Below are 72089 nucleotides of genomic sequence, written 5' to 3'. Positions count from 1 at the left end.
TTGAACATACCCATTGATTCTCTCAGAGCGCAAAATTTCTCTCGTGCCAGAGGCTTGGTGAAGATATCAACAAGTTGTTCTTCTGAGGGTACATAGATCAATTTGATTTTTCCTTTAAGGAAATGATCTCTGATGAAGTGATGCCTTATGCTAACATGCTTCATCCTGCTGTGCTGGATTGGATTTTTGGATAAATCAATAGCACTTTTATTGTCACACATGACATCAATAGTCTTCATTTTGAGTCTAAAATCTTCTAGTTGTTGCTTGATCCAGAGGACTTGAGCAACACAACTTCCAGCAGCAATGCATTTAGCTTTTGTGGTTGACAGGGCTACTAAGGATTGCTTCTTACTAAACTAAGATACCAAGTTGCTTCCGAGAAAGTGACATCCTCCGGATGTACTTTTTCGTTTAAGCTTGTCCTGTCCATATTCATCATCCGTGTATCCCAGAAGAGTAAACTCTGAGGTATTGGGATACCAGAGACCTGCATTCATAAAACCTTGCAAATACCTAAGGATTCTTTTCACTTCTATGTAATAAGATTCCTTAGGGTTAGACTGATACCTAGCACAGTAGCATATTGAAAATTATGTATCTGGTCTACTAGTAGTTAAATAGAGTAAGGAGCCAATCATACCTCTATATAATTTACTGTCTACTGACTTACCTAACTCATCTACTGAAAGTACGGTGTCAATACTCATAAGTGTTGAGATTGCCTTGCAATTCTCCATGTCATGTTTCTTCAGTATCTCCTTGGCATATTTAGTCTAGCTAATGAAGATTCCATTTTTGCCTTGTTTAATTTGAAGTCCAAGAAAGAAGCTAAGTTCTCCAATCATGGACCTTTCAAACTCTGCTTGCATTTGCTTACTAAATTCTCTACAGAGTGGTTCATCAGTAGCACCAAAAATTATATCATCAACATATAATTATGCTAAAAGGGTATCTTTAACCTTCCTCTTGATAAACAAGGTTGTATCAGATTTGCCTCTAACATAGTTTCTAGTCACAAGAAAGCTAGTTAAGCGTTCATACAAAGCACGTGGTGTTTGTTTCAATCCATACATAGCCTTTTTTAGTTTATATACGTTGTAACACCCTTTTTTATAAAACCGTCAATTTCTTGAACAGTCATAAATTCCATTTAATATACTAACAAAACTCAAAAGCGTAGCAACATTTCATTTATAAGTGCATTCCAATTGGTTCAAATAAATGAATCCAAACGTTTAAAATTTACCAAAAGTACAGACAAGCTACTATTAGTAATATGAACCTAATTTACCAAAAGTACAGACAAGCTACTATTACCAAAAAGTACATTTCATTTATACTGGCTGATCCAAACGAACATCACGAAGCATTTAATGACATTAACCTGAAAAGAAAACTGGTGGAGAGTGGGGTGAGCTTGGGGGCTCAGTAAGATAGCTAACTATATACATAGTACCAGCACACGCGCATACAATTCAGTTTACATGCATTTAATATTTATTAGTTATCAAGCAAAAAATTCAATAATTAATATTATTATTAATTTATTCAAAGGGCCCTGCTTACTCTAGCCTAGTAATATCCAATGGTTGCTTGGCCAATAAAATCATATCCTGGGATACCCTGTCGTAACAAATACCTGGTATCCCGTCTTCTAGGTACCCTATCGTAACAAATACCCGGTACCTTAACACCCTGTCGTAACAAATACCTGGTGTTTATATTTCACGTGATCAAAATATTCATTTTTCTCATTTCAATTGCAACCATTGAATATACTATCCTAGTTTAAGCTTTTATTCTCATATCTCTTACATTTTCTAGAATCCAATTTACATTTACCACATATATATTTCTCATTCTCATGCCATCATCGTCAACGTCATCCTAAATATTTTCCTACCAACATGGTCATCATTAACGTATCGTATAGACATGTCAAACACATAGATCAAACCAATCACACAATTTATATCAATTAGTCAGTATAACAATAAACACACAATCAGAGTTACCGTATATTTGATCAACTACTCAATTCATTACAAGCATATCAATCAATTACAATAAACATACAAAACAAGTAAACAAAAAGCTACGTATATAATTAACCACTTACTTGATAATTTTCATTAGGAACTAAATATCAAATATTCTCCATCTATTCTTTTCTTGCTCCTTGCTTCCATTAAGAAAACAATTTCGTTTCTTCAAAACCCAAAACTAAATTATTTTGCATATTAATTTCAAGCGGCCACCCAAAAGAAAATTGGATTCCCTTTTTATATATGCATAAAATAAGGTTTAGTTAAAATAGGATTTCTGTTTGATTATAATCCAAAATCATTATATATATATAAAACTATTATTTATAATAACTAATTCTACTAGAGAAGTGATTCAATTTCGTATGGGAGATTATTTTATTACTATTTTGTAACCACTAGATAATTATAGTATACTAACAAGAATAATCAAATAAAATAATGCTAACAAGAATATCAATTAAGATAATGCTAACCTATAAAACATTTAAACATTTTTTTGAAATTACTTTCAAATAAGATCATGCTAACAAAAATAAGATAATGCTAACATATATAATATTTAAATATTCTTTTTAAAATTACTTATTATTTATTTATATTAGTCTAAACTAGAGGTACAAATTTATTTTACCACCCTAATTAATTTTTTTTATGATGGTACAATAAGAATTTATATGCATACCAATAATAAATGCCCGTATAAATTATTTTGCAGACGTTAGAGTTAATTATTTTGTGGGCGTTACATACGTGGTTCGGAAGCTTAGGGTCTTTAAAACTAGGAGGTTGAATTATATAAACCTCTTCATTTATAATCCCAATGAGGAATGCACTTTTAACATCCATTTGAAATAACTTAAAAGTTCATGTAACTTGCATAAGCACATAAGATACGAATAGCTTCTAACATTGCTAATGGAGCAAAAGTTTCTCCATAGTCAATACCTTCCTGCTGACTATATCCGTGTGCAACTAGTATGGCTTTGTTCCTTATCACGTTTCCTTTTTCATCTAACTTGTTTTAGAAGACCCATCTGGTTCTGACGGTTTCCTTATTCTTTGGAAGAGGGACTAAGTCCCATACATCATTTCTTCTAAACTGATCTAACTCTTCTTGCATAGAAATCATCCAGTATTCATCTCATTTAGCTTCTAGGAAGTTCTTTAGTTCTATACTTAATAAGAAGGCCATATTATTCAGAAGCCTTAGCTGGCTTTTGGTTCTCACCCCGTTCTGGACAGTATTTAAGATATTCTCCATAGAGTGACCTCTGGGAACTCTTACTTCTCTAGGGAGAGGATTGTCTTCTGTTGTGGGTGTTTCAACAATCTCTACAGGAGTAATTTTGCCAGTAAAAATAATCTCAGAGTCAATTTTACCTTCTAACATTCCAGTGGAAAGAGGCTCAGCAGTTTGAGTTTCTTAGTAGGTACTGAGGCTAGATCTTCATCATCCTTGTTGTTGCTGAGCTTACCTGCAGGGTCAGTCTCATCGAATTCCACATGTATTGATTCCTCAAGTACATGAGTTCTCTTATTGAAAATTCTATAGCTTTTGTTGTTTGTTGAGTATCCAAGAAAAATGGCTTCATCATCATTTGAATCAAACTTTGCAAGATTGCCCCTAGTATTTAAAATAAAGCATTTGCAACCAAAAGCTCTAAAGTATCCTATCTTAGGCTTTTTCCCTTTCCATAGTTCATAGGGAGTTTTCTTCAGTATAGGTCTAACTAAAGCCCTATTAAGAATGTAACACGTTGTGTTAATAGCTTCTCCCCAAAAATAATTCGGAAGTTTATTTTCGCTCAGCATTGTCCTAGCCATTTCAATTGACATTCTATTATTCCTTTCAACTATCCCATTTTGTTAAGGAGTTATAGGAGCAGAGAAGTTATGGCCAATGCCTCTAGTATCACAAAATTCATCAAACATTTGGTTTTTGAATTCTCCACTGTTATCACTTCTGATATGAGCGATTTTTAAGTCCTTTTCATTCTTAATTCTTTTATAGAGGGTTGAGAACATCTCGAAAGTTTCATCCTTGCTACTGAGCAAGATGACCTATGTATATCGAGAAAAGTCATCCACTACAACAAGTGTAAATCTTCTTCTGCCCAAGCTCAGAGGTTATACGTGCCCAAAAAGAACTAAGTGTAGTAGTTCCAGATGACGTTTGGTTGACACAGCTTGACAAGCATTGCACAATTGAACTTTTTTTTTCAAATTTCAGAGTTGGCAGTCCTTCAACTAATTGTTTTCTTGCTAATTTGGCCAGAAGGTCCATGCTCACATGACCAAGTCTTCTATGCCATAGCCATGAATTTTCTTCCTTTGAGACAAGACAGATTTCTTTTGAAAACTTATTTTCTAAATTAAGCATAAGAACATTGTCTATCCTAGGAGCAGTAAGGATTATAGAGCTTGTCTTACTGTCTATGATTTGACATCCAGAGGCATCGAAGGTAACCTTTTTGTGTTTGACACAAAGCTAAGTCACGCTCATTAGGTTGAACTTCAGACCTCTTACTAGGGAGACTTCATCAATAGTAGGGTTGGTTTCGATGGATCCAGAGCCTACTATTCTTCCTTTCTTGTTATCTCCAAAACTTATAGTACCACCTCTTTTACGTTCAAGTGTGATGAATTGAGTTTCACCACCAGTCATATGCCTTGAGCATGCGCTGTCAACATACCTGTTAAGCCCAAAATATACCTAAAATATCATTAATATTTACATCATTTTTATTACAAATTTATGTTGTTTATATCTGTTTAGATTACTTTTACTCTCGAATATCTTTCTTTCTTGCAAGGTACCAAAATATTTGGTAAAATCCAAATAGGAACGAAAAAGGATCAAAAACAGAAGAAAAACCCTACAAAAGGAGTCAAAGACGACGTAAATCGAAAACCCAAGTCGAGGACACGAACGAAAGCAAAGAAGTGAGAAAACTCACCGTGCCGCGACAGTGAATCCCCAACCCGCGGCCGCGACACGCGTGGTTTAGCCATTTCTCCCCTTCGTCCAACGATCAACTTAATGCTACGTCATTCACGGCCGATGATTCCTATCCTCGGTAAGTGCAGAAATTTTGCCAAATGCATTTAACACATGCTGAAATCCAAGAAACGCGTTCATTCAAGTGGATAAAGACGTCCTTTCACAACGGACACAACTCTTAACCAACGGATACATCACTTCAAACAAAATCCTTCAACATATATAAATAAAGAGTTGATGTTGAGAAAAAAATGCAATGAAATGTTATAATATAGATATAGAATCAGAGCGTAGAACTTATGTCTAAGTTCTAAGTAAAAACATTTCGAGAGTTAGAAATTAGATTATGTACAAAACAAGATGAGGTACACATATTGTTTATAGTTTAATTACAACTCAGTAGCATTTAGACATTGTTCCAGTTTTAGTTTGCATCATGGTAGTGGCCGACCGAATCCCTATTACGAAGTTACAGCGAGAAGATTGAGTAGAGTGTTCGCCCCTGAGCCTGACAACCTCTAAGGAAACCCAAGGAAAGGAACCGATCAAGCCGTTCACTTGCACGCCCTCGAAGAACTCGATGCTCCATGTTCTCTGTAAACTTGTATCAATTTATATTTCATCTAATAAAGTCTGTTCTATTCGACAAATCGTTATGCAGCACTTATGGTAACCAATCCAATATAAGTGAGGCTGGTGTTTTCATTAATACGCGGTTGAATTCAAAATCATTACAAGGAAACTTTGTTGAACACTTAGGCAAATTATCATCTCGAAAGAGTTTTAATTTGAGTAAGGGCAACTATCCCGAAAGGGTTTTGTCGCGTTCAAAGCCAATTAATTAGAGGTTCCGTCATTTATTTCAACATCATAATTGATACAAAGTTTAAGTTGTTTTCTTTGCTTAATGCAAATGAATACATTCATTGTTTTTCTAAAAAGTTCTAAATGTTCATGTTTTGTAAAATTCATCCTTAAATCAGAAGATCTTTCTAACAATCGATTTATTCTAAATATAAAATCTTATTCCAGCATTTTTCAAGTATTCAAAGTTCATAAACTCAATTAAACAATTATTTTTCCTAAATTCAATTAGACAAATTTCACTTTTCATTTACAATTAATAATAAATCTAACAAGTTCGAAATTAATAAATTCAAAAATAAGTTTTTCGTTAAAAAACGTATCCCTGTGGGATCGATATTTTTATTACTACAAGCGAAACCGTGCACTTGCGGAAATCGCTCAACAAGTTTTTGGCGCCGTTGCCGGGGATACGCCAAAATTTTTGACAAAATTTTTATTTTTCGTATTTTATTTTCGAATCTAGGTTTACACATTATTTTTATACAATTTTTATATTTTATTTATTTATCAGTTTATATAACATATTTGTTTTCAATTTTGTTTTGAAGGTAGTTTGGCTCGTGTAACCATTTCAAGTTCATGCGCAGTTCGCGAAATTCGGGCACGCCACCAGACCCTTTTGATCCAGAAATTGAAAGAACACTTAAGAAAAACAAGAAAAACAACAAAAACAAAGACAAAACACCCATAAAAACCAAAAAAATCCAGCCAGAAAATATGGCCGATCCACCGACACTTATGGATTATGCTAGGCCAGGAATGGCCGGTGTAACTAATAGTGTAGTTAGATCCCGTATAAACGCAAATCAATTTGAAATTAAGCCTGCTTTGCTTAATATGTTGCAAAACAACGTAACGTTTTATGGACTACCTAACGAAAACCCTAATGCACATTTGACAAATTTCTTAGAAATTTGTGATACTTTGAAAATTACTGATGTAACAGCCGAAGCAATCAAACTTCGCCTCTTTCCTTTCACTTTGAAGGATAAGGCAAAAATTTGGTTAACTTCTATGCCTGCTGCAACATTTGAAACTTGGGACCAATTAGCCCAAGCGTTTTTATCAAAATATTTTCCTTTAGCAAAAACCGCAAGAGTCATCAAAGAATTGACATCTTTTACACAAAATGATAATGAAACTCTTTATGAAGCTTGGGAACGTTTTAAAGAACTTCAACGTTTATGCCCACACCACCAACTGCCAGATGCACTTTTAATGCAGACATTCTATAATGGATTAAATCCTACAACTAGATGTTCATTAGATGCTATGTCTGGAGGTTTATTTATGAAGAAGACGTCCGCCCAAGCAAGAGAACTTTTGGAGGAAATGGCAATCAACAGCAGTATGTGGCCCGTAGAGCGTGGACATATACCAACGGCGAAACCATCATCCTCAGGTACATCATCGGCTAAAGGTATAATGAATCTTGATCCAGTAGCAATGTTACAAGCCCAATTTTCTGCCTTATCGCACAAAATTGATAAGTTTATGGCACCATGCGATCCTAATGATTCAATCCAGAGAGACATTGATTACGAAGGTATGAATGAGATAGAACAGGTAAATTTTGTCCAAGGACAAAACCAAACTACTAATCCTTATTCTAATACTTATAATCCTGGATGGAGAAATCATCCTAACTTTAATTGGAAAGATAGTAATAATAATAATAATGCAAATGCTAATCAATATCGTGTAAATAATTATCAAAATCAAACAAGAGATACGATTAGCACTTTATCTTCAAAAATCGACAAATTTATAGATGCTATGAATGGAAAGGTAAGTAATCAAGACGATGGTTTTAAACGGATCGAAAGTAAATTCGATCAGCTTATCAAAAACCAATCATCTAGCATCCATAATTTGGAGGTTCAAATTGGACAACTTGCTAAATCAATTCCATCCCGCAAAGAGGGAAGTCTTCCCAGCCAAACGGAAGAAAATCCGAAAGAGCATGTTAAGGCTATCACTCTTCGCTCGGGGAAAAACTACTTAGGTCCGGAAATGCCCGGAAATTCAACTTTACCTGGAAATGATTTACCAAAATCCAAAGAAGATACGTTAAAACAAAAAGATACACCAATTGATTCTAGTACGAAACCCTTTGTACCAAAACCACCTTTTCCACACAGGGTCCGAAATAAGGACCATGATAAACAACTTTTATCATTTTTAGATAAACTTAAAAATTTGCATATAAATTTAACATTAATGGATGCAATTACGCAAATTCCTAACTATGGAAAATTCTTGAAAGATTTAATTTCAAAAAAAATTAGTTGGGAAGGAATTTCATCCATTTCACTTACTGAAGATTGTAGTTCGATAGTATCAAGCAAATTACCTACTAAACTCAAAGATCCCGGATGCTTTACCATTCCGTGTAAATTGGGAAATATGGAATTCCCAAGTTGTCTTTGTGATTTAGGAGCTAGTATAAACTTGATGCCATTGTCTATTTTTGAAAAATTAGGTTTAGAAGAAGACATCAAACGTACCAATATGGTTTTGCAATTAGCGGATCAATCCACTAAAAGACCATATGGAATAATTGAAGACGTTTTAGTAAAAGTTGACAAATTTATTTTTCCTACTGATTTTGTTATCTTAGATTTTGCTTATGATGCTAATTGTCCGCTAATATTTGGTAGACCATTCATGAACACGGGACGTGCTCTAGTTGATGTGTCGGAAGGAAAAGTAGTTTTACGAATAGGTGACGATAAGATCGAGTTCGATATGAATCAAGCGATGAAATATCCTATGGAGGATTTCGCTTGTATGAAGCTTGATTTAGTTGAAGAATGTGTTAATGACATTGTTCAAAGAGAAGAAATAATAGAACCTATAATGGGTGAAGAATTAGAAGATAAGGACCCTGAGCCTTTGATTCGAGAAGATGGACCAGTTCCGCCTTCAGTAGTAGTTCCACCTAAATTAGAACTTAAAGAATTACCAAACCATCTGAGATACGCTTTCCTAGGCGGAAGTGATACTCTACCTATAATCATCTCTAACAAATTAACAGAAAATCAAGAAGAAAAATTAAAAGAAGTTGTTAGAAATAGAATAGGAAGTATGGGATGGCAGATTTCAGATTTAAAAGGAATTAATCCTAGTATTGTAATGCATAGGATTCACTTAGAAGAAGACAAGCCACCTAAAGCGGATAGACAAAGACGTTTAAATCCGAACATGAAAGAAGTAGTCAAAAATGAGATTACTAAACTTTTAGACAATGGAATCATTTATCCTATTTCGGATAGTGAATGGGTTAGTCCAATCCATTGTGTACCCAAAAAGGGAGGCATAACTGTAGTAAGGAATGATGAAGGTGAATTAATACCTACGAGAACCACCACTGGTTGGAGGGTTTGTATAGATTATAGGAACCTAAATAAGGCAACTAGGAAAGATCATTTTCCTTTACCTTTCATCGATCAAATGATCGAAAGGATAGCCGGTCATGCATTTTATTGTTTTCTTGATGGTTATTCCGGATTCTTTCAAATATATATTTACCCGGATGACCAAGATAAAACAACCTTCACATGTCCTTATGGAACATTTGCATATAGAAGTATGCCTTTTGGTCTATGTAATGCACCAGCAACTTTTCAACGTTGTATGACTGCAATTTTTAATGATTTCATCGAAGATATCATGGAAGTATTTATGGATGATTTTTCAGTTTATGGAGATTCTTTTGATGCATGTTTAAAAAAACTTAGATAAAGTTCTTTCTAGATGCGAAGAAACAAATTTAGTATTAAATTGGGAAAAATGTCATTTCATGGTTGACGAAGGAATTGTTTTAGGTCATAAAATATCTGAAAAAGGATTAGAAGTGGATAGAGCAAAAACTTCAGTAATAGAAAAATTACCCCCACCAACAACTGTCAAGGGAGTAAGATCATTTCTAGGACATGCAAGTTTTTACAGACGATTTATAAAAACTTTTCTGTGATTTCCAAACCACTTACTAATTTGCTTATGAAGGATTCAACCTTCGATTTTAATGAAGATTGTATTAAAGCTTTCGAGACATTGAAAACAGCTTTAGTTAGTGCACCCATAATTGCTAAACCCGATTGGGATTTGCCTTTTGAAATCATGTGTGATGCAAGTGACCTAGCTGTAGGATGTGTTTTAGGTCAAAGGAAGGATAAAAGATTACATGTTATTTATTATGCAAGTCACACATTGTCAGGTGCACAGTTAAATTACACAACAACAGAAAAAGAAATGTTAGCCGTAGTATTTGCATGTGATAAGTTTAGGTCATACTTGCTAGGATCTAAAGTTATTATTTATACAGATCACGCAGCTTTACGTTATCTGTTTGCTAAGAAAGATGCAAAACCGCGTCTGATTAGATGGGTTTTGTTGTTACAAGAATTTGATATAGAAATTAAAGACAAAAAGGGAGTAGAAAACCTTGTCGCCGATCATCTATCGAGACTAGAAGATGAAAACGGTCCTATAGGTGAAACTATCGGTATACGAGATGATTTCCCCAATGAACATCTCTATCAAGTAGAAAGTATCATGTCACCATGGTATGCAGATTTTGCTAATTATCTTGCAACCGATATTGTTCCGGAAGGATTATCTTCCCAACAAAGGAGGAAATTTTTCTTCGATATTAAACAGTATTTTTGGGAAGATCCCTTCTATTCAAATCATGTGGTGACGGGATAATTAGGAGATGTGTTGGAGAAAATGAATATGAATCTATAATAACGGAATGTCATTCCAGCTCATATGGAGGACATAATGGAGTTAATAAAATGGTAGCTAAAATATTGGAATGTGGTTTCTTTTGGCCTACGATGTTTAAAGACGTTGGTTCATTTATTACTCGCTGTGATAAATGCTAAAGAACGGGAAATTTAGGAAGGAAAGATGAGATGCCCCTCAAAAACATATTGGAAGTCGAAATCTTCGACATGTGGGGAATTGATTTCATGGGACCTTTTCCGCCTTCCAATGGTAAAACTTACATATTAGTAGTCGTTGATTATGTTTCGAAGTGGGTTGAAGCAATTGCAACCCCTACGAATGATTCTAAAGTAGTTGTTAATTTTCTTGACGATATATTTTGTAGATTTGGTTGTCCTAGATTCGTTGTTAGCGATGGCGGTGCCCATTTCATAAATCGAAATTTTGATATAAAAAGGTATGGAGTACGCCACCGCGTGTCAACGCCATACCATCCTCAGTCTAATGGTCAGGCGGAGATCTCAAATAGAGAACTCAAATGGATTCTAGAGAAAACTGTTTCGTCATCAAGAAAAGATTGGTCACAAAAACTCAATAATGCGCTATGGGCATACCGTACTGCATTTAAGTCACCAATAGGAATGACTCCATATCGTTTAGTGTATGGAAAAGCATGTCATTTACCAGTAGAATTAGAACATAAAGCCTATTGGGCTATTAGAAAACTTAATTTCGATTTACAACAAGCAGGAAAGAAACGTTTGCTCAATTTGAATGAGTTAGATGAGTTACGTCATCTATCATATGAGAATGCGAGGATTTATAAAGAAAAAGTGAAAAAATGGCATGATGCCAAGATCAAAGTCAAACACTTTAATGTTGGAGATAAGGTGTTGTTATTTAATTCACGGCTTCGTATATTTCCAGGAAAACTTAAGTCCAGATGGACCGGACCGTATTTAGTCGTCAAAACATTCGACTATGGTTCTTTAGAACTTGAGGAAACCAACGGTAATCGTTTCAAAGTTAATGGTAATCGATGTAAAATTTATTACGAAAATATTTCCGAAATAGGAACTAATTTCGTAACAAGATTTCCTGACATATAAATCATTTCGTTTTTCTACACATAGTATTTATTTATTTATTTTTATTTTATTTTGTTTTAGATTATATCATTTTATGTTAAAAAATATATATTCAAGTCATGATTTTAATTAATTTTTAGGAATTTAATGTGAATTAGAAGAAATTTTGTGATTCTCAGTTGAGAATTTGAAATTCTCAGTTGAGAATTCATATATTTAGAATTCTTAAGAAGGTGAGAAATTTTCTGAACTTATAGAGAATTTAGAATTCACAGTTGAGAATTTGGGTAAATCTGGTTAGCTAGGAAAATTTCTGGACTTACAGAGGATTTGGGATTCTCAGTTGAGAATTCTGACTTCAATAGATTTCAATTAGACAGGAAAAATTTCTGAACTTACCGAGGATAGGGATTCTCGGTCGAGGATCAGTGATTAGGGGTTTTTGACGCTTGATTTCCGCAAGGAAATCAGCGTGTCGCGACCGCGGGTCAGAATCCTCGGTCGCGACACGCTGAATTTCTGCAGAAATCAGACCTGTGTTCTTCATCTCCAGCAGACACAACTCTTCAGAAACGAAAAATTGAGTTTATTCATTTTTCAGAGGTCTGATTTCATGCCTTTTCACTTCAAAACAACACCTCTTTTTCATCCTAGGATTTTATAAATAGGTTCTAGAGGTTCAGTTTTCTGTCACTTTCTTTTTCATCTCTGTCAGAACAATTCTCTGATTGTCTTCCAATTTCCTCTACCCAGAAATTAAGTTCAGAACCTTTCTTCCTTACTCATTCCAAACACCATGACTTCCACAAACACTCATCCTAAGAAAGTGGTTGCTTCATGCAATAAACGTATTGATATATCCGAGCGTTATGGATGTAACTTTCCTATCTTCAATCATGATGCGGGAAGGCGCTTCTTGAAGCTTCGATACACATTCTTTGTAGGAATGCTATACACGGATGACTTTCTTAACGATCAGTTGGGAATTAAAGATGATATGAGTCGCTACATGGAACGTTTAGGATGGACCAGATTTGTTGATATGAAGTTTCCTATAATTGGAGACTGGATATTAGAGTTCTTCTGTACGGTTCGTTTTGTTAACAAGCGTCGGGTGCGTCTTAGTTTTCGTCGGGATGGCAAAACTTTCACTTTTGGATATCCTGAATTGCATGCTTGGTTTGGTTTTCCCTTGAAGGATACTACCAAACGTCATCATGGAAGAGACATGACATCCACTGATATTTGGCGAATGCTCACCGGCATCTGGCCTTTCAACCCTAAACTTGCCTATAATAAGTCTTTTTATTCCAACTCTATGCTATATTTGCATAAATTTCTGAGTCACAGTCTGTTCGGTCGCACGTTCAGTAGTGTCGTCCAAAAAACTGACCTTTATGTACTTGGCGATATATTTCAAGGCAACGTGGTTGATTCTTCAAAGATTTTGATGGAGGGTCTTGTTGCCGCGTCTAGATCTAAGGCTAAGAAGGTTGGGTTCGGTAATATCATATGTGGAATAATACTAGGGACCAAGGGAAGTATTTCTGTTCCTTGGAGTGATGCTGAATCTTTCCCGACACTAGACTATGAATTTTTAGAATATGAAGGTCTAGTGAAACGAGTTTTTCGATCAGGCCCAAATTTTCTTTCTGCACCAGAACGTCAAGCCTTCGTGCAGATGAAAATAGACCGCTATAGGGCTAAGAAAATCCTGATTGAGAGGGACGAATTTCTAGCATAACTTTGATTATTTTGTTTGTAAATATCTTGTATATATTGCTAAATCAATAAAACTTTCTCTTTTGCATTATATCTCTTTTGATTATATGGAAACTCATTAGTCTACACTTAAGAATCTATTAAATAAAACTTTAAAGCATTCATTACTAATTAAATGTTAATAACTAAGTTCAAATTCCTTAAATAAAGATTCATTTAACTTACATTAATAAATGAACATAAATGCTTCAATTAATTTGAGTTCCAAACCTTTCCTATTCTTAATTTAACATTCATTAATTAAAGCATTTTCATTTATTTTTCCAATTAATAAGGATAAACCTTTGGTTTTCCTTATCATTTAATGTTTTACATTTGTGTTTTTAAGTACAGATAACATTTTCAAGGAGTTCAGGATAGAATTTATCAAGAAATTGCACGAAATGGAGTTAATATGCAGAATTTGGGTAGCCACGAGGTGATCCGCGGCCGAGAATGACTAAATTCTCGGTAACTTCAGCAAAATTCCCCCAAAAATTAAGAAAAAAATTGGCTGAAACACGCGATTCGCGGCCGCGGATGCGCGTTCTCGGTAACTTCAGCAAAATCCCTCTAAAATTCAGGAAAAAAAATTCGCTGCACAACGCGATTCACGGCCGCGGATGACCGTCCTCGGTCGCGACACGCGACGATGATGCACTCCTAAGTCCGGATTTTTGCCTATTTTACAACCTTTTTCCTATTCCAATTCTACCTATTCCTATTCCTATTCCTACTCTACCTATTAATCTTCCTATTCAACCCTATATATACCTATTACTTACACAAACCTTACATCACCTCCAATTTTAACCAATCCCCTACTCTAACCTCTTCCCAATATCTTACTTTTACTCTTCCCAATTTCATCATTACCCTTTTCAATCACCTAAACCTTTCAATTCAAGTCTCCATACAAAATTTCTACTTCATCTTCAACCTCAAGCTTTTCTCTCTTTTCATTTTTTTCTCTACACCCTAAACACCATAACCATGCCTAGAGCAAAGCGTGTTGGACACAAGTCGGCTGTCACCGAGGCTAATCGCCTTCGTATTAGTTGCGGGGCTTATTCGACATTCATTCCGAGGAAGAAGTTGGACGTTTCAAGCATTTTTCACACGCCAATCGTAAGTTCGTGGACATGCAGTTTCTTGATTTTGATTCGGTAAGGAAGTTGAACTTCACTACTCAAATTGATGCTTTTATTGAGACTTTGGGGTGGGAAACTTTTGCTTCTATGCGTTTTCCCCAAATTCAAGAGTATGTGGTTGAGTTTTTGGTTACTTTAAAGATGAACAAAAAGAGAACGGAAATTTCTTTTCGGAATAATGGTACTGCCTATACCATAGATTATGAGGCTATGGGAAATATGTTTGGTTTCCCTACTAGTGATTTTTATGATAAGCCTCGAGATTTTGACAATAACTCTTTTTGGCAAACTCTTTCCGACCAAACTTCTTTTGAATCTAAAAACACTTCGAGCAAGTTGATTAAGGACAATTATGTGTTCTTCTTTCACAAGTATTTGAGTTTTTCACTTTTTGGTCGTGTTGAGAGTTCAAAAATTCAAGTCCGGGATTTGTTTGTTTGGGATTGTTTGTTCAAGGGTTTAAGGGTTGATAGCATTGGAATGATATTTGACAATTTGTATCGTGCTTCGAGGGCTCACACCACTCAAGTCCCTCTCGGTAATTTAATCACCGCTATTGTTTTGGGAGCACGGGATGAATTAGCAACTTATGATATGTCCACCTACCATGGATATGTTCCGGTTTTGGACATTGCGGCTCTTGAGCGGGCTCATTTGTTGGTTTCTGCGGCTCCTCCCGTTTTTATTTCTTATGCTACCCGTATTGCACATCTTCGTGGCATTATGGGTGGAGGTGCTTCTAGTTCTCATAATGTAGGTACCGAGGAAGGAGGTGCGGAGGAAGGAGCGGAAGATGCACCACAAGCCCAAGCATCTCAAGATAATGATCCGGTGGATTTAAGAAGAATTTTGAACCAAATCAATGCCAATAATCGACAAATGAATTTGAGGATTGATGATTTGGTGGAGAACAACATGGTGATGAATGACAACCTCAATACTTTGAGGCGTGTGCAAAGATCGACTCGGCATCGGATGCTTTCATTTTTCCGTCGCCAACATGTGGACACTTCACCAACACCTCCGGATTCCCCGCCGCATGCTTAGGTTTTATCTTTTATTTTTATCTTATCTTGTTTTAATTTCAGTTTCGTACATTTTTATTTCTTATGTTTTCGTACAATTTCAGTTTTAATTTAATTTTATGATGCATGTTTTCTTTGCTATATCTTTCATTTCTTTCCGTTTGTTTTATCTTTAACGTTTTATCTCCATTTTTGCACCAATGAGGACATGGTCCAATTTAAGTGTGGGAGGAGATATATACATATATCATTTTTATGCAAACGAATGAATGAATGAATGTATGCAACACTTGTTTGTTATGAATGAATGAATGTATGCAACACTTGTTTGTTTTCAAAAATACAAATGCAACGTATTTTGCAACACTTTTAAATATATTGCAACAAATGAAAAAAAAAACTTAAAACATTTTTTTATGAAATATCATTTTTACATTTATCAAATAATCATAAGTTAAATTTCTTTTATGATTATTTTTAGGTTATCATTATCGATAGAAATAAATATTTCTATACGGGTAATATTTTTCAAAATATTTTTCACAAATCTTCGACACGATTTTAAGTAAAAAATTGTCTCGAGTGAATGTATTTAAGTAAAAAATTCTTTATTTTCAATCTCTATTTCATATCATGAAATTCATGATATAATAAATCTTATTTTAAATTTTCAATTAGGTTTATAGGCATTAAATAAAACTAACAATTTTTTAGCTCGGTTTTGATTTTGTCTTACATTAACACCAATTGAAGTTTTTAAGGCAACTATAGCCATAATACATGTTGAATTTTAAGTCAATATAGGATGAATGTGCTAATTTTCTTTTTCCCAATTTACAATTTATAATTCATAATCGTATTCTTAACTTTTGGCCACGATTGAGACCAACCTTATCACAGTCGAGGTATGAAAGGGAAGAAATAAATAAGTAAAGCGTACTTTTGGCCACGGTTGCGACCACCCTTATCACAATCGAGGTATGGAAGGAACGTTTAAATAAGAAAAAATTAAGCGTGTTTAAAGTTTAAAGTAACGATTGCGTCCACCCATGGCATGGTCGGTACCTCTTAAGCGAACACAAACAAATGCATATAAAGTTACGATCGAGACCACCCTTATCACGGGCGTAACTAAGCAAATAAATTAAACTTAATACTCATATATAATAATTCAAGTTTGGGAAAGGAAATTTGGTGCTTTGAAATGCCTTGAGATGAAAGACTCAATAACATGCGTGCTTACATCGTCCCGAATACTTCAATTTAAACATTGAAATACAAGACGAATGATATATCGTATTTATACTAAGTTAGTTTGATATTTTGCGTATAAATTTGCCATGCGAAGTTAGTCTTTTCGGCTTAACTAATTTAAAAGGTAAAAACAAAGATATATGTTTTATTTTCATAAAGAGATTAGTTAAGGAATAAATTCAGTGAAATTTTGCTCGGGACTAGCAAAAGATTAAGTGTGGAGATTTGTTAAGCCCAAAATATACCTAAAATATCATTAATATTTACATCATTTTTATTACAAATTTATGTTGTTTATATCTGTTTAGATTATTTTTACTCTCGAATATCTTTCTTTCTTGCAAGGTACCAAAATATTTGGTAAAATCCAAATAGGAACGAAAAAGGATCAAAAACAGAAGAAAAACCCTACAAAAGGAGTCAAAGACGACGTAAATCGAAAGCACCAAGTCGAGGACACGAACGAAAGCAAAGAAGTGAGAAAACTCACCGTGCCGCGACAGTGAATCCCCAACTCGCGGCCGCGACACGCGTGGTTTAGCCATTTCTCCCCTTCGTCCAACGATCAACTTAATGCTACGTCATTCACGGCCGAGGATTCCTATCCTCGGTAAGTGCAGAAATTTTGCCAAATGCATTTAACACATGCTGAAATCCAAGAAACGCGTTCATTCAAGTGGATAAAGACGTCCTTTCACAACGGACACGACTCTTAACCAACGGATACATCACTTCAAACAAAATCCTTCAACATCTATAAATAAAGAGTTGATGTTGAGAAAAAAATGCAATGAAATGTTATAATATAGATATAGAATCAGAGCGTAGAACTTATGTCTAAGTTCTAAGTAAAAACATTTCGAGAGTTAGAAATTAGATTCTGTACAAAACAAGATGAGGTACACATATTGTTTATAGTTTAATTACAACTCAGTAGCGTTTAGACATTGTTCCAGTTTTAGTTTGCATCATGGTAGTGGCCGACCGAATCCCTATTACGAAGTTACAGTGAGAAGATTGAGTAGAGTGTTCGCCCCTGAGCCTGACAACCTCTAAGGAAACCCAAGGAAAGGAACCGATCAAGCCGTTCACTTGCACGCCCTCGAAGAACTCGATGCTCCATGTTCTCTGTAAACTTGTATCAATTTATATTTCATCTAATAAAGTCCGTTCTATTCGACAAATCGTTATGCAGCACTTATGGTAACCAATCCAATATAAGTGAGGCTGGTGTTTTCATTAATACGCAGTTGAATTCAAAATCATTACAAGGAAACTTTGTTGAACACTTAGGCAAATTATCATCTCGAAAGAGTTTTAATTTGAGTAAGGGCAACTATCCCGAAAGGGTTTTGTCGCGTTCAAAGCCAATTAATTAGAGATTCCGTCATTTATTTCAACATCATAATTGATACAAAGTTTAAGTTGTTTTCTTTGCTTAATGCAAATGAATACATTCATTGTTTTTCTAAAAAGTTCTAAATGTTCCTGTTTTGTAAAATTCATCCTTAAATCAGAAGATCTTTCTAACAATCGATTTATTCTAAATATAAAATCTTATTCCATCATTTTTCAAGTATTCAAAGTTCATAAACTCAATTAAACAATTATTTTTCCTAAATTCAATTAGACAAATTTCACTTTTCATTTACAATTAATAATAAATCTAACAAGTTCGAAATTAATAAATTCAAAAATAAGTTTTTCGTTAAAAAACGTATCCCTGTGGGATCGATATTTTTATTACTACAAGCGAAACCGTGCACTTGCGGAAATCGCTCAACAATACCACATTTTCAACTGGTGTGCACATCTTAGGCCAACCTATATCAATATCAAGGTTTCTTAGTACCCAAGTCTTTTTGGGTCGTTTGTGGTTAGTTCTGACAGGTTTAATATTTTCATGTTTAGTATACCCATTTCTATGCCAACAATCCTTAGTGGCATGGCCATATTTTCCACATAAGTCACATTGGATTGTCCTTTGTGGATTCCATCCTTTCCTACTGGAAGCACTACTTCCAATGTACTAACGATGGTATCTATTTTGATCCAGAGTCAAGTAACATTGAATAGATGTGATATCCTTCTGAAGGCTTTTAGATTCCTTCTGAACCTCAGAGTCAAACTTATGCATGATTTTTTAAATTTTCATCTTTCCTAGTATTGTCCTGAAGGAGATATCGGGATGTTAGAGAGTTTGACTTCCTCAATCTCATCACATCTTCTACTGAGTGCCCTGATTTATAACAAGTGCATAAACATCATAGAGGGCATTTATCATTTCTTTTCTAAAGACAAGAAGAGATGTTACCTCTAGGTTTTGGTCTTCATTTTCAGAGGCAATTAATGCTTCTACTTCATCAGCACTCTGCTCTTCTGTCTCTGCAGCCATGAAGCAAACATGAGCTGTCTCAGCAGCATGAGCTTCTGAGGAGGAAGACTCATCACTATCATTCCACGTGGCTACCATTGCCTTCTTCTAAGATTTCTTGTCCTTCTTCAGTACTAGATAGTTAGACTTGATATGTCCAGGTTGATGGTATTCAAAACAGGTGATGGGTTTGGAAGAGTCCTTCCGAGATTTGTTTTCACCCTATTCTCTTATTGGTCTCTCAGACCTTCTATATGACTTCTTATACTGATCACTCTTCTGAAACATCTTTTCATCTTACGAGTGAACATTTCCATCTCTTCATCATTAGTAGTGCTTTCTTCTAAAGAATCAGCTTTAAGAACTATTGACTTCTGTTTCTTATCTTCTGACTTCTTTTTTGCTTCGAAATTCTTCATTGATATTTTGTGAGTCAAAAGGGATCCAATCAACTCATCCTACTTATATTTCATTAATTCTTGAGCTTCTTCAATGGTTGTCTTTTTTGCCTGACAACTTTCGGAAGGCTTTTGAGAATCTTTTTAACTTGCTCCTCCTTTGAGAAGACTTTTCCAAGTCTTTTGAGCTTATTTATGATGTTGGTGAATCTAGCATTCATGTCAGATAGGCCTTCACCTTCCTTCATCTCAAAGAGTTCATAGAGCCTTATATTCTAATTGACTTTTGACTCTTTAACCTTGTCGGTTCCTTCATAAGTGACTTCCAGCTTGTCCCATTTCTTCTTTGTTGACTCACATCCTGAAATTTTATTGTACTCTGCGACATCTAGAGCATAATAAAGCATATTGATAGCCAAAGCATTATCCTAGAGCTTCTTCAAGTCATCCTCTGACCACTTATCTTCAGTTTTCAGAGTTTTAACTCCTTCATCTGTTTCATAAGGTTCACAGGGGCCTTTAACTATTGCCAGCCAGGCACTCATGTTCTGTGCTTGCATGAAAATCTTCATTCTGTTTTTCCAGAATGTATAGTTCAATCCAAAGAACAATGGAGGTTTGGTTATTGGCAATCCTTCTGGGAGGATTTGAGTTGTCTCATTTCCCGGAAGGAAATGTGTGCTATTTACTGCCATTAGGGATCTGGCTCAAGATAGTTTTATCTTAATAAACAGAGCTTAGGCTCTAATACCACTTGTTGGTCCTTTGTGAGATAGAATCTAGTTCCAAGTGGGGTGAATGGAACTATTTGATAAATTTAATCATTTATAAATTTCTCACAAAATTAGTTCAATAGCACAAGGCTGCTCGGAATTAGAGGCAAACTTTGTTTACTGCGTTAGATAGGAACAAAGCTTGATTCTACTTCTGAACGTTTAAAAAACACTAGGCCACTAACTGGAGGGCCTCTGCGTGACTTTGTTAAATACGCTATTGAGTACAATAGTCAGAAGCACAAGTTATAGATTTAAGAACAAAAGCGAGCAATATAAATATGTCACAAGGAAAGGGTTAGAGATATAGTTACGCAGCGATTTATACTGGTTCGGCCTCCTACCTACATCTCGTCCCCAGAATACATTCTTCTGGGTTTTAATCCACTAGTGAACTCTTTCCAAGATGTAGAGCACAAACCCTTATAATAGATAGAGACGCTCTCTAAAGTACCTTCATTTACACTCAACACTTAGCTATTAATCTACCTTTCTTGCTATTCACTTATAACTCAAGTGAACAGAAGAGCTTTTGAACTTTTCTTAAGCTATTGATAAGTTTGTTCTTACTGAGAAAACAATGAAAAACTATAAGCTATTACATGAATGAAATAGTAAATATGTATAAGCTTTTACTTTGCTTTTTAGAACTTCAAAGATGATTCTCAATGGATTTCAACGTTGATGGTCAAGTCTAAAATGAGCAAGTGATGGGGCTTTTATAGTGACACTTTGAGGTAGGTCATTTCGAAATTCAAAATAACCGTTAGAAGGAAACGACTCTCTTCTGTCGCTTTTATCCTCAGTAGCCAGTGTGCACAACCAATCGTTGATCTTCTCTTTTCTATTGCGTCCAAGAGACAGCATGCTTCTGGTTCTTGACAGAGGCAGTCTGACTATCTATCCAAATGAGGTAAAGATTTCAAGTTGACCAGGGGACAAACCGTCTGTTCCTTGGACTTCTTTCCTTATATAGAGGCACAATGTCAGTGGTCTTTAAATCGAAAATTAAACCTAAAAATCAGCTATGAAATATTCCATTTTAATTTACATATTAAAAATGCAGGAATCAGTCAATTCTGATAGAAATCGGAGCCAGCTCCATGAGCTGAAAAATCCAACTCGGTGAGCTGGAAGGCTGTATAGGGAGAATGCCTTCTCAGATTCTAGCTCGGTGAGTGTCTTCTCTGGTCTTCAGTCAAATCTCCCTCAATTGATTAATCCCCTTAAAAATCTGTCAATCTCACAAAATCACACTAAATCTTTACCCAATCATCAATTAACTTACCAAATCCTTATTTATCCATACCAAGTCAAAAAAAATATATTTTAATAAGTTAATTCCATGATTTGGTACAAATTAAGCTCTAAATTAGATATGAAAATGAAATTATCAAAAATATAAAAATAACTTGACAAAAGTGAAAAAAATGAAAGTTCTAGACATATAACTAAAAATTTAAAATTGAAAAAGCGAAGATTAAATTTATTTACAATAAATAAAAAGAAATAAAAGACACGAAATATTTTCAAAAAATATAATAAAAGGTAGGGATAAATATCCATATCAAACCTCCTCACACTTAAAGATTTACTTGTCCTCAAGTAAACTAAAATCAAACTTGAAAATAGATTAGCCGAACTAGAAAACCTTTTGGTTTAACCAAGTGAGCAACACAAAACGAGCAGTTGTAAATACATGCATTTGAAAGAAAATAAGACATTATGCCCAAAATGCCGCAATCCGATTAGCAAAGGCCATACTTTTAAGCAAAACGAGAGATGTTTGATTAAACGAGTTTTAAGGGAAAAGTAAATAAACACCTCACCTAAGGTTGTCACTTTAGTCACATAATATTTAGGTGGCTAGGTGTTTACTCTCATCTTTATACTTACCTCAAGCTACTATAAGTTTGCACGTTAATCTGAGTACCTCTAACTTACTAAGAATCGAACAATATAAAAAAAATAGTCTCAGAGTTCACGTTGTGACGAGGTTATGGTTAAAGATGTGTCAAAAGTTAATTTTGGGTTAGATATCTAGCACAAAGAAAAATATTTACAAGAAATGGAATAAAGGATGTGCTTCTAGCAATTTGTTCTAAAGGAAATGAGCTTATTATAAACGAACTAATCTCTTTTTCTTTTCTCTTTTTTTATTATTTATTTTTTGTATATGATCGAGTATAGTATGATCAAACGGGATAAATAATGAATTGATCCAAAAAGGGGATCAAATAAGAACAACTAGATTGGTGAGTAGTCTTTTTATTGTAAAAACTTGCTTATTCACTTTTAGGATAAACAATTTACTTTTAATGAAAATAGAAATGCCGAAACCGATAGTGCTAGAACAAACGAATATTGTTTGAAAAGAATTTGTTATTAAGAAAGAAATAAATTAAAACTTATAAAAAGGCTCAACGGGACCTCCCATCCCTAATTAATGTCAAATTTGATACATGCCTTATTAATGTCCAATTGATACATGGCTAATGTTCAAATTGATACATGCCTAATTAATGTCTAATTAAAGTGGAGTAATCCAAATAGGCCAAATTTAACTACTCCACTTTAATTGGTTAATTTCTAATTAGTCTCTCCTTAATCCCTAATTATAAATATAACTCTATAGATTATATTTAATTCAATTAGGATTAAATATACCTAATTAAATTTCATCATGGTTCGATTAATAATTTATCCTATACAATCTAATTAATCAATTGATTAATTAATTACATTTGGAAATTTAATTGATTAACCATAACCAAATTAAATATCAAATTGATTAACTTGTTAAATAACAAATAATCAAATTATCCCTTTGGGCAACCCTAGAACGGTCCGTGCCTTGACTCGGTGTCTTTGGAGTCATTGCCCATATGTGATTTTCTTGATGGAAACTAGAATGTTTGGAGTGAATGTTGATAGTTTAAGGAGGAAGTTTCAAAATTATCAGTTTTTTAAAGTTGATTATGTTGGTCGGTCTGGTGGATTAATTCTAATGTGGAAAGCAGAGGTTATGTTATAAATTTTGGGATATTCTCAACATTGTATTCATTTTGGCATTGAGGATGATGAAGGTAATTTATGGTGGCGTGGAACAGGAGTTTATGGGTGGTCTGAATGCTCGAATAAAAAGCATACGTGGGATATGTTAAGAGATATTCATTGTCGAGAGAATATTCCATGGCTCTATTTTGGGGATTTCAATGAGATTATGTATTCTAGTGAGAAGGAAGGTGGTGTATCAAATAATTATCGGCCTATGAAAGCTTTTAGGAATTGTCTTGATGATTGTGATTTATTTGATTTATATTCTTCTGGGGGCAATTTCACATGGACTAATGGTAGGAGAGGGTCTGATCGAATTCGGGAGCGTCTTGATAGAGCAGTTTGTCAGGTTAACTGGGAATTAATTTTTCCAAAAGTTGTGGTGTCGGTTCTTCCTAGAGTTGCTTCTGATCATGATCCAATTTTTATAGATATAGATGGGGTTCATGTCTATAAGGAGAGACCATTCCGGTTTGAACGAATGTGGGTTCGTGATCCGGGTTGTCGTGATATTATTAAATCCCTTTGGGATTCTGAGTCAATGTTGCAGATGAATGTATGTCAGAAGCTTAAACAATGTGGAATTTCACTGAAGCTGTGGAATAAAACTTGTTTTGGCCATATTCAGTCAAAGCTTAAAAAACTTGGCAAGGACCTTCAAGATTTGGAGAATTGTCCGAGTTCTTATGATACTATTTTGGCTGTAGAGCGTATTGAGAACGAGATTCTAAAGTTGCACGAGGCAGAGGAAATTATGTGGAAGCAACGATCACGTGTGTCTTGGCTTCAGGAGGGTGATAGAAATACGAAATTTTTTCATTCAAAAGCGAATGCAAGGAGACAAGTGAACTGTGTTAAACGATTAAGGGATAATGAGGGGATTTGGCATGATCAGGATGATGAAATTGAAGATATTGTTGTTACATATTTTGATGATTTATTTACTACATCAGGTCCTTCTCCTTGTGCAGACATCTTGAGTTCAGTTGATCGTTTTCTCACTTCAGATGAAGTTGCTTCTTTACAATCACCTTTTATTGCAGATGAAGTTTTGTTAGCTTTAAGACAAACTGATGGTTCAAAGGCACCTAGTCCCGATGGTATGTCTAGTTTTTTCTATAAATCATTTTGGGATGTTGTTGGTGATCAGATTATTTCTCTTGTCTTAAATGTCCTAAATGGTGCTCCTTTTCCAAGTACGTTGAATCATACGTTCATTACTCTAATTCCAAAAGTGAAACATCCCAGTACACTTAAAGATCTATGACCAATTAGTCTCTGCAATGTTGTTTATAAGCTTATTTCTAAAACGTTGGCAAATAGGATGAAGCATTGTTTGCATTCTATTATTCATCCTTCACAAAGTGCATTCGTACCAAATCGGTTAATTACTGATAATGCTTTAATTGCTTTTGAAATGTTCCATTCCATGAAGCATAGAATTAATAGCAAAAAGGGTGTTTGCGCTTTAAAGCTTGATATTAGACCTGGCAATTATCGTGTTCGAGTCGTGTTCATGTCGTGTCATTTCGGGTTCGTGTCAAAAGGAGTAAACCCAAACCCAACCCAAAAACTTTCGTGTCAAAGTCGTGTTAACCTGTTCGGGTTAGTGTCGATTTCGTGTCGTGTTTTCGGATTACATGTAATTTTTTTATGCATATATATTAATAATAACTCTGAAAAATATAAGAAGATATGATACTGTTTTTAAACATTTTATATCATTTTTAGATTAGTATGTAAACAATAATTATCGAAAAGTTCGATAATATCATATTAGAGGGTCATGTAATGTGTTTATAACAATTTAGGAAATTCAAATCAATATTTGCAATTAATAATTATAATTTTATTATCTTTATTAATAAAGTGACATAAAAAACATGAGAGAATATAACAATAATTTTCAATATCCGTGTCATTTCGTGTCATTTTCGGGTTCACATATCAACACTAACCCAACCCAAAAATTAGCGTGTCAGTTTCGTGTCAACCCAAAAATAACCCATTACCTATTAAGCTCAACACTAACACAAAAAATCTGTGTCGTGTTCGTGTCGTGTAATCGGGTCGTGTGTCATTTTGCCACCTCTACTTGATATGAGTAAGGCTTATGATAGAGTGGAGTGGTGTTTTATCAAAGATATGATGTCAGTTATGGGCTTTCCAAGTTGTTGGATCGATTTGATTCAAAGTTGTCTTTCTTCAGTTTCCTTTTCTTTCCTTATAAATGGGGTGCCTAAAGGCTTTGTTAAGCCGAGTAGAGGTCTTCGTCAAGGGGATCCATTATCACCTTATTTGTTTTTAATTTGTGCGGAAGGGCTATCAGCATTGATTAGGAAATCTGAATGTAATAGAGCTTTGCATAGTATTCGGGTTAGCAACTCTGGTCCTGTTATTTCTCATCTATTCTTTGCGGATGATTTTGTTATCTTTTTTAGAGCAACTTCAACTGAATGTTCAAATGTTCGGGAGTTATTGCGCATTTATGAGGAAGCATCTGGACAATGTATTAATTATGATAAAACGGATATCTCCTTTAGTAGAGGTGTGGATTTTGATTCTCGAAATAGATGTGCAGATTTGCTTGGGGTGAGAATTGTCAGTTCTTTTGATAAATATTTGGGATTGCCTTCTGTTATTGGTCGTTCAAAAAAGGAAGTATTTAATTTCCTTAAGGAAAGGTTGATGAAAAGGATTGGTGGTTGGCAGGAGAAATGTTTATCTAGAGGGGGAAAAGAGGTTTTAATAAAGTCTGTAGCACAGGCAGTGCCTTTATATTTAATGAGCTGTTTTCTTTTGCCTAAGTCTTTTTGTGATGAATTGCAACAAATTATAGCCCGGTTTTGGTGGAATCATGATTCTAGACAACGATGGCTTCACTAGGTTAGTTGGGATAAAATGTGTTTGCCTAAGGAAGATGGTGGTTTGGGTTTCAGGAATATTTATTTTTTTAATCTTGCTCTACTTGCAAAGCAGGTTTGGAGGATGGTTGAATATCCTGATTCACTTTGTTCACGGGTTTTCAAACACAAGTACTTCCCTAGGAGTGGTGTGATGGATGCTACAATTGGTTTTTGTGCTAGTCATGTATGGCGAAGTATGTTAAAGGCTATACAGGTTGTGTATGAAGGGAGCTGCTGGAGAATATGGGATGGAAGATCAGTCAATTTGATGGAAAGTAAATGGGTTCCAAATGTCCATTGTAATCGGCCATTATATCTTTTGAATCTAACTCCAACAACTGAGGTTTCTTGTTTGATTAATTTTGATTTGTTTTGTTGGAAGGAGGATTTGATTAATCATTGTTTCTCTCCTGATATTGCTGCTGCAATCTTAAGGATTCCTTTAAGTAGAAGGATTGGTTCTGATTCCCTATTTTGGATCCATACAAAGACCAGAGAGTATTTGGTGAAGTCGGGATATAAAGTAGCCATTGTTGTTATGCGGCTAAGCTCAAATCAAGCAAGTAGTTCTGGACGTGCGAATCATTTTTGGAGTTCTCTATGGAAAATTAAAGTCCCAGCAAAGTTTGTTCATACTATGTGGTGCACCGCAAAAAATGTTTTACCATGTTTTGTAAATCTTTTAAAGAAAGGTATCAATTTGCAGGGATGTTGTCGATTTTGTGGTTATCATGTTGAATCTCTAATTCGTCTATTTAAGGATTGCCTTGGCACTAGATTATATTGGAAGAATGCGAACTTGGTATATCATGTTTACAAATTACCAGGCTTGGATTGCTTGAGTTGGTTTGCTGCTACTTTGCATTATTTTTCAAAGGAAGAGTTTGGAATTTTCTGTGGTGTAATTTATTACATTTGGTATGAATGGAATCAAGTTATCCATGGAAATCCTAGTTTGAGAGTTTTGAAATCAATTGCAGCAGTTAAGAGTTCTTTGGTTGGTTATGTAGCCGGGTTGCTTGGTGGTTCTGTTCGTGAATTTGCTGCTGGGTTGGGGCATAGAGGAGTAAGGAATAATGGAATTGATGAGGAGCAAGTGTTTCAATCGAATGTTGGCTCATTTGGAGGATTAATTTTTAATTTTACAAGTGGTGCTGCTCATAGGCCCAGTTTTGCTGATGTTGATGGTTTCCTTTTATCCAATAGCCAAAGAATTAATGTTTTGGGTGATCATGGAGTTAATTATAATGCTGATTTTTTTGAAGTTCCTGGATTTAATTTTTCTGCTGATAGAGCTGCTGTTTCGAATTTGTATTTATAGCATCCTCCGATTTTTCCAAGATACAAATTAAATTGTGACGCGGCTTTTTCAAATAGAAATTTTGTGGGTTCTGTCGGCATGGTTGTAAGAGACTGCAATGGCCTTGTTAATTTGACATGGGGCGGACCTATCGGTACAACTTTATCAGCTTTACACACTGAGTTAATATCAATTCTATTTTCAATTCGTGTTGTTCGTGATTGTGGATTTACTGCTATATCAGTGGCTTCTGACTCTGTATCTGCAATCACATTGATAAGAGGTGATCAAGTTGTAGCTAACTCTTTGGGAGTAATTATTAGGGATATTCTGGAGGAGGCAAAATCATTTTTGTCAATTGATTTTGTTCATGAGAGGCGACAAGCTAATTCGGTAGCGCATAATTTAGCAGCTTGGGCTAGCTCTCCTTCTCAGTTGGAAATTCTTGTAGAAGATTTTCCTTTGTGTGTTTCTTCTTATACTCAAAATGATTATGCTTGGTTTGTTTCGTAATATAAAGTTCTGTTGATCAAAAAAAAAATTAATTAACATATTCTATTTTGATTCAATACATAACAGATATTTAAGATTATACTATTATTCAATTCCACGAGTTGTGTGTGCACGGTCCTGAAGGTTCGTTCGAAACCAGATATGGTCCTAAAGCCCAATGACCATAAGTGGGTTCTAGCAAACTATTAAGGCCCTTGGCTGATACGAATTACTTCAGTCGTCTATAGAAGACACATGAAACCTACTAGATGATCTCTCAGTATCTCTTACCATTTGAATATCGATATTATAAACCAGAGACATGGTGGTTGTCATTCTCTATACAGTTTATTATATTTTCTTGATCTAAATTGAACTGATGAATCAGATAAGTAAACTACTTATCAGGGTGTGGCCACACACTTCTTCAGTTTCACTTATCAAGTGGCCGGTGATATCGGCTCACCGTTAGGTGAGTGGTAATCCCATCACTTCATCTATTTGCAACGTGTTCAATGATCCACCCAATATACCCGTATTTTGCATCCTGTTACGGACCTATTACGCGTATATGAAAGTGAACAACATCCCACGTCATTTACTATAATGAAATAGGTGAGGAGATAATAGAGTTCTACACTTAGAAAGATCAATGACACGTCCACCATGAATCTTTCTAGAGCGGATCGGTCCAGTCCCACATTGAGCATTTGTCACTCCTGATAAATGGGAGATATATCGATATGGCCGCTTGTGGTGAACTGACTGAAATCCTTGCAAGGTGATAGAGTTAAGAGTTGAAATAGAAATTTCACTTAACTTATCTTTCAGAGTAAATTCAACCTGTACAAGTAAAACGGACTCTTCATTATATGTAACCTTGACACGTTCCATGGTTATAAGGAATTGACCAAAAGGATATAGATGATGAAGGATCGTATTATATTGCACCTAATGCGGAAAGGTTAACGTCAGTTATCAACCTGACTTCTTATTTGCTCTGGGGGAATATCATAGGTTCTGCTAGTAACAGCTCGCGACGATATTCCGTTATATATATGTTGGAATTAATCAGGATAAATTAAATTTTAAAAGATATATACGGCTAGTAGTAATAAGGACCTAATGGGTCGCACATGGGACTTGGAACCAGAGGACGAAAGGATAATTTTGTGGGACGACACATATGGGCCAAAATTTAGTGTTTTAATTAGGCCAAATTCTCCTCCAGCCCCCTTAACTTGTTCAAATTGGTCATTTTACCCCTCCAACTCATCGAATGTCCTATTTACCCCTTAACTCCATAGAAATGGTATTTTCCACCCCCTTAACTTGTCCAAATTAGTCATTTTACCCCTCCTCAACTCATCGAATGTCCTATTTGAAGGGAAATAGGCAAACATTTGACAGCGGAAATATAAAATTTTTAACCTATTTCCTTTAACCAAGATCTGTTAATCGCTATTTCATATAAAGAGGGATAGAAGGAAATACCTTTTGATGAACTATCTACTGTTGCAATTGAAGTACCCTCAACTCTTACTCCGAGTTCACGAGCACAAAACAAAAACACAAATCAAACGTAGTTAGAACTCAACCGTAAAATAGCAACCAAGATAGATTGCCTCTAATTAATCAACACAAGATCAAGGAATAAAAGAAAGATATGAAAAATCAATTGATCGGAAGCAAGCTGTGAAGAATTGATCCACTACGGTAGGGGTCGATTTTTCTCTCTCCCGGGGTTGCTTTAGTTGGCCAAAATTTACCACTAGGGGGGTTTATATAGCCTCTTCCATCTAAACCATAGTCAGATAGAATTAGGTTACTGAATAAGAATTTAATTCGGAATAAAACTCTTATTGTTATTATCTATAATTATATCTAAATATAAAGATAATAATAACTTATTAATAGGATAATAATTAGAAGCAATTTAATCTCATTAAACCTCCTAACTTATTTATCCTATAATTAATTTAATTCATAATCATAATCTAATTATAATTGTTTAAAAATAAATTAATTCCTTTATGTGTTATAACACATAAATCGCCCCCCTTGTTACTGGGCCTTAGTGGACTCAGTTGGGCTTCCGTCAATTAATTAACATCTGTTTCTCTTTTGGGTTTCAAGTCTTATGTGTGACCCATTAGGTTCTTATTGCTTCTAGCCGTACACAACCATTAAATTAATTTCTCAAACTTATATTTACTCTTTGTATAACGGAATGAGTACGCAAACTATGATTGGCAGATCTGAAACATTCCCCCGGAGCTATAAGAAGACAGGTTGATTCCGTCGTTGACCTTTCCGTATTAGTTACAGTATAATTCGATCCTTCATCAACTACATCCTTGAACAGAATCTTATGACTATGGATGATGTCAAGTCACATATAGCGAGACGTTTGTTTTACTTGTACAGACCGAGTTAACTCCAATTAGATAGGTTAAGTGAAATCTGCATTTCAAGTCTTAAGCTATCACCTTGCAAGGATTTAGAGTTAAGTCTTCCACAAGCGATCCTTGGACGTATCTCCCATTTATCAGGAGTGACAAATGCTCAATCCAATGTTTAACTATCCTGCAATTACTTACTATGATACCCAACATCTGCCGTACACACCCCAGAGTCATCCCTGTTATGGATCGTGTTACAACAGGATCAAAGCATCACATTTCATAATCCAGAATCACTAATTAACATTCCTTTGAGTCTTAGGATTATTTGTACCTATTAATACCAATGAGATGAACATGTGACAAGGATAAATCTACCCATCATGTTATCTCAAGTCGGATCCCCAATCCTAATGAACCCCTTTCATTGGATCCACGTAACTGTCCAGATATCTGCATATCTGAAGCTGGTGAGATCAGCTCTCTGTCTCGACAGAAAACATTGTTACATGCAAGTCTCAACAGTGTTATGTCAATCCCTATTCAAAACATATCACTTGACTTGGGGTGGTTTTAAGTTTATTAGTTTATTATAATGTTTCGTCTCACTTCATGCTTGTATGAACACTTTATAATCACTTTAAATAAACTTAGGGATTTCCTTTTATTAGACTTATTTAGTTCTTTAAAAGAGGTTGCCTTTACACAATTATGAAACCATATCTTATTAAAACAAATGACATAAAGAACAATTCTTTTACATTAGGCTTATATCCTGGAACAATTGTCTATAGGACACTAAACCCCAACACTATTTACTCCATTAACTTCATAAAAGTGGCATTTCTCACCCCTTATGATCATATTTACCCCCTTAACTCCATAAAAGTGGCATTTATTACCCCTTTATAGTGCAAAATTAATAGCACTTATTCAAATGAGTTTGAAAATATATATTTTTAATATCAACTTTTTATTTTGTTTTAGTTTGATAATTATATTGATCCTTCATGTGTTGATTATAATAATATTGTATTACAATAATTAGATAATCACAATTTAACTAGCAAAAAAAGTTGAAAAGAGAAAGAATGAATAAAAGACAAATAACAAGAACATTTTTTTGATAAAAAAACAAGAACATTAATATAAACAAGTTAAAAACATTATATGTAGGGAAAAGGTACCAAAATAGGCCTATGATTTTGGGGAAGTATCAATTTAGGTTCCACGTACAAAATAGCACCAATATAGGTTTAACGTTTAAAAAATATATCAATTTAGGTCTCGATGACGGATTGTAAGGGGTGAGAAATACCACTTTTATGGAGTTAAGGGGGCAAATAAGACATTCTATGAGTTGGGGAGAGGGTAAATGCACAAGTTGAGGGGGTGAGAAATACCACTTTTATGGCATTAAGGGAGTAAATAGGATATTCTATGAGTTGGAGGGATAAATGGACAAGTTGAGGGGGTGAGAAATACCACTTTTATGGAATTAAATGGGTAAATAGGACATTCGATAAGTTGATGGGGGTAAAATGACCAATTTGGACAAGTTAAGGGGGCTGGAGGAATATTAGGCCTTTTAATTAGGGATATTTAATTTGATTAATAATTATAATTAGATTATAGTTGTGAATTAAATTAAAGGATTACCTGATAATATTAATTAGAGGTTTTAATGTGATTATAACTCTAATTAATTATCCCTAACATAAATTAAATAACTAATTAGATTAGTGATATTATCTAAATATAATTAGTTATTATTTAGATAATAATAAGTATTTATTTAATTCTCTAATTAGTAATTCTATTCTGAATTGAATTCTAATTAATTAATTAAATAATACAACTAGGGTTAGGGTTTGAGAAGTCTATAAATAGACCCTCTCCCTGCAGAATTTCGATCAACACAACAAGGGTGGCTAGAGAAACCCTTCTGATCATCCCGGCTTAATTACTATCTTTCTTACTCTCTTTTTGATCTTGTGTAGATTCCTTTAGAGGCAGTCGTTGCGATTGCTATTATTAAGGTTGATTACTAACAGTTCTTCCTTTTCTGTGTTAATCAAATTGTTCGTTGCTCACGGATTAAATCTAATAAGTTGTTGGCACTTCGTTTGCAACTGTAGATAATTCGTCAGACAAGGTATTTCATTATATCCCTCTTTGTATGAAATAACAATTAACAGATCTTGGAAAAGGGAAATAGATAAATTAGATAAAAAAAAATTTATTCTGATGAGCCTAGGCTTGTCTATTTTCCTACATTGGTATCAGAGCCTATGTTAATCTGTTATTTCATATATGAAAATAAAAGTTTTTCAATCAGATTGAATGAATATTTATTGTTAGGTTAATTAATAAATTGGTTTGTTTAATTAATCTAAAGATAAATAAGTTTTGATTACTTGATAATTAAAACTGATTATGCAAAGTTCCTAATTAATTTGTTTGATAATCATTGAAACAATAATAAAGGTTTTATAGTTAGATTAATAAAACAATTTGGTTATATTCAATCTAAAAGATAAAACAGATTTTAAAAGTTTTGATATTCTGAAAACTGGTTTTAAAATTGTTTTAAAACATGTATGTATATATATATATATATATATATATATATATATATATATATATATATATATATATATATATATATATATAATAAAAAAATATAAAGTCGGGGTTACTGCCACGAGGCAACAACCCCGACCTTTTGATGCTGTCGGTCGCAGCGGCGGGTTTGTTGCTGCCGCAACGGAAGCAGCTGCGAGTTTTTGCTACTGCCTCGACGGCAGCAACTGATGTTTACTGCTGCTGCCCTTGCGACAACAGCTGTAGCAAAGGGTCAGGCCGATCGGCCCGGCCTGACGGACAATTCGTTTTTAAAATAGTTTTATTAAAACGATCTGTTATATATATATATATATGTTTCAGAATATAAAAGTTTTTCAATTGATTATCAAATAAAATGAATTTGTTTAAAAGTTTGTTTTACCTAATATTTGATATATGTAAATCAAAATGTTAAATGAATTATACAAATTAATTGGGATATGCATAATGCTAATTTTGTATAGGTTATATTAATCTAATATGTACTTGTTACAATTTGATTAGATTAAATATAAGGGATACGAAATTAATGAAATTAAAATTGGATGAAAATTTAATTTAAGATGTTAATTTGATTAACTTAAATATTACATAAATAGTTTATGTAATCAACCAATTAAATTAAATTTAATTGAGTCTTTGTATGTTTGGCGTTATGGACATATTAGACCCCTTTATAATAGTTATTTAGTCTTTTGTAATTTTTGAAATAAGACATGCGTGTCCTTCCTCTCTTACTCTCTATTGTATTTCTCTTCTCATCTAAATCCCTTCAAATAAATTGAAGTTTTCTAGAAATTGAATATTATTGTAACTTAAGGCGACAATGAGAAGACGGATGACCCAAAGAGAAATGTGTAATAGTTAGTATTTCCCTAGGGTTGACCTTTTATTCCGTTTTTTGCTCGACGGAATAAACTTAGAAATATGTCCATAATTGTCAATGTTGAATGTATGCTAATGCAAATCAAGACTAGGTTAGATTGTGAGACTTTAAAATTAAAATCCCTCACTAATCAAAAGGTTAAGTCAACAAACAAGTTATTATTAAAAATAAGTTGCCCCCCTAATATTATAATTCAGCCGGCAGTATCTGGGGACCTTTGGGCGACTGAGAGTCTCAGGGCTTGGGGTCTTATGTAGGGATGGCAACGGGTAGTGTACCCGCGGGTACCCGGCACTACCCGACCCTAATGGGACTACCCGTACCCTGTATAAAAGGGTATGAGACAGGTATGGGATCAAAATCATTACCCGTTAGGGTAATGGGACGGGTATGGGAATACCCCCTAGGGTACCCGGTACTCGTTACCCGTCATAAAAAAAAATATATCAATAAATATCATTGTTTTTTAGATGTAAGACATGAAATTTAAATCCCAACCATTTATTTTTCAACAATTGAGTGATACCACTAAACTACTTTATTCTTATTAATTAAGGTTCAATTTATTCAATTTTTAGATTGATGATTTATTAAATTTATAGTTTGTTAAATTTGTAATATTTTTTTATTTATTGATTCTTAACGGGTAAGGGTACCCGCGGGTACCCGCGAATTAAATGAGAAGGGTATGGGATGCAAAAGGTATACCCGTTAGGGTAATGGGACGGGTACGGGTAATTAAAAAATAAAAGGGTAAGGGTTTGGAAATGGCATTACCCGCGGGTACCCTACCCGTTGCCATCCCTAGTCTTATGGATAACACCTAAATTATCGAAAAGAATTTTCATGAATAAATGAGGTTAATGACTTAAAATGGCTGAGAGTAGTTAGGCGAGTTGTCAAGATTATTTAAAACCGTTGGGCAAGATGGTTGGGATTAATGTTAAAAGCATTAGTTACTAATGTGGTTAGTAACCCAACAACCTAGGAATCACATGGGTGATGTGATTGATTACATGAATCTACCTATTAAAGGGAGTGAACTTGTTTGAGTCATTCAAGGTAAGCTTCACAAGATAGGATCCTAGCTCACTAAAGAATTTATATTACATTCTTCGAATTAATATGGAGGGTTATTATTTTGGTAAAATAGTGGGAGCAATTTAAAACCAATAAAGTCCTACATATTTAAATTGTAAATGAATTAAACAAATGAATAACATCCGTCACTTTTTCTCACTCTCAGGTTATAAACAAATCTTACTCTAAACAATCATGTCGAAAACCGATCTAAGAAATATCCTTACCGATAACAAACTGAATGGTTCAAACTTCGTCGACTGGTTTCGTAACCTCAAAATTGTTTTGAAGTTCGAAAAGATAGGGTATGTATTGGATACATCGATACCCGAAGCTCCGGCTGATGATGAACCCATTGAAGAGATTGATGTTTATCAGAAGCATCGATCTGGTGATGAACATGCGGGGTGCATCATACTTGCATCGATGACACCAGAACTCCAGAGGCAACATGAGGAGATGGATGCCTATTCTATTGTCATGCACTTGAAAGAGCTGTTCGGGAAACAGATGAGGTGTTTCAACAACAGACTCCTTGCAAACGATATGAGATATCAAAGTTATTGTTTCACTGTAGGATGCAAGAGGGCATATCTGTTATGACATATTGTGTCAATATGATTGGCTATATTACCAAGCTTTCTAATATTGGTTTTGCGATGGATCATGAACTAAGTGTTGACTTACTTCTTACATCCCTCCCAGAAAGTTATTCCCAGTTCATCATGAACTATCAGATGAATGACTTACATACCTCTCTTGAAGAGCTCGCCAATATGCGCAAGACTATTGAGCCCAATATGAAGAAAGATAAGGCAATACTCGCACTTGTCATTGAGGGATCCAGGAAGAGGAAAAGGAATTTTCCCAATCCCAAATATCCCAAGAAGAACAAGGGAGCCAAACCAGCCCAAGCTAGAGGAAAGCAAGTGAAGAAGCCCAAAGGAGAATGCCACTTCTGTGTTAAAGACGGGCATTGGAGGAGAAATTGCAAGGAGTACCTAGCTTCTCTCAAGAAGGGAAAGAACAATGCTTCAACATCTGGTATGTTTTATATTGAAATTACTTCAATTTCACAGTCTGAGTCTTGGGTATTGGATATCAGATGTGGATCTCATATTTGTACAAATATGCAGGAGCTAAGGGAAACTAGGGATTTGAAGAAAGGAGACATAAATCAGCGAGTAAGAGCAAGGGTTGCCGCACTCGCGATTGGAGATTATGTTCTACACCTACCATCAGGACTTGTAATAGAATTGAGGAACTGTTTGTATGTTCCAGAGATGTCTCGTAATATTATTTCTATTAGCTGTCTTGTGAATGATGGTTTTCATGTTTCAATTAAGAACAATAGTTGCGAATTTTATAGAAATAGTATTTTTTATTTTTCAGGAATATCATTAAATGGGATTTATATTTTGAATGATAAGATTTCTGCTTTCGGAATTGATACCAAACGACTAAGAATAGATAATTCAACTTACTTGTGGCATTGTCATTTAGGCTATATAAACCAGAGACGCATGCTTAAGCTACATCAAAATGGGCTTATAGACTCAATTGATTGTGAATCAATGGGAACATGTGAGTCATGTTTAAAAGGAAAAATGACAAAGACACCCTTTAGCAATAAAGTTCAGCGTGTATCAGACACTCTAGGATTAATACATTCAGATGTATGTGGTCCTATATCAGTCCAAGCAATAGGAGGTTTCAGATACTTTATTAGCTTCATAGATGATCATACTAGATATGGTTATATCTATTTGATGAAGCACAAGTCAGAAGCTTTTGAGAAATTCAAATGCTTTAAGAATGAAGTTGAAAATCAAACTGGAAAGATTATTAAAAATACTTCGATCTGATCGAGGTGGAGAATATCTTTCAGAAGATTTTATGAGTTATCTAAATGAATGTGGAATATGCTCACAATGGACACCTCCTTATACACCATAGCACAATGGTGTGTCAGAGAGGAGAAATCGAACCTTATTGGATATGGTACGATCCATGATGAGCACCGCATCTCTTCAAAAGACATTCTGGCGCTATGCCTTGGAAACTACTCTATTTACCTTGAATCAAGTACCCACCAAATCCGCTAGTTCTACTCTATTCGAACTCTTCGTTGGAAAGAAACCCGTTTTCACCTTCATGAGAGTATGGGGATGTCCAGCATATGTTAAACGAATAGTATCAGATAAGTTGGATTCTAAATCCGATAAATGCTTCTTCATAGGATATCCTAAGGAAACTGTAGGATATTACTTCTATCATCCAGATGAGCAGAAAGTAATCGTATCCAGAAATGCAGTGTTTCTAGAGAAAGAGTTTCTGGAAGAAACACAAAATGGAAGTTTTGTTGAACTTGATGAAGTTCAAGAGGAAGCACCTGCTGAAACCGCGGAAGAGGAAGTGGAACACGAACCTGTTTCACTAGATGAAACACAAGTGTCATTTCCCACTCGTAGGTCTCAAAGAGTTCGTGAACTCCCAGTTAGATATGGTTTTCTAGCGGGAGATAACGAAGTGGTTCCCGTGTTAGACGACGAACCTGAAACCTACGAAGAGGATCTTGCTAGTCCAGAATCTAAAGTGTGGCTTGAAGCCATGAATTCTGAAATGAACTCCATATATACCAACCAAGTGTGGACTTTGGTTGATCCACCCGAAGGGATAAAACCCATTGGGTGCAGGTGGATCTTCAAAAAGAAGACAGACATGGATGGAAAGGTTAGTACCTACAAAGCTAGGTTAGTAGCGAAAGGATATCGTCAAAAGGAAAGAGTTGACTATGACGAGACTTTCTCTCTTGTAGCCATATTCAAATCCATCAGAATATTGCTTGCAATTGCCGCTCATTTTGGTTATGAGATTTGGCAAATGGACGTGAAAACAACTTTCCTAAATGGAAACCTGCTTGAGGATGTATACATGGTGCAACCTTACAATTTGAAATATAAAGCCTAATCTAATTTACAAAATTAAAGATGGCACGTAGGTCATATTTAGCAAATGAAATTAAATTAAATTATAACCAAACTTCAATTATGGCCCATAGAATTCTATTAATTAAAACACATTGCTGCAGAGTTAGCCAAATAAATAAAATGCATGATCATGGCAAATTCATCCACACTTAACCTTTTAATTTAGTTAAACCGAATTCCTTATGGTGAAATCGCTTTTTAATTTTACCAATTAATGACTAAGGCCTGTGAAGGCTTAATTATGCAAAATTATCAATTCTTCTCCCAGTGAAATTGGGTTGTCATTAACTCTAAAATTTAAGCTCATTCAAACCCGGTGCCATGGCCCATTGAATTAATTCACAGCTAACATCAATTTTATTTATTCCAGCATAAATATAAACTATATCTTATAACTAAATAAATAAAATGCATGTCAACCAAACTTCATTTTATCAAAATTATTTAACCTAAATAATTTTAGTCTATGTTTAAATTTATGAAATATTTTTCCAATCCATAAACCTTTTAAATGGCTCAAATTTGACCCCGGATAAAACCTTTCAAAATCCATTTTTAAAAATTTATACCCGATCCAAAAATAACCCTAGGCCCAAAAACCCAAACATGGAAAACCCTTGGCCCTTGATTCGGTGGCTGTCCATAGCAGATAGCCGCCAAACCACTAGCGGCTACGAACAACAGTCACTTCAAATTATTGAAATCAGCATCCCCTTTAACATATATTAAATCATGTAACTTGATTTAATATACCACTGATTTTTTTTAATAAAGAGCATCAGCCTTATATTAATTGCTGGAGAGGAGTAAATCATTACAAATCAGTTGCCTAACTGAAACCGCGCAATCTTTAATAAGAACTAAAGGAAAATTTAAATTAGCAGCTCATTCAGCTAGGGAGTGAGCCACGGAGTTACCCTCGCTACGGACAAAAGAAAAAGCACAACTACTGAAGATTGAGCTCCACAGCAGGACATCTTCATATTGAAAGCGAAGTGTAGATTGTGGGAGATCTTGTGTCTGAAGGAATTGTACTACTATTTGGGCATCCGTTTCAAAAATTACTTTGTTGAAGCAGCAGTCACGGGCTAAGAGGATCCCTTGGAATAACGCTTGCAGTTCAGCTTCTTCCACCGTCGAACAATGTCCAATTGGTAGACCAGCCAAAGTCATCACTTCCCCCTCGAAATTTCTTGCGATTAAGCCTGCCATACTCACATGGCCATTATCTCTGAATTTGGCATCGCAATTGATTTTTACGACACTGCTCGGGGGAGGACATCATACTCATGTAAGGCTTGGGCTTGAATCACTATTTGTTCTTGCTTGGGGTGAAGACTATCAGCAAGTATTATGCGAGTTTTCGAGTTCGGTGATATAGTTGGATGCCTGCTCCAATAGGCTTCAGTCCATCGTTGTTCATGTTAGAGTGTGTTTCTGTGATACCACATCAGCCACAGTGTGACCAACACTCGGCGCATCTCTTCCTTTATCAGGATGTCACAGCAATGCCGCAGCCACTGATTTAAGTCCTCTGCCAGTACTTTATCTAGCCGAGCGGACAGATTGGCAGTTCTCCAGATGACCTTAGCAGCCTGACAATGAATAAAGATATGAGTTAAAGATTCGGCTGAAGAGTAGCAAACCTGGCAGTAATTAGTACATAGGATGCCCCATCTTGCAAGAACATTCAAGCATGGTAGGATTCCCTTCACCAGGCGCCAGACAAAGTGAAAACTTTTGGTGGTAGATGGATGCTCCATAGATTACAGAACCAATTGGTACCCATGTTGGACTGTTCAGGCTCATCTTCCTCAGCTCTACAACGTGCTTCAGCAAGGTAATAGGCAAATTTTACAGTGAAACACCCCCGCTTCTAGCGACTCTAATACATATTGTCTTCCAGTTTCCTGTAGCTAAGTCTGATATTCTTAATCTCTGCCATGTCCGAAGGTATCATTACAGTCTCCAATATTTCATTATTCCACTCCCCGGTTACATCCTCGACCAGTTCACATACCAGTTTCAGCCTCTGGTTAATCAGTGACATTAACGGCTTCTTGAAATTCAACGATGGAACTCAGTTGTCCCTCCAAATGTTCACACTTCGACCATTCCCTATTCGCCACATTAGTCCCGTTTTCAAAAGTTTCCGAGCCTCCCATACTCCTCTCTAAAAGAAGCTTGGGTTTGTTGTGCAAAGAGCCGATAGGAAGTCAGTGATACTATGATATTTCGCTTTTAGTACTCTAGCACACAGAGATGTAGGATTGTTGACTAATCTCCAACACTGTTTAGTAATCAAAGCTAGGTTGAAAGATTGCATCCAGCGGAAACCCAGACCTCCCTTATCCTTCGACTGACACACTGCCTTCCATGATTGCCAGTGAATCGGGCGTTTCACTTCGTTATCGCCCCACCAGTATCTACTAATTATCCCTTGGATTTCCTGGCAGAATGATATCGGGAGAAAAAACAGGACATAATATATTGAGGTATGGCTTGTATTACAACTTTAATAAGCACTTCTTTACCTCCTGCAGATAGAAACTTTACATCCCATCCCCTTAGTTTTCGCTGAATTCTTTCCTTAATCCCTTCAAAGATCAATTTCTTGGACCTACCAATTATTATCGGCGGTCCCAAGTATTTTGGAAACGCTCGAGTCTCTCTAACTTGAAGCAAAGAACAGATAGCCTCTCTCCTTTCCCTAGGGACACCACCACTAAAAGAAATTTTTGGTTTTTGGAAATTAATCATCTGTCCCGATGCCTGTTCATAGTTGTTCAGTATCTCCTTAATGACCCCTACTTCACTTGAATCGGCCCGACCAAACAAAATAGAGTCATTAGTAAAAAAATAAGTGAGGAATTACCGGTCCAAATCGGCTGATTCTGATTCCGGTCAAGCTTCGTTGTTCAATTGCCTTCCTGATATTCGGGGATAATGCTTCAGCACAGAGCAGAAATAAGTATGGAGAGATGGGGTCTCCCTGCCGGAGTCCCAGGGCTGGTATAATCACCTCTGTCGGCTGACCATTAACAAAGAAAGACATGGAAACCGTTGACACACACATCAGTATCAACTTAAAAAAGTGTTCTGGAAACTCCATCTGTATAAGAACTTGCCTTAAGAAACTTCATTCAATCCAATCATATGCCTTACTCATATCAATTTTGAGTGCAAAATGCCCCCTAGATCCCTTTAATCTAGTTTTCATGTTGTGGAACGCCTCAAAAGCTATAATAGCATTGTTAGTTATTAACCTCCTAGGGACAAAAGTCGATTGAGTATCATAAATAAGGGTAGGAAGGACAATTTTTAGTCTATTAGCAATAGTTTTGGAGGCAATTTTATATAGTACATTGCATAAGGCTATAGGTCGCAGCTCAGCCATCTTGGTCGGGTTTTTAGTCTTGGGTATTAGGGCAATGAATGTATGGTTCAGATCAGTAGGCATGGTTCCTGAGCTAAGAATATCCTGGACATATTTTATCACTTCATCCCCCACAATATCCCAATATGATTGATAAAACAAGGAAGACATACCATCAGGACTAGGGGATTTGGTCAGCTTTATTTGCTTCAGAGCCTCATGGATTTCCTCTCGAGAGTACTGTGCAGTGAGTTTGTTGCGTTGTTCCGCATCTAGTCTGACATCAACAGTAGCAGCAAACTCTTCCCCCTAGTCGGATTCGCTGAGGTGAATAATTCAGCAAAGTAGTTCGAAGCCACCTCCACAATACGGTCCTCTCCCTAGACTAGTTCACCAGCTCTGTATTTTATCCGGGTCAATTTATTGTTTCTGCACCTAGACTTGCACTTGGCATGGAAGAACACAGTGTTGCGGTCCCCTACCCTCATCCAGTCAATGCGAGCCCTCTTCTTCCATTTCTGCTCTTCAAGGAAAAGAATCTTAGAGATTTGTCTAGATATATGCGCCTTTCTTTCCTTTTCACCCGGGTTTAGTCATTCCTGCACCATCGTCAATTCCTGGTTCAAATCCTTCAACTTCCTTTGAATCTCCCTGAATGTCATCCAATTCTACTTTTTTAATTCCGCAGAAACCTTCTGTATCTTTTGTTGAACTGGGATCCATTCTCTAATTTATTTCTTCCATGTCTGATCGATCAGTTCCCTGCAACGATTATTATGCATCCAAATAGCCTCAGAGCGGAACAGTTTGTTGTGTCTCCTGTAATCGGTCTGTGATTGGGTAGTTATCAAAACAATGGGGTTGTGATCCGATGATAGTCTGGGGAGGTGTCGCACAATATTTGGGAAATTTGTATCCAACTCGAAGTGGCAAGGAAGCAATCCAGACGTTCCCAAATAGTTGCACTTCCCGTTCTTCGGTTGTACCAAGTAAATCCCGATCCATCCATACCCACATCTTGCAATTCACAAGCTTCCAAGCATTGCTAAAAAGCTTCCATATTCCGGTCCTCATGCACCTACCCACCTTGTTTCTCCGATGGCCATAAGATTTCATTGAAATCCCCAAAGCATATGAGTGGGAAAACATCCTCCTGGCTTATAAACTACATTAGTTCCCAAGTCATATGCTAAATTGTCATGGTGAATATAGAAATATATGCAGTGGCTAGAATATCGCATAATTTCAAGATCAATTGCCTTCTTCCATCCCAGTATCAGACCTCCACGTTTTCCTATAGCATCCACAAAAAAGAAATTATAATCATCAAAACATTGACTCGGATAACTTGCATTACTTTTCCTTATCCGAGTCTCCATCAGGAAAAGAATGCCTGGGCGTTGTTCCCTCAGGATCCTCTTGAGGGTTCGGAATGTCCAAGAATTATCCATTCCTTGAACATTCCAGCTTATGGTTTTCATTGCTGATGGTGAGGCCCCTGGAAGGCCCCCACCCTTTGGATATCGTTAGACACAACACATGTCTTCTTTTGGTCCTGAGTCTCAATCATCTCAATATCCTCCCCCCAACGACGCTTCCCCGCCCCTCCTTTACGCATGCCACTTATATCCTGATCCCCTGGGCTTTGTTCTACTACTGGTCTTCTCTCTTTCACAATTTTAACTGGCCTAAGCTTTTGCTATGCTCCTGCGTCTACTTTTTGCTTCTGTTTGGAATCGTGACCCCCGTCTACTATCTGTGCAGCCTTATCAGTAGTATGTTCAGTCCCCAATCTCTCCTTCGTTACACTTAGTACCAGTTGTGGATCCAAGGAACGACGAGTTGATACCCCGCAAGATGAGGTGGCCGATGTCGCTGGGTCAGGGGTGTTTACTTTACTAAGGCCGACTTTGGATGTGCATGTCTCCTCTCGACTCCTCGTGAATTTTTCACTCTGCATCTTCATGGGGGATGCCCTCAGTGTTGGGCCATGTGGCCATTCTTCTACTTCTGCGTCACCCGGCATCAGTTCGCAATCGTCGTGGTTGTGGCCCAAGACTCCGCACCAATAGCAATAGTTAGCCAGTCGTTCATAGCGGAAGAAAACTCGTCCTGGTTCTCCCTTGCTATTGCGCACCCTTTTCTTACGAAGAAGTGGTTTCTGAACATCAATGTTGATTCGCAGTCGGACATATTTACCAATGGTTTTTATATCCGTCTCAGCCGTCTGTAGCACGATCCCTACTTTTGACCCTATTATATGTACCATCTTTTGGTTTCTGTGATTCAGTGGTAAGTCATAGATTCGTACCCACATCTGGCAGTGTGCCAGTGGTGTTTCAGAAGGTTTTTCATATCCGTGGACCCCAGCTAATACAATTATCAAAGATCCAAGGTCCCTCGCGTAGGATTTCGTCCCTATCTCTACGCGATTGGAATTCACATACGAAACGTCCATCCTCGCCTTCCTCAATCAGAAAACGATTCATTCGCCATTGTCCTCGTAGAGCAGATGATAGTATGCGGATGTTTAGTGGCTTTTGCATTAGAATGCGTCCCGCGACACACCAACGATCGGTCTGTACTTCCTCCTCCACATTCTCAATTATCTCCCCCTCGCCCTCATTGATCGTTACCTTTTGTAGTAGCTCAGCTACATTGTCAGCCATTTGTATGTATAGTGTTGTACCTGTGATTACCTGAATGTTGGGAAAACAAGTAAAAGTCCACTCCGGCCACACTACGATACCAGCAACGGCAAAGAGACTAGACCTGACCTAGTAAACCTAGGAGGCAGCACATGAGACCACTAGGGCTTAGACATGTATAATATTGATATAAATCAATTAACTTTAGTTCACATTAATTCAATTATTAGTTTAGATAAAAACTAAACCGTTCCTTTGACATATATTATCTATAAGGAACCTATGAATTCATCGTGGTCTAGGCTTCCTACATTCTTTTTTTCTTTTAATTGAACTTTATCCCTAGTAAAAAAACGTTGTTAGATTATTGGCTGCCTGACTCAAGAATTGCATTGCATATGAGAGGAAAGCTTCCCAAACGGAGTTGTATCATTATTCTTAAAAAAAAAAATTATTGTTTCATTCATAAAAAAGTACTGCATTTCGACACAAGTAATTACAAAATTACAATTCAGAAGCGTATCATATAAGTTTGATTTTGTATCTTCAATATGATAAATTTCACAAAGCAATAGTAGACAGTCTGTTTTTTGCACAACGGTGAAAAACACACTCCATCCAGAATTGGACTTTGATACCAGGTGAATATAAACTCGTTACGTGGTACTTAAAAGACCCGAACTATCACCTAGAGAAAGGGAACACGTGGCTCCTCCATACCAAACTGGACAATACGACTCCTTATTAGAGACCTCAACTCAGGAAGTCTCAAAAGACTAAGGCAAGGATCCATCAGTTATAACAATCATGCCCGATCCCATGAATCACGGGTCTAGTAGGCTTGAAGAATATTAAGCCAGATATCTAGACGCATATTCACCTATCAACAGGTGACACGTAGCACATCCCACTCCTCAACTCATAATCGTCTTGAAATACAGGTCTCCAATCAGACTTTATAGTCTTTTTTTTCTCCAAGAATTTACGTATTGATAGACAAAACTCTTTCTGTTTTTCCCTAAAAAATATAATAACACTCATATAAAGACACAAACAACTAGTTTATGTTTGGAAAGGCATACCACAACTACCAATAAAGTTGTTTTAAAGAGAAAAATCGAACTTGAAATTGTGATGCTACCAGTACTAATTGCAATTTCTGTTTCCAACCATTTCATAATCAGGCATCTCCACAAATTTTAAATTATCAATGCGATAAACAAAAAAGGGTACAAATTGAAAGTCCAAAAGCTAATGGTCTTAGTAAAGAAAAGGAAACAAGTGACTAGACATTCACTGAATAACTCTAGTGAACACCTAGGCAAAACAAAAAATTGGGAGAGTAATCTATAGCTCAAAAACACTACAGTTGTGATAACTTTCACTTCCCGTTACAATCTATAATCCCAAAAATATTCTCCCTCCAATCTATTACCTCCCATATGGATGATATCTACCACTACCACTACCACTACCACTGCCACTACCTGAACCACCATACCCCCCTCTACTTCCATAGAAAGAGCCGCCGCCGCCACCGCCGCTTCCTCCGAACCCACCCCCAAGGCTACTGGTGTCATAATTCCCGCCATAACCACCCCCTGAACTACCACTTCCACCAACATACCCACCATAACCCTCACTAGGACCACCGTAACCTGCTCCTAAATCGTACCCCCTGCTAAAGCTTCCTCCATAACGACCAGAATATCCGGAGGCCTGCCCTCTGTAAGCCCCAATGCTACCACTTCCATATCCTCCGTATCCACCGTATTCACCCCCACCATATCCGCCATAACCAACTCTACCTCCATAAACCCCAGTAGACCTATAAGGGCCGCCACCGCCACCGCCACCACCACCACCAAAGCCACTACCTCCAAATCCATCATATGGATTTCCAAATCCACTACCATATGCAGGCCTTGAATCATTATAACGCTTGGATGAGGGTTGTGGAGCGTTTGGCTTCTTTGGCTCTGCCTTCTTGATCTCCACCTGCAAGAGGAAAATGGTTATTCGATTCACAATCTTACAGACTATTTCTAGACATGACAAAATTGATCTGCACAACATCAGTTCTCTTGTGACTGATCAAACTGTCTGATTATAGCCCTAATTCTTCTGACTTCGTGTAATACATAGATAGAAAGCCAGCTGGACATAAAAAAAAAATTAGCATATGATTGACTTTCAATAACTGATATTCACATACCACATTAGCCACTTGACATGGCCACATCATTTGTTTTCACTATTGCCAAGTAGTCAAGTGGCTAATTCTAGTCAGATATCTATATGGAAGAACAAGTAGAAACATAAGAGCATCTATAAATATAGCCATTAGGCCTTTTCGTATCACGTCCATAATTCATCTGGTTAAAAGTAAAAACAAAGTTCAAAGAAGTCCATACTAACAACATTGTACTAATATAACTGGTTAAGCTTCAAACCAATTAAAAAAATACATCTTTCAAAAGTTCAATCAACGCTTGCTACACATAATAAAACAAATTGCTTGGATGTTCATGATAAAAATAAAGGGATTATTAATGGTAACAATACAAATAATAGGGTTACTAATACACATATATGTTCGAGTTTACAGGTTAAGGTATAATCAGAATAACTGGGTTTCTAGGTCATTGAACTTCATTCTGGTCTAGCTAAATCAGAGTGATTAGAGTTTGTGCCAACTTTTAGTTGGAGTTGTGAGTAAAATGGAGAAGATAAAGTTCAAGAGATAGAAAATCAAGAAATTAGTTTTTTGAATTTACTAACGTAGCTGAGATATTTAAAATGATAATAACAATAAAATCTTTCACTTGATTCTGGTGAGTGGTGATAAAGGTTCAACTAAGACTACATCATAAGTGAAAGCCAAATTGATATAAATGGGAACTCTGCTACCAGATTGAAATTCAGGACAAAGTTATAACGAACCACATAGGTTTTTGTGTTGAAAATTGAAACTTATTCGATTTTGAATGTCAAATTTTTAAATTAAGTCACTAACACATCTACTGAGTTTGGAATGATTATGCATGCATTTAAGCTTATCATTAGTCGAACCAGCAAGAAGATTTTATAAGCAGCCAACTATGTTTCAAAACATATAAAATACACAACTATATCATGTGATTTTAGATGAATGCACTTCTAAGAGTTGTTTGCCTTCACATAGACATTATATGATTTTCTATAAATTCAATGTTATGCTTTCTTTTCTTGTGCAGAATGTAGACATATTACGATCCAAATCCCGAACTTTGAAGGATTGAGTTGAGATCTTCAAAAGTTGTAATTTCAAAAACACTAGCACAACTCAAAGGAGTATCAATAACAAATTATTGTGTGGACCACTGCCATTTTGCATTTCTCTCGTGATTATGCGAAGGCCAGTCAAGAAGAGATAAATTTTAAGAACACAAGGAAAAATATGTTGCTAGCAGTAGGTTATCCACTCACCTGAGTTCCAGCCAATTCAAGCCTGTTACCCTTGGCCAAAAGTTCATCTACTGCCTGCTCTGCCTCGAATGTTACAAATCCAAAACCACGAGAGCGATTGGTGGCATGGTCCCGCATGATCTGATGTTCAACGACATCACCATATTGTGAAAAGAATTCCTTCAACTCATCTGCCCATAGATCCAGCCCCATTTATCATTTAAGTAAAATTGCAATGGAAGGCCAGAAACATACAACTGCTTATAGAGTAGATTACCTTCATTAACTGTTGCAGGTATGCCACCAACAAAAATCTTTTTGGTTTTAAAATCCTTAGACCCAATAGCTCCCTTTGGTATTGTTCGTTTTATTTCTACCTAAAGAATCCAAAGACGAAACAAAAAATTGATAAATGGGATACAAATACTAAACTGAAATAAGTGTTCAAAAGTTCCCATTGAAAACTAAAAATCAAACTCAACCATACTTGCTTTCCATTAATAACATGATTATCTTGAATAACTTGGTCAACAACTGAGGGATCTGCATATGTGACAAAGCCAAACCCACGAGGTTGGCCAGTTTTCCGGTCCTTCATTATAACAGAATCTGTAAGCTCGCCATATAGTTCAAAATGCTTGATAAATTGTGCTGCACAAACAAACATAATAACAAAATATGTAAAAGAACTGAAACTAGTTTTAAATTGAAATACACCATCAATGACTGAGTGCAGGACTAACCAGAAGTAGTCTCTCTCGCCAAACCTCCAACAAATATTTTTCTGCAACATTTTTTATGTGAAATAATAAAAAAAAAAAAAAAAAAGAATTCAATCAATTTTCAGAGCTAAGGTTCCTCAATAAAGTTCAAGTACAATGCAGAAAGTACTTCAATGAGAAGAAAAAGAAAAAAAAAAACAAACACGCAATAAGTTAGAAGATCTAAGATGCATTACTAATACTATGATATCCATTACGTGAGCATGTAAATAAATTCAGTTGGATTAGGAGACTAAAAATCCAAGATTTATCTTACATAAGGCAAAAAACTTCATCCTAACATTAGAAAACAAATTTATTCAAATAAAAAAAAAAAACTAAAGATTTCCCTTTCATCATTGCCCCCATTTTCCAACAACCAGAACATAATTAGAGTAAGAATAAAGGTAAAAGGTATCTATCTTTTGTGCATTTCAAAAAAATTAGTAAAAGAAGAAAGAAAGTACCCAGGACTAGCTCCATCTCCAGTATGAGAATGGGATTTATCTTCTCCAGCATGGAGGTCGGCGTATTTGACATCGTTAGTTTCTCCTCCAGGAACCGAATCTTGGTCTTGAGCATCCATGGTTTATTGGATTAGTGAATACCGAATCAAGAAATTGGCGAATCAAATGTTCCAAGAAGAAGAAGAAGAAGAATATGAAATGGAAACCCTAGAGAAGAAAAGAGAGGATAATTTGTTAACTTGTTGTCTTTCTTTCTTTCAAATTGGGAGCCCTTAAAAGCAGTAAACCCCTCAAGTGGCTCTGTAATATATCTTCCGATTGGTCACCACCTTTAACTTTATTTTACCGGCTAACCCGGGTATTAAATTTAAACCTGTACACAGGTTACCCATCCCATCTGTCTACTTATATATATATATATATATATATATATATATATATATATAAAATTACAATTAAATCTTATAAAAATTAATTCTTAATATTTTATTATTTTTTATATTTATCATAAATAAAGTATATTTTTATAAAGGGTTAAGGTGTAAAAATATCTCTAACATTTCGGGTCAGGAGCAATTTTACCCCTAACGTCTAAAATGGTGCAATTTTACCCCTAACATTAAAAGTCAAGAGCAATTTTACCCCTAACGTTAATAAATTGGGTCAATTTGAGAAATAATGCATCAAACTGTCTTCTCGGTCATGAATCTTGTCATCTACACTTCATACGTGTGTCATTTTGTCAACAAATCATAAACATATGTTGGGATGTAAAAAAAATAAAAAAAATAAAAAAAAATACTGTCTTTTTGTAGGAATAAGACAAAATAAATTCAAAAAATTCACCAAATTTATAAATATTAATCTAAAATTCTATTATTAAATTATAAAAAACATGAAATACTTTTTTCAGAACAAATTGTTATGCAATTGGTGTTGAATAAGGAACAAAAATATCTGTGTTTTATAATAGTGTCTAAAATTGACCCAATTTATTAACGTTAGGAGTAAAATTTCTCCTGACCCAAAACGTTAGGGGTATTTTTACATCTTAACCCTTTTATAAATTTCAGATCCATTTCATAAATACAAAATCTTAAATATAATATAGATTCCTAATTTATAAACGTTAGTCCATAAAATATATTAAAAATAATGATTTATTTTATTTAATATAATTCGATTTATTATTTAATATAGTTATAAATATAAAAAATTATTTGAAAAAAAAAATATAGATAATTTTTTAAAATTAATTTTCTTTGTAAATTTTTCCAATAATGATTGTTATCTATATTGTCATGTCAGTTTTTCAAGATACAATTCTTTTCTATTACAAATTTTCTTAAATCTTCCATCATCCTATAATTATTTTATAAATACATGAGTAGAATTTCAATTCAAAATTTAAATACATTTCATTCTCCTGTTGCTTGTTAATGACATTATTTTCAATTCATCAGCACTCAATTAATATTTTAATATAAAATAGTTAGAAAAATTACAAAAAAAAAAATTATGTAGTTTGTATCATTTTCAAACATAAACGATGTGGTTTAAAAATTAGCAAATAAATATCTTGAGGTTGATTTCGTTAGCAAACATAGTCCAAATTGACTAACAGTGATAAAAAAAATACCAAAAGTTAAAAGGAATAAAGTTAATTTTGTCCTTATATTTATTTATTTTTTAAATTAACCCCTTATTATCTAATTATCATAAACAAACTCTAAAATAAAAAATAAAAACCAAATACACCATCTTCTCAATCTCCCTTTAATTTCTTATTTTTCTTCTTCTTTCTCTCTCTTACCTCTCCTCTTTGTTAATTTCTCTTTAAAATCAATTGAATTAACAAAATGCTAATGCAGCTTCATTTTCGACATTATTAGCTTCATTTTTTCCGTTCTCTTTCACCGATTGTTAGATTACCTGAAACCATAGCTTTGGCTCATCTTTTAGTGTTTCAGACTCTTTGGAATGGAAGCTTCCTCTCTATCACCATCCCGGTTCTCTTTTTCACTTTGTCAATCTCCCTAATGAAGATCTCGCTCGAAACATCGCCAATCGAAATTGGCCATTTCTTCTCACTCATCTTTTACCATTATTGTATTGGTTGTTCTCTTGATTTCTCCGCATAAATGATCAATATTCAATTGCATTGTGTTTTTTTGTTAATTATAAAAAAGTACCTTGTGGTTTGGTCGATTTGCGATGTAGTACCTGTGGTATTTTTTTTGGGCTAATTACTAATCTAGCCTATTTGAAGGGATCCATTAACATATTTGACCCACTTTGCTTCCATCTCACCAAATTAGACACTTTCATCCACTTTGAACAATAATACCCTTATTTCAATTCACTTTCTTCCTTAGACTCTCAACGTTTTTTTTCGCCATCCCAAACCGACAAAAGCGGCATTACCGCCAAGTCTAGAGAGAGAAAAGACGGTGGTTTATAGAGAGAGAAAGAAGAGATTATGAAACTCTATTACGAAAATGGTATTGTTTCAATTTCCTCCATTTTTGTCGCATTTGTGACGAAATTTGTCACATTGCGTCACAAATGTGACAACAGTTGTCACATCTGTGATGCATTTCGTCACAAATGCGACAACATTTGTCGCATCTGCGACAAGTTGTCGCATTTGTGATGAAATTTGTCGCATTTGTGACAACATTACTCATGTCGCAGGTGCAACAGCGTAGGTGCGACAACTGTTGTCGCATTTGTGATGAAATGCGACAAATTTCGTCACAAATGCGACAAAAATGGAGGAATTTGAAACGATACCATTTTCTTCCACATAATTCTTCTTCACCGCTAAAAAATCAAACGATACCATTTTTTTCCACATAATTCTTCTTCTTCTTCTTCCACATAATTCTTCTTCTTCACCGCTAAAAAATCAAACGATACCATTTTCTTCCACATAATTCTTCTTCTTCTTCCACATAATTTTTCTTCCATATAATTAAATTGCCCTATTTAGACCCCTTCAGTTGAAACGAAGAAGAAGAAGTTGAATGGAACTAGGGGTATATTTGTCCAAAAGGGATGAAAGTGCCTAATTTGGTGAGATGGAAGCAAAGTGGGTCAAATATATTAATAGATCCCTTCAGTTGGTCTAGATTTATAATTTGTCCCTTTTTTTGCAAACACAACCTCGAGGTTGTCCCTGTTAGCAAAATCAAGAAAACGGCAGTGATTCTGTTAAATCACTGACGTGGCACAGGGGCAATTTCAGAAAAAAAAAATTGCATAAAATGTTCAGATATCCCCCTGAACTTGCATAAAATATTCAGTTAACCCCCTAAACTTGTATAAAATGTAATCAATTAATCACTCAGTTATAAAAAAAAGTAAGTTAATGTGGAAGATGTATTGCATGTGTCTTAAAAAAGTAAAATATTAGAGAAGACAAACTTTACAGTTGAGCAAGTAAGGACTTAATTTTTAATATATTATATGAATTATGTAATAACATTCTAAGGCGTTTGTAACACATCTTCCGCATGCAGCTTACTTTTTTTGCAATCAAGTGATTAATTTATTACATTTTATGCAAGTTCAGGGGGCTAACTGAACATTTTATGCTAGTTCAAGGGGCTATGGGGCACTTTGAAAGTTCAAGGGGTCAATTAAGCTTTTTGGAAAAGTTTAGGGGGCAAATGATGTATTAAGCCTTATATTTATATTAGATATAGGTAATGTTAATAATTATATTTATTTATCTAATTAGTAAACCTATTCGGACTAGGATTCTAATTAATTGTTTTAATCTAAACAAACTAGGTTTAGGAAATTGAAACACTATAAATCACCATCCACCGTATGTGTTTCGGCCAACACAATTGACAGGAAGAAAATATTCTTTTGACTTCCACTCAAATGATTACATTTCTCGTTTACTCCCTCTTTGATCTCGTGTTGATTCCTTTACAGGCAATCCATTTTGATTTATATTCATTGGTTGATTAATAACGTTTTCTTTTGTTGTTTCTGTTCGTGATAAGACAGTTGATTTCTACGTGGGCACTTTGTTTGCAACGTGTAGATATTTCTTCAAGCAAGGTACACATGTTTAATCCCTTCTAATATAAAATAATGATTACTGATGCTCCAACAACCTCTCGCATAAAATGGATTTCCGTTTCATTATCACATCTCACTTATTCTTGGGAAAAGGAGATGGATAAAAAAAAATAATATTTATGTTGCGTCTACCTTTGTCTATGTTCCTTTCAATTTGGGTATTTTCATTGAATCATTCATAAGTCTGAATATAGTCTGAGGTTCATATTGTGAGTCTAATCTGGTCTTTTATATCGGAGATTGTAGGTATTGACAACACCAACTGATCCGAGTTTTTGAACCCTTAGAGTTAGTTACGGCCTGGACTATGGAATCGCATACTAAGAACTGGCATAGGACGAGTCAATTCCATCCTTTTACGTTTATACAATATTAATTCAATTCATAATTACACTTGAATATTGTTTGAATTACTCACTTTATCGTATCATCACTACTACATTCGTAAGAATTTATAGTTGATCTGGATCAATTTAGAATTAGGAGTAGTAATTAATATAAACATAACTCAAATCCTGAGGATTCGATACCTAGACTTCACCAGATTTATTACTTGATAACAATGGGGTACACTTATGCCTTAGTGAGTCTTTGAGCGTTAGCTCCGAGGCACATCAGCGAGCCAACATCTTCTTACACTATTCCATTTTCCCTTTCACATGACACAGGATACATGACAGACATTAGTTTTCGTGTCGTTTGATTGTTTTTCGTGACAGTATATTAAAATTATGTCATCTGAAAGCTTAAATGTAAACCAACTCAATTCACATGTGGCCTTCCAATGACACAATTCTGTCATCTAAAGAAAACACACGTTAAATCAAAATTTACTTAATCATCAGATGACACTTGTGATAAATGATTGTCATTGAATTCAGAAAACAAAAAAAACGGCAATGAAATTTCACTTACGCGGCCAACTAAAACTGATATGAAATTTAAGGCGCCCAATACGTTTGCCTAAAATTTCAGCTCATATATAAATCATCTCTCTCATGCGAAATCCCTAACTAGGTTTTGCCTGCAACTTAGTCTTCATCTCTCTCACCCTTCTCTTTGGCTATCTCTGGTTGCTTTCTACATGCAAATCATCGGGTCGAACCACGGTAATAGTAAGCCATATTTACTTCGTTCCTCGATGTATTAAAGTGCCATTGTTCCTTATCTTTTCCTCATCTGATTTACTCTTGCGTATATGGATGTCAGCATCTGGAATAAGGATTTATTAATTTTCAGACTTATTGTTGAAAAGGTTAGATCTCTTGCTTAGATACATTGATTTTACTATATTCATTGTTAGATTCACTAAAGAAAATCTTGGGTCTTTATCTTTTTTAACCTAGGGAAATATACTTCATGATGCTGTTGTGGGTGATGCTGAGATAGGTAGATTTTGCTCTTTTTATTTGCAAATATTATTAACATTATGTATTATGAACTCATCTGATTCCTTTTTATTTGAACACAATATTTGCAGGGATAGTAAGAATGCTTAAGTACATGGGAAGGCTGATTGAAGAGATGGTTAATCAGTTCATGTCTATAACATATGGGAAGATTTCTTTAACTTATTGAGTGTATATATTGTTATGTAGGTTTGAAATGATTGGTTGCATGTATCTTCCACTTGGCTTGTTATCTTATAGCATTCATCATGGTGATAGGTTTCGATGCTATCAACATAAGTTTTAAACATGTGGTGACAACATCACAAACTTCAACAATGTGCTCATTTTTCAACGAGTACAATCCAAGTGGTAGGTAAATAGTAAAGGAGATTCAAGTTATGGAACTGTTTGGTGCTACTTGTATGAAGCATGTGGTCAAGTGTTGTGAACTTTTATGGTTCATTGAGCAGGTATGAAGCATGTAGCAAAGGGTTATGAGTGAAATTGTAAACATATCTGTTTCCTTCACTTAAATAATGATGTTGCAACTAAATAAAGAAGGGTTGTGTATGTGTATTGCTATGAACTGATGTCATTTTTATACCTTAGTCAGATATGAGTATGTGATAAAAGGTTGTGTATAGGAATTTCTATGAACTGATTTCGTTTGAATAATGATGCTACAACTAAATAAAGAAGGGTTGTGTATGTGCTATGAATTGATTTCGTTTGTATATCGTAGTCATACATGAGTATGTGATAAAGAATGGTTGTGTATGTGTATTGCTATGAACTGATTTCCTATTTATGATTGATGTTCTGTTTATGGAAGCTAGAACTGACTATGAGTATGTATATGAAGCATGAGTGAAATGTTCACTTGAATAATTATGCTGCAACTAAATAAAGAAGTGGGTTGTGTATTGATATGAACTGATTTCGTTTGTATGAAGCTTGCATTTATGTTCTGTGAGTGGCTATACTCTTATAAGGAAGGGTTGTGTTGGTATGAACTGATTGGTTGCATGTATGATGTTGTTATGGGTGATGATGAGATACATATGAAGCATACATAGTAAAAGGATATATTTGTTTCATTGACATATATGTGAGTTGTATTGCTATGAACTGGTCTTGTTTATGGTTAATGTTCTGTTTAGGAAGCTAGAACTGAATATGAGTATGTGTATGAAGTATGATCATGTTTATGGTTGAATATATATGAACTGATTAGCCATGCTCTTATACTATATATTTTCATTGAGTATGTATATGAAGCATGATCCTACGAGTTATATTGGTATATGAAATGACTAAGTATGGACATGCTTTGAGTATATGTGATTGGCCATACTTTTGTACTTTGAATGTTCATTGAGCATGTATGAAGCATGTAGTAAAGGGTCATGAGTGAAATTGTATCCATACTTTTATACTTTAGATGTTCATTGAGCATGTATGAAGCATGTAGTAAAGGGTCATGAGTGAAATTGTAGACATGCGCTTATACTTTAGATGTAGTAAAGGGTCATGAGTGAAATTGTAGATATACTCTTTTTTTGATTATGCATAAACTGATTTCGTTTGAATAATGATGCTGCAACTAAATAAAGAAGGGTTGTGTATGTGTATTGCTATGAACTGATTTCGTTTGTATTTACTATGTATCTTCCAAGTGGCTGGTACATAATAAAGGATATTCAAATTGTGAAACCGCTTAGTGCTACTTGTATATACCTTAATCAGATATCAGTATGTGTATGAACCATGATCATATTTATGGTTGATGTTCTGTTTAGGAAGCTAGAACTAAGTATAACTATGCTCTAAATTGGGTATGTATATGAAGCTTGCATGTATGAACCATAGTCATTTAGTGAAGCATAGCTAGTCATATAGTCAACTAAATATCATTTACTATGTACCTTCTACTTGGCTTGTTATCTTATAGAAAAGCATTAAGCATGGTGATAGGTTTATGAAGCTATCAGCACAAGTTTTGGATTTGCTTCATCACCATGCTCACTTTTCAATGAGTACAATCCAAGTGGCAGGTACATAGATTCGAGTTGTGGAACTACTTAGTGCTACTTGTATGAAGCATGTGGTCAAGGGTTGTGAATATATATCAATTTAGGAATATACTTATCTATAGGAATAAGTTGTCTACTTAAATAGCATGTTCTGTATCACTTGAATATACATATATTTAGGAATAAGTTGTCTACTTTGTATTACAAAAAAGGAAATTATGCAAAGGGGGCATGATGTGTGAATAGCATCGAAGGAGGTTTGCATGCTAAACAAATATTAGAGTTGGATGGTGTGGAGCACTAGAGAGGTATGAAAGGCAAATTGAAGATCAAATTGATTACCAAGTAGACTGGTAATCAATTTGTTATTCGATTTGCCTTTCATGCCTCTCTAGTACTTCACACCATCCAACTACAATGTTTGTTTAGCATGCAGACCTCCTGGGATGCTATTCACACATCATGCCCCCTTGCATGCTATTCGCACACCATGCCCCCTTTGCATGCTCTTGAGTCCATCTCTTGGCAGTTGAAACATAACCTGCCTTATTGCTGATGTATCGCTAACCAATTTGTTCTTGGCCAGGAAATAGCCCCTCAATGAAGGACTCTATCAGCATTCCATAAATATGCCACATCATCTAGAAAATGTATAGATAAATTAGACCCCAAACATAGATAAATAGCAGCATCTTATCATGGCAGCAGGAAAGGAAGGGCAAGCAAGTAGCTGGGGAAGAGATACCATCCCCAAAGGTCTAATATTAGGATGATAAATCCTAGTCCTGAAGCAAAACTGAGAATAAGAATAATTTCATGAGTGTATATGCATATATTTGAACTGATTACAATATATTAATAAGTTTGTGTTCTTACAACTAGAGGTGTGAAAGTGAACTGGAGAGGAAGTGGATATCGACTTTGTATACACCTCCTTCATACGTGGTGTGTTGAGGGCCCTTGATCATGACATTCCATTTCAGTTGGTCTCCATTCTCAGAACATGCATATATAGCAGCAAGCGTGAATTAACAGAAATATAAAAGGAAGAACAATGCACAACATCTGGGTGAGTAAGGCATATACCTGAAATATTGAGAAGCCACTTAGGTGACTCCTACTGGAGTTGGGCCAACTCCAACTCAACGCGATGATGGAGGCGTCGAAGATCAGACATGATCGATATAAACTAGGGTACGTATACTGCTGGGTTATGGACTTTTGAAGAATGTCGTAAAAGCTTTATTTTATACTGTGGGTGGGTAAGTGAAAGGTCTAGGAAGGGGAAAGGGTAAATGGGTGTAGGGCGTCTGAAGATGATCTGTACGTAATTAATGAAATGCATTTGGTTTTGCAAGATATCAAGACCTAGGGATTATAAGCCTAATAATGACTTTAAGATATGCAGATCCAGTTCGATTTTGTTCCCCAATTGGATATGTATTGCTTATTTTTTTATATTAATTACATTCAGAAATTTATTTGTACAAATGTAAACAGATTATGAGCATTGGTCTCCAATTAATTTAAAACCATTGATATATTGTATTTCATGTTCATTTGAGTATGTTTCATTATTCAGGTAAAAACTAGAAATTCATTCGAAGAAGAAAGCAAATAGCTACATCTAATTAAAAAAAATATCATCTAAACAACAATAGAAAGACAAAAAAATAAATGAATCTATCATCTGAAAATAAATCAATTGACATGATTGATTAAGACATATACCATCTGAAACAAGCTACAACGATAGAAATTATTATACAAACTATCATCGCAAATACCAATATGCAAATTTTCCATATATCTCCTTGACGTTTTTTATTATTATGATGTCATGCAATCTCCTTATAGGTGATGGTAATTTAAATAAGCTGTCATCCTAACACGCGTAATATGACAGCCTACAAATAGGCTTATGTCATGTGACATGCCTTCATATGACAGAACATAACCGTCGTCTGAAGGTCCCTCAAACGGCAGCGAGCCCCGTGACAGTTTTATTTCTTGCGGGATGATGATTTTTAATCGTCATTTGAAAAGGCTATTTGGTGTAGTGTTAGTCAAGAAGGCCAACAACAAGTGGCGGCTCTGTGTAGACTTCACAGACCTGAACAAAGTATGACTAAAGGATTTTTAGCCTCTTCCATACATCGACATGCTTATTGATTTGATGGTGGGGTATGCCATCTATTCCATGTGTGATGCGGCTCAAGGATACTACTGGATCCTCATGAACCCATATGATAAGGAGAAAATGAGTTTTACCACCCACGAATGGGTATACTACTATAATGTTATGCCTTTCGGGCTTAAAAATGCTAGAGCAATGGACTAGAGGCTGATGAATGAGATGTTCAAAGATTTGACCGGGGACAAAATGGAGGTTTATGTGGACGACATGATCATCAAGAGCCGTGTGAGGGAAGAATATGCCAAAGACCTTAACACGGTTGTTAGACGAGGTGTCGCGGCCTAATCTCCCGAGCGGACCGGGGGGTGGACACCTCATGGCGACGTAAGCGGTGATTGGCGCTGAAAGCAACCAATCGTGGAATCAAGCTGCTCGGTAGGACCGGAGCTCGGAGATATGGAAGAGTCGCCATCCACGAATGGGAAAATGAACACCGATCCCTTGCGGGAGACCGGTGTGGGTTCGAGAAACTTAGGTACGAGCCGAGAAGGCTAGCTCCTTTCCGGAGAAAGGCTACTAGGCACCCCGACATCGCCCGGTTATGAACCACCGGCCTCCTACTCAGCATGTTAGGCGATAACGGACTAATCGTATATTCCTTTAAGTTTAAAATTCATTTGAAACCTTTTCTTTCTCGTTTTGAAAACCGTTTTGAGCATATATTATTGAAAAGCCACTTTGGTAAAGAATCACCCATTTACATCAGTTCAAAAATACATAGGAAAGAGAGGGGGAGAAGGAAGAATTGATTTATTTACAACGTGATTTATGTTCCGTGTTACATACTAATTCTATACTAATTCACTTCCCCAAAACGAGTTCATTTACATGGTTCGCACCTTAATCGCCGTTGGAACGATTTAGGTACGTTTCAAAACCCCGTTTGATGAAGTTCACCCGAATCGCCGTTGGAACGACTCAAGCGTTTGAAAACATCAAGATAAAAACCTTTAATAAGAAAACGTGGTTAAGCATACAAGTCAATTTATTTTGTACAAATCATTTAAGAAAACGATTCAAAAACTCTATTATTCACAATGAAAACGATTTTAATTACAAGGTTCGCTTAATCCGTCGTTGGAACGGACTAAGGTTTTAAAGCGTGATGTTTTGGGAAATGATTTTGAAATGTCAAGAAAACACTATTTATTTACATTAGGAACTTCTAAAAACTCATTAGTTTAAATAATTAAATTGAAAACTCTTTTTGTGATTTATTTTCCCCTTTTTCCTTAGTGGATTCTCTACTTGTTATAATTACAATAATAAACATATTTAAACCAAAATTCACTCCCAAATAAAACCCATTTGAAACATGGACCCCTAAATGGCCCAAAAGAATATAGAAAATAATATAAACATATATATATACATTTTAATCCAAAAAGGAAATATGAAATAAAAGTTAATGAAAAGAGACTATATAATACATATATGAAAATACTAAATATAATACATTTATACTTTAAACATGTGAAAATAGTAAATAAAACTCCTAGATAAGAAAATAACATTTGTCACCAAAATAGTTTTATTTAATAATAACTAATATAGCCCAAATATCCCAAAACTATATATATACATAACTAATGTAATTTTAAATGTCAAAAATAATATATATTTATCCACTAATATTTACTAATTATCTCCAAAATGCTCAAGTAAATAACATTTAAAATAAAATCCAATATAACTCAAATGAATGAAAAAGGAAATATATATATACATATACTTATAATAGATCAAATTAATGAAAAATAATATATAGACATTCTAAATAACTATAGGTACCAAATATCTAAAAAATAGTTTAAAAGTATATATTACATAACTATATATATGTATACCAAGGATCAAAAACTTAAAAGTTGAGAAAGAGGGACTAAAACAGCATTTTTTACATTCCAGCAGATTTACCGACGGAAAATCCGTCGGTAAACAGCAATTAGTGACAGAAATGGCAAATTACAGCAGCACTCCAATTATTTCCAGATTTATTCAGAAGCTTTAAATTAAATCTAATTCAATCGTTTTGGATTTCCGAACTACCAAAAATGGATCATAGTCAATAACGGACGTTCCTAAAACGACGTTTTTATTTTAAAACGTTATTTGGAAATTCTTTTAAATTACAACTTATAATTACAACGTCTTTAATACCCGAACTACCTTTTTATCGGATCACGGTTCGTATTGGGATATCAAAACGAGGTTTTTTATTTTAAAACAAAACCAAATTTTATTCAACACGAGACAAGAATTAAATAAATACGGTAAATTAAATAAAACGTGATAAAATAAATGAATAACTAAATAAATAAAAACTATAACATAAAAATAAATAGAAGAAGGAAATAAATTAAATAAAATAAAAGAGTCTAGTCCTCGGATAATACCTTAAATTCGGTATCTGACAGTCGAAGCCGATTGATTCCACGAGTCGTGATTTTCCGGTTTTTTGTGTTTTTTAGTAAAAATTTAACTTTGGGAAAATTTGGATTTTTTTGGGAAAAAAAATATTTTCTCCAAAAAATTGACTTTCTCTCTCTAAAAATGTTTAGAGTGAGAAAGCTCCAAAGAATCTCCATCTCTCCCCTTTCCAAATGCATGGGGATCCGTGCCTTTTATAGGCAAACGGGTCCCCGGACAAATGGACGACGCCTGAGTAAAATCGGGCGTCGCCCAAGGGGGTTGGGCGGCCGCCCAAAGCATGTTGGGCGGCCGCCCAACCTTGCGTTGGGCTACCGCCCACCATTGTTGGGCGGCCTGAGTAAAATCGGGCGTCGCCCAAGGGGGTTGGGCGGCCGCCCAAAGCATGTTGGGCGGCCGCCCAACCTTGCGTTGGGCTACCGCCCACCATTGTTGGGCGGCCGCCCAACAATTGTTGGGCGAGCGCCCAACGCGAGGTTGGGCGTGCGCGTCCAACTACCGTTGGGCGTCCGCCCGATGCGGTTGGACGCTCGCCCAACGGCCGCCGGGGCGCGTCTCGCGCCGCCGGGCGTGCACGCCCCCTGCGGCCGTCGAGCTCATGTTCCGCGCCGTCGGATATCCACGCGTCGTGACCGCCGAACGTGTGTTCCGCGCTGTCGGGCGAACACGCCCCGTGGCCAACGAGCGCGTGCCTCGCGCTGCCAAGCTCGTGCATTGCTCGGACGTCGAGCGCGTGCTATTCCTAGTTGGATGCGTGCGTCCGACGGGCGTCGAGCGCGCGCTTTGCGTCGTCGAGCGGGTGTCCGACTGTCGTCGAACGCGCGCCGGCCGGCGCTAAGTACTCGCACCATGCCGCTAAGCATTCGCGAGCCATCCAACCAACAACAGCGACCCACCGTAACTTATTTATTTTATTATTTTTTTTCGAAACTTCCGGAATCAATCGCTTCCACCGTCTTGTTTTCAGGTTTTCGTCACAGGTCCTCCGACTCGGTGTCTACAGTTGCCCCTACTTTGCTATTTTGACAGTGATGTGTGTGTTTTGAAAACGTTTTTTGCTAACGCACACATGCAATGTAAAACATATAAAAAGTAAAAGACACGTAAAGAGTAGGAGGGAGAATACATGACCTTCGCGCTGCGCACTCCGGTGTTGTTTGTCGATTCTTTCTAGCCCTGCCTCTGAATCGGCCGTCGGTGGATGTTTTTCTCTCGGAATCTAGCGTACGTTGACTATGGGTAAGAATGGCTCAAAAGCAACCTCGGTCGTGGACCGTAGGTAAGATGGCTAAAAAACTACCTCGGTCGTGAACCGTAGGTAAGATGGCTAAAAAGCTACCTCGGTCGTGAACCGTAGGTAAGATGGCTAAAAAGCTACCTCGGTCGTGAACCGTAGGTAAGATGGCTAAAAAGCTACCTCGGTCGTGAACCGTAGGTAAGATGGCTAAAGAGCTACCTCGGTCGTGAACCGTAGGTAAGATGGCTAAAAAGCTACCTCGGTCGTAAACCGTAGGTAAGATGGCTAAAAAGCTACCTCGGTCGTGAACCGTAGGTAAGATGGCTAAAAAGCTACCTCGGTCGTGAACCGTAGGTAAGATGGCTAAAAAGCTACCTCGGTCGTGAATCGTAGGTAAGATGGCTAAAAAGCTACCTTGGTCGTGAGCCGTAGGTAAGATGGCTAAAGAGCTACCTCGGTCGTGAACCGTAGGTAAGATGGCTAAAAAGCTACCTCGGTCGTGAACCGTAGGTAAGATGGCTAAAGAGAAACCTCGGTCGTGAACCGTAGGTAAGATGGCTAAAGAGCTACCTCGGTCGTGAACCGTAGGTAAGATGGCTAAAAAGCTACCTCGGTCGTGAACCGTAGGTAAGATGGCTAAAAAGCTACCTCGGTCGTGAACCGTAGGTAAGATGGCTAAAAAGCTACCTCGGTCGTGAACCGTAGGTAAGATGGCTAAAGAGCTACCTCGGTCGTGAACCGTAGGTAAGATGGCTAAAGAGCTACCTCGGTCGTGAACCGTAGGTAAGATGGCTAAAAAGCTACCCCGGTCGTGAACCGTAGGTAAGATGGCTCAAGGGCAGAAAAGTTCTTTCTAACGATTCTGAATTCTTTTAAAACACCATTGTCTGGAGCTAGTGTCTCGGAGGTTTAATGGGAACGTGTTTTGGTCTGGAATGATATAGACTAATGATTATTTTTCTGTTGACTGTTATCTGTATTTTGACTGGTGTCACTGTTCTGTAAAAATTGGCTGTTGTCTGGAGTTCATATCTTGACAGTATTGGTTGCTGTCTGAGAGAAATGCGGGCTGAAACGGACTGCAAATCAGAGGTCTGTGCACCTGGTAATTAATTATTTACTTTTTACCTTTATGTCACATCGTAATTTCACTATTTACGGGAATGCCATTCCCTCTTCCTATATAAGGTGGTGGGGTTTCATTTCAACCCCACACCTTCTCTCTCTTCTTTCTCTCTCTAGACTTTGATTTGGATTATCCTCGGGATGGATTTGGATGAATGCGATGGCACGAGAGGCATGGATGAGGTTTACGTGAACCTGGATAGAGTGGACCCTTTCCACGACCCTGAGACGCATCTGAGCCGGACACGCTGCAACGAGGTAAGTGATTTCTCACTTTTGTTTGATTCAAATGCTAGGCTTTAGTATTCCTATCCGAACATGATTTGCATGCTAACTTTTAGATTGCCTTAGAGGACTTTAGCTAGAAAACATGAATTTCTTCACTTACAAGTAACACTTGTTTGTTTCTGTGTACGAACGCGCGTTATATGCATGTGAGTAGTAACCCTGCGAATTCCTGCATGCTAACAGTAAAAATAACGTGAATAGTAAAAACGTGAATAGTAAAAACGTGAATAGTGACAACTTAACTAATGCACGTGAATAGTGAAAACTTAACTAATGCATGTGAATAGTAAAAACGTGAATAGTGCACGTGAATAGTGAAAACTTAACTAATGCACGTGAATAGTAAAAACGTGAATAGTAAAAAAACGTGAATAGTGAAAACTTAACTAATGCACGTGAATAGTAAACTTAACCTATGCTCCTTGTCAATGCGGACGGGAGTGGATTAAAGAATTAACTAAACCTTACATGAGCGACCCTAAAGGAGAGACTTTTATAGAAAGTTGGCCCTAATTGACCAGATGTCTCTAGGTTAGATAATGAAAGAATACCTAGTCTTAACGCGTTTTCATCAATCGTACGCTTTAGGAATCGTATTTAAATTTTCCTGTCTTGTTCTTTCTAGTTCATCGAGATTTCCGGGACTACGGCCGAGATTCATTCGTGGTATGCTAGGCTAGGCGCCACGGCGAGAGCCCGTGTGCACGAGTTGGGCTTCGAGCCCTTTATTTCAGCGCTGCCCCACACCAACGGGGTATGCGAGCGGTGGGTTGACTCGACCCATACCTTCCATCTTTCCTTTGGGGAGATGACCATCTCGCCCAGAGATTTCTCTTTGTTGACAGGGCTGCGGGGGAGCAGCACTCCAGTTCCCTTTCATTTCGACCTGATGCGACCGCGGGTTGACCTCGCTAGGCTTGCTGCTTTGATTGGGCCGGGAGTTTGTCCAGGCGCCAGATCTACTCCGGCGAAGTTTGTTTCTACTGCGAGCCTTTTGAGTCGCCGGGATTTTTGCGAGACGGACGATACTGACTTGGCAGTTCGTAGTTTCTTAGTGTATACTCTGAGCGAGACCATTTTCCGCACCAAGGGCGGAAAGGTACACGCGGGTCTTATTCAGGCACTCGGTGATTTGGATACGGCGGCTTCCTATGATTGGGCGGGGGCAGGTCTAGCCTTTCTATATAAATTTTTGGATCTGACTTGCCGGAAGCGCAAGGACTTCGGTGGTTACACCTTTGCCCTGCTGGTACGTGACGCGCCCTTGACTCGCCCATTTTATCTTCTTCGCGCTTTTCACACTTATAATCTTTGTTTTTACCGCAGGTTTGGGCGTATGAGAGGCGGATTCTTCCCAGTCAGTCTCGGCCTCGGCCACGAGTACCGAGGCTCCCCCTCATGACCCGATGGAGAGATTTTGACCTAGGCGCTGAGAGGAGACGAACGGTGGCGCGGCTCCTAGATTGGATTGACTCGCGGACCTTGGGACAGGTAGATGTCGTCTAGTCGTGCTAGATTCTTGTTTGAACCGTTCTGACTTTCTCTTTGTGTTTTTTTTTTTTTTAGATTAAGTTCAGGTGGGACGACCTCGACTTCGGTCCCGATTACATGTATGTATCTGTGATCCAGGAGCAGCAGTGCATGCTCACCGGCCCCTGCGTGCGGGCATGGTATTTGGGGGACCGAGGCATCACCGGGGTTAGTGACGCACACTGGACACCGGGTGAGATTCCCGTTTCCATGTTCGCGGTGCGGACCATGCCCCTGTCGGTCATCCGTCAGGACTTGACCCATCGGTTTATCGGTAGAGAGGTGTGGGTTCATGCCGGGGGCCGTGATCCCTGCCTATCGACTCTGTTGAGCGCGAGGGATGCCCCAGCGGTAGCGATGGAGGTGGATCCGGTGGCAGACGTATTTTCGAGGGAGGCTGTCGCGGCAGTCTTTGGTCAGGAGGAGGTCCCGGTAAGTGATTCCGCTTTTTACCTTTTATTCATGAGATGGTCAGCGGTATTTATTGTGTTTTTATTTGCAGGAGGGGTCCTGGAGGAGCGCTCACCGGTCGGACTTCTTTGACGGTACTCGAGCTCAGACATCCGCGGGCGAGCCACCCTACTATATCGGCGAGTCCTCCAGTGCTGCCCGACCGGAGAGGTCTTCCCTAGGCGTGCCCGTACCGGACTACGGGAGAGATTTTGCCACGGTTTGTTACGATGAGTCCGGGGCAGCTTATGCGGGGGTCGAGGCGGCTCCTTCTATCTTCACCTCGAGGGTCCCATTTGATCCTTCAGACGCTTCTTTGACTACGAGAGAGACCTGTACAGATTATGTGGGACTGTCCGGTTACCTCCGAGACCGCCTCAGCTTGCGTTGCGCCGATCACCTGGTATGTATCTTTATTTTATTTTAGTGTAGTGGAATGCATGCATGTATGTATGATTTCTGTTCTTGCCTATGCTGCTTCGTTTTTTCTCTTTTTTTTTCACATCTGTTTTTCTTCTTTTTTTTCCTTTTTTAGAGCGATCTTCACACCCATGAGCGGAGACGGAGTGAGTCGGTGCGGGAGGCCGATGCCAGGGTTGGCCAGGTGTACCAAGAGCGGAACGACCACTGGTCGGAGGTGATGCGGATGGAGACTGCTGGACGTCTTGTCGTTGAGGAGAGGGCGCGTGATGAGACGATTGGACGCCTCGCTGCCGAGGAGAGGGTGCATGTTGAGACCACAGGACGCCTCGCTGCCGAGGAGAGAGCACGAGTTGCTGAGGAGAGGCTCCGAGTTACCGAGGAGACCTTATCTGCGGAGCGGGCATCGCATTTGAGGGGGTTTGAGGCCTACTGGGACTTCCCTCCATATTAGGCTTATTATGTATTGCCTTGTAGTTTTCATTAGAGTTACCCCGATGTATAGCTGATGTATAGGGAGTGGGGTGGATAGTAGGTAGGTTTTTTTTTTTGTGAACGGTAAGATAGGAAATGTACAACTCATGATTCATATTACCATACATTCAGTAGATTGTGATGATTCCAATCATTCTCGTCAAATATATTCATGCCTTTATTTATTTACAAACAACAGAAATACTTAGCCTCTTATACATTGTTTTTGTAACTGCTCAAGTTATAACTATTGTTATCAGGACCCGCCTTTCGGTTTTCGGATCCCGGCGATTTTTCTCCTCTCCTTTTACTATCCCGGATGAGTGCCCTTTCGGGTTTTCACCTATTGGGATTTCCCTTATTGTTGCATAGGTCGCCCTTTGCGGGTTTTCAACCTATCGGGAATTTTTCTTTCTTTTTCTCTTTTTTTTTTTTACGAAAAGTATTTCTTAAGCCTATCCAGGTTGGTAGGTTCGGAGAATTCCATGCCGTCCATGGTAGTTAACTTCACCGCTCCTTTGCTTAGTATCTTCTTCACGACGAATGGCCCTTCCCAGTTAGGTTTAAACTTGCCCCTAGGGTCGGTGTGCGTCACACGAATTTGTTTCAGCACCAAATCTCCTTCTTTGATAGGACTGGTCTTGACCTTTTTATTGAAAGCTCGAGCCATCCTTCTTTGATATAACTGTACATGGTAAAGGGCTTCCATCCTTTTCTCGTCAACCAAAGCCAACTGCTCATATCGCTTCTTTACCCATTCCGTCTCGAGGATTTCTGCTTCCATTGCGATTCTCAACGATCGCTTTTCGATCTCAATTGGCAGGACTGCTTCTGTTCCATATACCAAGGAGAATGGCGTCGCCCCAGTCGAGGTTCTGACTGTCATGCGATAAGCCCATAATGCGAGTGGGAGCTGCTCATGCCAATTCCGATGTGATTCCACCGTTTTTATGAGAATCCTCTTAAGATTCTTATTAGCTGCTTCTACTGCCCCATTAGCTTGTGGACGGTACGGAGAAGATCTGTGATGTTCAATGCCATATTCTCGGAAGAGACTTTTTACTTCCCCCTGAAACTGGACCCCATTATCCGTGATCATGTGATGAGGCACTCCGAACCTGGTGACCAAGTGTTTCTCAATGAACTTTCTCATCTGCTTGGATCCCAATTTGCTAAACGTCTCTGCCTCTACCCATTTGGTGAAATAATCGATGGCGACTGCAATAAACTTGTGCCCGTTTGAAGCATTAGGCCTTACCTCACCAATGATGTCAATGCCCCAAGCCGCGAATGGCCAAATAGGTGCTAACACATGTAATTCCATGGCTGGAAGATGACTACAATCACCGTGGATTTGACAATCGTGGCATTTCTTCGCATACTCGCTACAATCTCTTTCCATGGTGAGCCAATAGAAGCCTTGCCTTATGATTTTCTTTGCTAACACCGCTCCTCCCATATGGGCCCCGCAAATTCCCGAGTGTACTGATTCCATTGCTTCGCGGGCTTCTTCCGCATCCAAGCACCTCAGTTGTAACTCATCGGTGTGCCTTTTATAAAGCAAATCGTTGTTGATGACGAACTGCCGGGCTAACCTTCTAATCACAGCTTGATCCCTCGGTTCTGACTCTGCCGGATATGTTCCATGCTTCATGAAGTTCACGATATCGAAATACCACGGTTTTTCATCTGCCCCTAATAGCATTACGTCTTCGTAGCATGGTTTGTGAGATCTCCTCAATACCAACGGTTTCGAGGCAAGGTTCCGGGGGTTGTCCCAAACTGACACCAAAGTGGCCAAAGCATCCGCTGCCTGGTTCTGTGCTCGAGGAATATGATAGAAACGACATTCCTTGAATCTTTGTGCCAACCCTTCTAGCTGATCTAGATATGGACGTAGCCTTTCTTCCCTCACTTCCCAGTTTCCTTGTGCCTGTTCGATGATCAACTTTGAGTCACCCCAAATTTCGACATATGATGCTCCCAGTGCTGCTAATGACTCTAAGCCATAAATGCATGCTTCATATTCGGCCATAGTATTGGTAAGAGGGAATGACAACTTCTTGGCCATCGGGATTCTTTCTCCCTCTGGTGAAATAAGTAGTACTCCAACTCCGGCTCCATTCGAATTAACTGCTCCGTCGAAGAACATTTTCCATGGTATAACTTCAATTGCGTTTAAGTGCTCATCGGGGAAATCATAGCTTATCTCTTCCTCTTCTATATTCAGAGGTTGGTTGGCCAGAAACTCTGCCACGGCCCTCCCTTTGATAACCTTCTCCGTTACATATTCAATGTCAAACTCGGATAAAAGTAGTAACCATCGGGCTAGTTTCCCTGTCAAAGACGGAGTTCGGTACAGATACTTTACGGGGTCCATCCGAGAAATAATAATCACTTTATATGATTGAAAATAGTGCCGTAGTTTCTTTGTTAGCCATACTACTGCCACGCACGTCTTTTCGATCATGTTATACTTGAGCTCGTACTCCAGGAACTTCTTACTCAGATAATATACCGCGTGCTCAACACCGATGTCTCCCTCTTGGGCCAGCATTGCCCCAACGGATCGCTCCTCGATTGCCACATAGAGGAGCAGCGGTTTTCCCAGTTTAGGCGGTCTCAGAATTGGCGGATTAGACAAGTAATCTCGGACCTTCTCTAAGGCCTGCTGACACTTATCATTCCAAATCGTGGGTTGATCTTTCCGTAGCAACTTAAAGATCGGCTCGCAGATTGCAGTGAGTCTTGCTATGAACCGGCTGATATACTGAACCTGCCCCAGAAACCCTCTCACTTCTTTCTCATTCTTTGGTGCCGGCATTTCTCGTATGGCCTTCACTTTGTCGGGATCTACCTCAATTCCCTTATTTCCGATTATATAGCCTAAGATTTTCCCTGATGAAACGCCGAAGAAGCACTTCTTTGGGTTTAACCTTAGTTTGAATTCTGCAATTCGGGCCAAAAACTTCTCGAGTGCAGCAAAGTGCCCCTCTCTCGTCTCTGATTTGACCATCATGTCATCCACATAAACTTCCACCTCCTTGTGTATCATATCATGGAACAGTGTTGTAGCCATTCGCTGGTAAGTTGCCCCGACATTCTTCAAACCAAACGGCATTACCCTGTAGCAGTATGTTCCCCATTCAGTTATGAACGAGGTTTTTGCTTTGTGTTTTTCGGCCATCTGAACTTGCATGTAGCCCATGAAACCGTCCACATTCGTGTGTAAGACGCTCGATGCTGCACTGTCGATCAACACGTCAATATGAGGCAACGCGAATTCATCCTTGGGGCATGCCTTGTTAAGGTCTCGATAATCGACGCACATTCTTACTTTGCCGTCCTTCTTCGCGATGGGCACTACATTTGCGACCCAAGGGGGATAGTCGATTACTTCGATGAACCCTGCTTCTAACTGCTTCTTCACTTCTTCTCTGATCTTATCTGCCCATTCCGGTCTCATGCGTCGGAGCTTCTGCTTTACGGGCCTCGCCTCGGGATATGTTGGAATACGGTGAGTTACGATTGATTGATCAATTCCAGGCATGTCTTCGTATGTCCAAGCAAACACTATTTCGTATTTTTTAATTATTCTCTCGAATTCTTTCCTCTCTTCAATAGTTAATTCTTGAGCAATTTGTATAAGTTTAGGATTTTCATCCGTGCCAAGATTGAAAGTTGACATTTCTATTGTATTGATTTCAAATGTAGGCATGTTATATGAATGAGAATGCATGGAATGATCACGATCAACATCAAGCAAGTAAGCAAAATCAGAATTCATTTCATTGATAGTATTGGCGAGTACATCGTCTGATTCAAATAAAGCAGTAATACAATTTTCATCATCCAGGTTCTCGGGCTTCTCATATGCTTTGGAGGTACTAGGCTCATTCACCGCTCCTGCAGTTGCTTCAATAGTGATGACTTGCTCCTCGGCATTCAAGTCTAGCACCATAATCTCCTCGACAAAGCAGCTCGCCTTTCCTTTGCCCCAGTCGGCAACATCATTGAAGATTTCGAACCCCGGCAGGATCTTCCCTTCTGTGCTAGTCTATGACTCGGGGGTTCCCGAATAAACTTTTCCATACCCCTCATTCACGAAGTACTTCCTTAGGCCCACTTTTCCTTCACTATTTGCGTTGGACGGACCTCCCTGTTCATATCCTAAACCCCTCCGGGTTTTCTGACTCTTGAAGTCCGGAAATTCTGGCAGCCCTTGATGGTGTGCTCCCAAACCCATACCAGGGATGAAGCCTCCCTTCATCATCTTCACCACATCGGAGGTCATGCTAGACTCGTAAATCCTAGAAACTTGGAATCCGGAGAAAAGCTGAGGCTCAATTCCCAATGCCGCCACCGAGCTCAATTTTTCTGCTCTGATTGTCACTATCTCCTCCCCGAAGGGGAATTTGATCATTTGGTGGAGCATGGAGGGCACACCTCCTAACTTGTGGAACCATGGGCGTCCCAACAATACAGCAAAGGTTACCGGGATATCCAGCACCGTGAACTCAGTTTCTTCTTCATGCGGCCCCACTTTCAACTTGGCCTTAAAGACTCCTTCAATATGCCTACGGCTATCATCATAAGCCCTAATCACAGTTTTCGAGGCTGTCAAGTCTCCTCTTTCCACTCCCAACTTAGACAAGAGTTTCAACGGGCAGACATTAATAGTCGATCCATCATCGACCATCACACAGCTAGTCTTCTTCCCGTTGATTTCCGCCCGGATGTACAAAGGCTTATTGTGAGCCTTCCTTTCTTCTGGGAGATCCTCGTCGGTAAACGTGATTTCAGTTTTCTTTCGAGCCATGATTGCCCTTACTAGTGCTGCCGGTTCGGTATCGGTAGAAATAACCAAATTCTGCAGCTCTTTCATCAGGTTCTCACGATGGTACTTAGAATGACATAAAACTTCCCATACTGTGGACTTAACTTGTGTCTTCTTCAACTGCTCAAGAACTTGGTCATCGGGCTTAGGAGCCGACCCTTCCCCTATCTCAGTCTCAACCATAGGTGCCTTTCCCTCGGCCACTCGTTCTGACCTTGTCATGACGGCGATTTCTGGCTCATCATCCGATTCATCCCAAATATTGATAGGAATCCTCTGATTAGCATCTTCCTCGTCCGAGGAACTTTCCCAAATGTCCACAATCATTAAATCCATGACGTGAGGAACGTTTGGATTCAAATAAAAGGGATCTGCTGATCCATACAACGCCCAGCCTATCAAATTGTCGTAATCTCGGAGGGACACTCTGCTCATCCTTCTTGCTGCCAACGGAATAGCACCTCGTTGTATGCACATAAGCTGCACCTTATTGCTCATTGTTTCGTGACACTGTTCATACCGGTGCCTCCACCTCCTAGCATAATCCACGAATGGTTCCTCGGGGAATTGCCTGATCCTATCCAGATCTTCCAGGGATCCCGTCCATGGAACATACATCTCATATCTCGCCACAAAAGCACTCCTAAGCGGTATCCAATGACCCATTTCCT

The 72089-nt window shown here is 37.1% G+C and overlaps 1 protein-coding gene and 1 non-coding gene across 2 annotated transcripts; both read right to left on the bottom strand.

Annotated features, from left to right (window-relative positions):
- Positions 1 to 7014: 7014 nt before the first annotated feature.
- LOC136234344 (small nucleolar RNA R71) lies at positions 7015 to 7121 on the bottom strand. The gene has a single exon (XR_010691232.1). It is a non-coding gene; the product is annotated as a small nucleolar RNA R71 (small nucleolar RNA).
- A 38310-nt stretch (positions 7122 to 45431) lies between these two features.
- LOC136232383 (uncharacterized) lies at positions 45432 to 49225 on the bottom strand. The gene is made up of 6 exons (XM_066021507.1): positions 48912 to 49225; positions 48427 to 48467; positions 48171 to 48334; positions 47961 to 48060; positions 47705 to 47874; positions 45432 to 46234 (listed from the first exon to the last, which is right to left on the bottom strand). The coding sequence occupies exons 1-6, from the start codon at positions 49028 to 49030 to the stop codon at positions 45668 to 45670; spliced, it is 1161 nt and encodes a 386-aa protein (XP_065877579.1). The 5' UTR covers positions 49031 to 49225; the 3' UTR covers positions 45432 to 45667.
- Positions 49226 to 72089: the final 22864 nt, after the last annotated feature.

Source organism: Euphorbia lathyris, chromosome 6, assembly GCF_963576675.1.
Source record: "Euphorbia lathyris chromosome 6, ddEupLath1.1, whole genome shotgun sequence".
Taxonomy (NCBI): Eukaryota; Viridiplantae; Streptophyta; class Magnoliopsida; order Malpighiales; family Euphorbiaceae; genus Euphorbia; species Euphorbia lathyris.
The sequence above is the reverse complement of the archived record's forward strand: the minus strand, read 5'-3'. Positions and strand labels throughout refer to the sequence as shown.

Excerpts from the sequence above, each read along its gene's own strand:
- LOC136232383 (XM_066021507.1), bottom strand. The coding sequence starts at position 49,030 with ATGGATGCTCAAGACCAAGATTCGGTTCCTGGAGGAGAAACTAACGAT. Across the intron at positions 47,875-47,960 it reads ACCTGCAACAGTTAATGAAG|ATGAGTTGAAGGAATTCTTT; the intron begins GTAATCTACTCT and ends ATCTATGGGCAG. Across the intron at positions 46,235-47,704 it reads TTGAATTGGCTGGAACTCAG|GTGGAGATCAAGAAGGCAGA; the intron begins GTGAGTGGATAA and ends TTCCTCTTGCAG.